The 71,458-nt window shown below is 36.1% G+C and overlaps 7 protein-coding genes and 1 long non-coding RNA gene across 9 annotated transcripts in view; 4 read left to right on the top strand and 4 right to left on the bottom strand.

Moving 5' to 3' along the window:
- Positions 1–5,505: 5,505 nt before the first annotated feature.
- LOC123907131 (UDP-glycosyltransferase 1-like) lies at positions 5,506–7,314 on the bottom strand. Its single transcript, XM_045957238.1, has one exon. The coding sequence runs from the start codon at positions 7,125–7,127 to the stop codon at positions 5,688–5,690; it is 1,440 nt and encodes a 479-aa protein (XP_045813194.1). The 5' UTR covers positions 7,128–7,314; the 3' UTR covers positions 5,506–5,687.
- A 20,201-nt stretch (positions 7,315–27,515) lies between these two features.
- On the top strand, positions 27,516–62,089 carry LOC123907130 (UDP-glycosyltransferase 1-like). Its single transcript, XM_045957237.1, has 2 exons — positions 27,516–29,126; positions 62,001–62,089. The coding sequence occupies exon 1, from the start codon at positions 27,605–27,607 to the stop codon at positions 29,042–29,044; it is 1,440 nt and encodes a 479-aa protein (XP_045813193.1). The 5' UTR covers positions 27,516–27,604; the 3' UTR covers positions 29,045–29,126; positions 62,001–62,089.
- On the top strand, positions 31,300–39,403 carry LOC123907129. 2 transcript variants are annotated; one of them, XM_045957236.1, is made up of 10 exons: positions 31,300–31,487; positions 35,763–36,033; positions 36,174–36,401; positions 36,822–37,052; positions 37,144–37,742; positions 37,827–38,003; positions 38,114–38,218; positions 38,301–38,367; positions 38,480–38,575; positions 39,216–39,403. In XM_045957236.1, exons 2-10 carry the CDS (start codon positions 35,767–35,769, stop codon positions 39,339–39,341), a joined length of 1,896 nt encoding a protein of 631 aa, XP_045813192.1. In that variant the 5' UTR covers positions 31,300–31,487; positions 35,763–35,766; the 3' UTR covers positions 39,342–39,403. The 2 variants fall into 2 exon arrangements, with proteins under 2 accessions (XP_045813192.1, XP_045813191.1); XM_045957235.1 differs by lacking the exon at positions 31,300–31,487 and adding an exon at positions 35,136–35,572.
- LOC123908803 lies at positions 32,274–35,573 on the top strand. Its single transcript, XM_045959529.1, has 2 exons — positions 32,274–34,787; positions 34,950–35,573. Exons 1-2 carry the CDS (start codon positions 32,274–32,276, stop codon positions 35,571–35,573), a joined length of 3,138 nt encoding a protein of 1,045 aa, XP_045815485.1.
- LOC123908788 lies at positions 43,595–44,763 on the bottom strand. The gene is made up of 3 exons (XM_045959519.1): positions 44,689–44,763; positions 43,930–44,292; positions 43,595–43,840 (listed from the first exon to the last, which is right to left on the bottom strand). The coding sequence occupies exons 1-3, from the start codon at positions 44,761–44,763 to the stop codon at positions 43,595–43,597; spliced, it is 684 nt and encodes a 227-aa protein (XP_045815475.1).
- LOC123908760 lies at positions 55,835–56,531 on the top strand. Its single transcript, XM_045959481.1, has 2 exons — positions 55,835–56,176; positions 56,274–56,531. Exons 1-2 carry the CDS (start codon positions 55,835–55,837, stop codon positions 56,529–56,531), a joined length of 600 nt encoding a protein of 199 aa, XP_045815437.1.
- Positions 58,515–61,157, bottom strand: LOC123908736 (protein FAR1-RELATED SEQUENCE 5-like). Its single transcript, XM_045959454.1, has 3 exons — positions 59,148–61,157; positions 58,984–59,061; positions 58,515–58,901 (listed from the first exon to the last, which is right to left on the bottom strand). Exons 1-3 carry the CDS (start codon positions 61,155–61,157, stop codon positions 58,515–58,517), a joined length of 2,475 nt encoding a protein of 824 aa, XP_045815410.1.
- An 8,950-nt stretch (positions 62,090–71,039) lies between the features above and the next one.
- Positions 71,040–71,458, bottom strand: part of LOC123907128 — a 6,192-nt gene continuing 5,773 nt past the window's right edge. The window contains exon 2 of the long non-coding RNA XR_006809162.1: positions 71,040–71,458. This exon is cut by the window's right edge and continues 574 nt beyond it. This is a non-coding gene — a long non-coding RNA (uncharacterized LOC123907128).

The following is a 71,458-nucleotide window of genomic DNA, read 5'->3' as shown; positions in this document are numbered from 1 at the left end:
AAATAATTTGGTTGTTTTTTATTCTCATAGACAAATTGAGAGGTTATTACTTACTCCATCCGTAATACTATATAAGCAAAAATTACTTTTTTAGGTTCATTGCATAATTAATGTATTTGATCTATAATATAGACCAAATACATTTGTTTTGCAATAAACCTAGAAAAGTTATTTTTGCTTATATATATATATATATATATATATATATATATATATATATATATATATATATATATATATATATATATATATATATATATATATATATATATATATATATATATATTGATATATTGTCGTGTGTGGTGGTTCTGACAAGTCTTGGTAGTCGGCCCTAGTTTTCCAAAAATTATTTCTTTTCTCTGACACTCTTCCCCTTTGTTCATCGAAGAGAGGTGGTTTTATGTCATTTTTGATCTAGAATCACCCCTCTATATCTGTTTTTTTCTTTTTTAATATAAATAAGTGATATTCACATTGATCAAGTTTTTTCTTTTGTGTTTTTTTTTTTTTTTTTTGTGATTTGATCGTCTAAGTGTGGCGTTGTGTTGTTGGTCGTCTTGTGCGACGCTTTTGTTATCCCGTATTGTTGCGGTGTTCATTTGATTTCTATTGAAAGATCGACTTCAGTCAATTACAGCTTCAACCAATGATTTGGACATCAACGTTGCAGATCTGGAGACATGGATACTCTGGTGACTTTAACTTTATCATATTATTTGTTGTAGGCATTTTGCCGCTGTATGCTATTAACTCAGATGTTGTGAGTTTTGTTCGCAGATTCATCCTTTACGTTTTTTGCGATGTTGATTATGTGATTATATTTGATGTAATCTATATCAAGTGAATGAATGAATACCATTTTGTTTTTGTCAAAAAAGAATTGGCGTGTGTGGTGTATAGCCTTGCATTCCAATAATTTCTATTTCACCTATTATGACTCTCAAAAAGGTTAATTCGGCAACAACTCTGTAGTCGGTGGTGGAAACTAGAATGCAATGTCAACATATATAGAAATAAAAGGGAAAAATTGCACCTATTTACAATTGAATTTCTTCTATGAGACGACCAATATAAGCTTGGATTCCAGAAAGAAACAATATCGTTTTCAGAGATAGTATTGTTGTTCTGAATAGAACTTAGATTTATCCAATGAGATAAAAAAAAAGTAGAGAATTACAATAGTGGATTAGTTAAATAAATTTCACGGATTGGAGGTCGAATTTCGAGCATTGAAAATTATTGGTTTGATTGGCAATCCAAGCTCTGAAGCAATATAATCTCTGAACCTCGCAACATCTAAAGTTGATATATGTTCTGAAGTATAGGAGGCTTTGAAGCTCTGTTTTTAGCTCTGATGCGCGTTTTTGTTTTCTTAGCTTTTAAAGGCAGTTAGTTAGTTTTGTACAATTGTAATTTTGTTATTTTTTGTTTTTCCTAGGTAGTTATGCTGTTACTTGCATTTGAAGTAACAAACTATTGTATATAAACAAACTAGGCCCTTTGTGAAAGAATAATTTTTTAACTTTTCCTTTATTTAATTTCTGTTTATTCTAATTCATGCTCTTCTCTCATTTTTATTTTATTCTTCATTCATCTTTCATTATTCTGTGTTCTTTATTTTGGGATTAAATCCCCAACAAAAATGACCTGCAATAAAAGAGTAGAGCATCGAGCTAGGTATATTGAAATACAAACATCCAAACTTATATGTTGTATAATTATTAAAATGCATAACATAATCTAATTTGGTATTATTACTTAATAACACACGTGCGACCGGTCATACAACTCGTAACATGTTAACTTGCTAATCTTTTTTTCGATTGCAAAGATCACACTCTATCATTTGCTCGAAAATTGAACTGAGCATAAAATACACGAATCACGCTTGCGGTCTAAATATATCCAGACACACCAGAGCATCCAAGAGGACATGACCTCTTAAAACAAATACTAAACAACAAAAGCAACCTTACATACTACTCCAAAGTCAATAATGAAATAATGTTACAAACAAAAGCAACAAACAAAACTCTAAAGTTTCTATAGTGAAATAATGCAAGTGCAGAACACATTTTGTATCAGAGAACAAACAAAATCTCTATAGGGAAAAAAATCCATTTTTTTTGTCTCAAATTATAAGGGAGAAAGTCATTTTCAAGAATGTTTTTCCCTTATTCTCATAAAATTAAATGCAAATTGCATTTAATTTTCTCTCTCTACCCTTTTCTCAATAAACAACAACTAATAAAAATTGTTTTTACATCTTTCTATGCAACTTATTTTAAGGAAAACCCACAAAAATATATTTCAAATTATCATGTTTTACTTTTTCTTAATAAGTATGATTTTTTTATTTTCTCTTATAATTCGGGACGGAGGGAGTATAAGATTTTATCTTCGCAATGAGAACATTTAATTTGGTGTGTTTTCCTATAAATGGATACATAATAGGTTCACATTTAAAAACTGTGGGCCTATAAAAATGACATTTATCAATTGGTTCGCATTTGATTTTCTCCATTCATTTATGTGACTTTTTATGTAGTTGTACATGGTACTCCTATATCTGTATAAGCTGTAACCCCATTTCATAACTTTTTAATTAATACAACTCAACTTCTCAATCAATCTTCAACTTGGCTAAATTATTTTGTGAAGTGGTCCAAATTAATAGTGCATATGGGTGGAGTTTTAATGGTGTGTTGTCATATATCTTATTGTCAGAAAACATTAATGTCTTCTTGACGATAAACATTAACGTCTTGATAAGGGATACTTATTTTTTCCACATGGGGTGGGATAGTTAGCTAGATTGTCAACGTCATGGGTTTTCTCTTAGAAAAAGCCACTAATAAGTCTTATTCCAAAGACTGTCGACATTTATAAATTAGGGTCTATAAATTATTATTGAAGTACTAGTATATATATAATTATGAGCTGTGTTATTTAAACACAAATTTGGTCAACACGTATTTAATAACGTATAATTATAATAAGAAATGAGTGTGCATGCAAATCAATAAAGAACATTATATTATTTAAAAAATAAAAATGTGTATATTTGTTTGGTTTGTGTTTAGAATTTGTGTTGATATATATCATTTCTCATATAATTATATATGATAGATTTGTTAAAGAATTTTTGGATCTTTCGCTTTCATTTTTCAAGATTTGTCAGCTTGTGTTTGGATTGGTATTTTATTTTTTTTTATTTTTTTTATCACTGGTATCTTATTTATTGACCTTCTAATATATTTTGGAGGTCAATTCTGATATTTAATGGTTCCAGTCCAATCTCGATTGCAGTTGCGGAGAATTAAACTATGATCATTTCTACTAAATTTAACGTCAATTATTACTGGACAAACTAACGGTTAATTGTCTGGATTGATTTTTTCTAAACTACCATTTGATAATTTAGAAGTATTTATCCAACAATTAATAAAAACAAGAAAAACAAAAATTGATTACAAATTAGTTATGAATTTATGAAAGATCGAAAAAAGTCAGACCTATAGAAGAATTTTTTTTTTTGTTTACAACGGAGCAGAAAATTGAACCCAAGATCCAATGCATATTATACTACTCAAATTCCTTAGCATTAGATCAAACCTAATGACTTAATCTACAAGATATTTTAATAATGGAGAATGTTAACTTGTGCCCTTAAGGGCACATGTTAAGAAGATAAATGTGGAAAAAATTTAATGAACTTGTAGTGTATTCAATTCTCTAAACATTAAATGTTTTCTATCATTAAATGCTCTATTTCTATTTTTAGGTAGCTTAACATGTGCCCTTAGGGCACAAGTTAACATAACCCTTTAATAATTTAGAGTTTATTCGTAACATAAATTTAATATGGCAAAAAAAAATTTCTATTAAAAATCAAACTCAAATTTTTTCAAATAACCGCATAGAAAATCTCGTTAACTAATTCAACTCAATTTTATATTCGAGTTTATTAAATACGATTTGATTGATTTTTATGTAAACTTATGGCATGAATTTTGGCCATATTCTCTATGCAGGGGCAGTCATGTGTTAGGATCTAAGACATCCACGTATATTAAAAAAAAAAACACTTTATTAAATAATATATGAGTGCATGAATCTTTGTGTAATACTAGTATTTTTTATTTTAATTTCTAGTTAGCTGCAAATCTCATGCATTCAAAATATATAAAAAAAAAGTATTGCTAACGGTAACGGGTGCCTCGGAATTACTCTTTAAACACCTTAAATTATTCTCCCTCTATTTTAATATATAAGACCTTTTTTCAAAATTTTACTCATTCTTTAAGCACCTTAAATTATATTCACTATCTAATAACATTTTCAAAGTTTAAAATGCATTAATTAAATTTTCATAAAAATATTCCTAATTAAATGAAAAAAAAGTAAAAGATTAATAGTATTGTTTTTCTCTCTTAATAATTGAAGAGTAATTTTGATAAGAGAAAATATATTATTGTCGAATTTAATGCAAAAATAATTTTTCTTAATTCTTGTACATATGTGAAAGAGGTCTTATATATTGGGACAAATATGTAGCAATAAGTTTTTGTATATTTTTTATGAAAATGTGTGAAGTCAATCCATTGGAAATTCAAATGTTTAACTTTTTAAATAAATGATTTTTTTTAAAATGAAATGCTTAAAAAAGTTCCTTGGTGACACTAGTTAACATTTTCAGAAAAAATACTCTCTCCGTAAGCAAATATCAATTTTTTAAATTCATAACCCCTTGAAGTTGGTCTAGTGGTGTTGGCTTGAGTTCTTAGAGTATGCTCCTCTCAAAGTCTCAAGTTCGATTCTCCTAATGTTAATTTCGGTGGACCAAGTTCATATGGTGCAATAAAACTCTGGCTTTAAATGGCCCCACAAATAAACGGTGAGAGTTATGAATACTCCATTGTTAGTCGTCGATCGATCTGCAGTGTTGAAAAAAGTGACCGACCTTTTGCTCTAACTTCCGCAACATCCGTTGACCTATCATATATGATCTCTCCAACCTCTTTACACAGGTGTGAAAATAACATGAAAAAGTATACTATAGTATTTCTAGTTCGAATTCTTAACCTAAAATATGAAATGTTGGCAAATCCTACGGTATCACCATATTAAGTAGTTCATTATGGACCACTAGCTGCTTGAAATTATTAGGCATAGTTTTAGCTGTATATACAGACTGTTACATCAAGGGAAATGCTATTATTATAGATCACTTTATAAGTGGTATATACTCTATTGTGGATGACTAGTTAAAAAATAGTTAGAATTTCGATAACCACATACATTGTTGTATCGAAATAAATTATTTGTCATTTTGATTTTTACGATTAAAATAATAATTTTACTTTATATCAATTTGATTAAAATAATAAAAAATTAAAATTGTAACTAGTGTTAAACAGTCTTGATGCATACCCAATTTTCATTTTTTGTTTTGGTTTGTTTGTTATTTTCTTATTCATAGCCACATTAGTTTGGACAATATTTGATCAGAAACAATAACAAGATCGCCGTTTGATGCATAAACATTGGTTTACATGACATTAAAAAAGATACACATTACACCAATTTTAATTCACTTCTAATAATATATCACACTTCTAATTTCTTAAAGGAATGGAAACACTTTTCTTATTTTATTGTCTCTAGAGATCTATTTCTAATTTTCAACCAAAATGGAATGGAGTATTTGGTGATAAACTATTCCAAGAAGCATGCTCCCTCCATGAATCTCCTAACCTTTTGAAATCAACAAGAGAAGATCCACCTCCACCTCTTGCCTCCTTGGCACTTATTTTCATTTTCAATATCCTCTCTCTAATCTCTATTCCATTGTCTGATTCCATCAACTCTTTAACTCGCTCACTCAACTCAGCTCCACTCACAAATCCATTTGACTCGTTCATTTTCAAAGCCACCTTCATTTCTTCAACCATAATCAATCGATTCAGCTTTTGTTCCGCGTACATAGGCCATGCAATCATTGGCACTCCTTCACAAACAGCTTCCAACACTGAATTCCACCCACAATGAGTCACAAATCCACCCACAGAATCATGATGCAATATTGCATCTTGTGGGGCCCAATTCCTCACCACCATTCCTTTCTCCTTTGTCCTCTCCAAAAACCCTTCTGGCAACAATTCGTCCAAACTCAACTTCTCTGAGTCTATGTCGCTCCTTACAATCCACAAAAATCTTTGCTCACTTTTTTCCAATCCAATAGCTATCTCATTCAACTGTGCCTTAGAAAATCTCCCCATACTTCCAAAGCACAAGAACACGACGCTTTGACTAGGTTGCGAGTCAAGCCAACTCAAACACAAACTCCCTCTTTCATCTTCACCCTTAGAAGGAGGTGAAATCATTGGTCCAATACAAAACAATGGAGGTGTTGTTCCTTCTGGAAGACACAACCCTGCTTTTAATGCTTTTAAAGCTCTTGCTTCAAAAGCATCAAATGTGTTTATAATAACTCCATTGCTTTCCTTCATACTAATCGCCATATCTAAGAAAACCTTGTAACCTTTACCCTCACGATCTTTCACTTCCTCTGGCATATCTGCTATGGGAATTTGTGGTAGCCCAGTGATGTGAGGATACATGCGAAACTCCTTTAGCGATTTTGTAGTATTTTGATGAATGGTTGGAAGTTGAAGAAAAACTGCAAGACTTGATGCTCCTGAAGTGTATAAATAGTAAGTTGGGATATCAAGAGCTGAAGTGATTTGGTCCGTACTATAGTTCATAAAATCTAAAATAACACCTTTGAGGTTCGAAGTTTTTGAAATGGATTGAAGAATATGGTTAACAAGGTGGTTGCTACGACCGCAAACTTCAAGAGGGAGTATGTGAGGTGGAAGAGTTACTGGGAATGAAATGGGAGGAATGTGATGAAAAGTGATGGACGGAAAAGATTCACAACCAAACGTGGTTATGAGTTTTTGGATCTCGTGCTGCGGCTGCACGGTAGTGTTTGGTGGGCTAAGGATTAGAATTGATATAGAGAGTGAAGGGTTATGTGTTAATATGAGTTTGCCTAACTCAATCATGGAATTTAAGTGTCCTTTCCCAAGAGCTGGGTATAGAACTAATGTATCCTTCATTTTGAGAATTTTGGGAAATTGGAAATGAAGAGAAATTTGGAAAACTAAGATAGCTTGCTCTGTTTTTGAGATTCACTGGTCCTTTAGTTTGTTCTATATAAGGACAGTGTCATGCAGTAGTGTCCAAATAATAATTAATAGTTGCGTGATGGTATTTTGCAAATTGCAATAAATAAGTTACACTCTTCACATTAGGTCGGTGAAAATATTAGAGTAGTAATATAACCAATACTTTAATATATTTATTTTGATTTTTTTAGATTAGCATTAAAGAATTGTGGGTATATTAACCAACATTCAATGAGAATTAGGTAAATAACTAGATTTACAGTAAAAAAAAAAATTTGGGCTACCACTTACGAATTTATTTATATTTCATGGTTTTGGTTCATATGTCGTTTAAGAAAGAATGTTAATTTAACTTTTTTTGATTGGTGTAGTAATCCTTTAATTTGTTCTTAACGGGCGAATTTGCTCGAATTGTAAGGGTTGAGTACTCCTTGTACTCTTTATAAGAGGTGTAATTAATACAAATTTGAAGTCTTTTAAAAATTCATAAAAGTATTTTAGTAAAATTACTAAATTTTGTATTTAAATTTTATTTATTTAAATATGTTTAAGGATACAAGATTGTTTATCAAAAGAATATAATCGATTCTTACCAAATAAAAGAAATATACATTTCGTTTATCATTAAGAAATAGAGTAAGATTAGCCCGTTTGACCCTACTTATTTTCTACTTCTCCTTAAAAGAAATAGAGAAGTAGAAAATTGTATTTGTCTCTATTTCTCCTTAAAAGAATTAGAGAAATAAAGTAAAGAAGTAGAAAATAAGAAAAAATTGAATCAAACACAATTTTTTTTTACTTATTTACTACTTTTAAGAAGAACAAAAAATGAAAAATAAATCGGGTCAAACGGAACCTTAAATAACACCTATTATTACATCATTGAACAATAATGGAAAAAGTAAATGGCAAGTTAAATTAATTAAAACACAACAAAAAGTAGTGATCTAGGTTGCAAGGAAATCCTCACAATGGTTTGCTTATACATCAACAATAGAAGTTCTCCGATATGAAAGTTGGAGGAGAGAAATTGTCTCTTACTCCCTCAGGTTATATATATAAAAAATTTTACTTTTTAGATTTATTATAATATATAAAAAATTTTACTTTTTAGATTTATTATAATATATAAAAAATTTTACTTTTTAGATTTATTATAAAATTGATGAATCTAGATAATAATATAGTTTAGATTCATTAATTTTATAACGAATCTAAAAAGTAAATTTTTTCTTATATATAGGACCGGAGGTAGTAAATAAGAGGAAAAAGAAAGCATTCTTGATTGACATTAAATATAACTCCAATTATTTTAGAGGCATTTTAAATTCAAATTACAAGTCACTTGATTGAGCTCCTATTTTGAATATACGGAAAAGTAGAGTTTAAACACTTTTTAAGTTACACGACTCATAAATCAATACTTTAAGATTTTGGATAAAAATTTAGTGTTCAATTCACTTATATTATTATTCCGAATCCAATGTAAATGATCCGAACCGCTGTTCGTAACCCAACAAATTCAACCCAAAAAGAATTGCATAAAAACCAAGCACTTATTATAATTTTTTTGAATAAGATGACCACGTGAGTCCCGAACTAAGTCTTCAAAAGAAGTGCTACATTAGTAGTTAACAAATTGCTCAATTTAAATATATATTAATATTTATTTTAATATATATTGGTTTTTTTTTTTTTTTAACAAAACTAAGGAATACAAAAGAAAAAGAAAAGTCTTATATATATATTGGTGTGGATGTCTTATAATTTTCTATAATATATTAAAATGTCGACGTGATGTCATTACTAGCGTCGGTCCTAATGCCAACATTGGCAAGTGTATAGCCAGCCTCACAACTCACAAGAGTTCCTAGCACCCTGATTCATGCATTTATTTTATATTATCATGTTTTCTGATATTATAATTTTCTATAAGCCAGATCACATTGTGTGAATGGCATAGAATAATTTAGATACTTTGTCAAAAAAAAATAATAGTAGAATATTCGCTAAATTCAAAGATCTTGATTTAAGAGTATATAAATATAAATTAATTAAATATGTTGGATTGCTATGTGTGTGGATCTCCTTTGTGTGCTACCTATATTACGTAGTAGTACTTGTTTTTTTGTGGTGGTGGCCTAGTGGCTTTGCTTTGAAACGGGGTGAAGTTTTGGCGTTTCCATCTCTTTCATGTAGCCTTTTCTTGTGTATTTTTCGTTTTGATTTTTGTCTAATATACTAGTGGTGTGTATTTCTTTGTATTCCATTTGAAGCAGATTTCGTGCCGTAATATTCCACAAAATTTTCACGCAATTTTAATTGTGGATCGTCCGATCTGTTATGTATGGTTGTGATTATTTTGATGGATTTTATAGCTGATTTGATCAGATCCGTCCGATCAAGAAGCAATAGCTGAAATTGAAACTGGGTAAAACTGTGTGATTTTATTATTGGAGCAAATCCGAATCCTATTCCATTAACCCTACTACAAGAAATATGGTTATTTGCCAAGGGTTTTTTGCCAGGGGCATATACCCCTGTGAAACAAATCACATATGCGAGGGGTTAATCCCTGGGAAAACGAATCTTAGAAAATTTTGAAAAACTAACCATTTGCCAGGGGTTTGTAGCCACTTGTTATAAGTTATAACTTAAAAGTTTCTAAATTGCAGAGTACAATAAAATACCAGTTTTATATAAAGGGAGAATTTAATCGGTGAATCTATATATAAATATATAAAGTAAATTCTTCCATTTCAATCAAAATTTTTAATAGGCATGATCCAGAAATCAAAACTCTAACCATGTATTTAATAGGATTAAGACACTTACCAAATGTGCAAATCTATTGAAATCATAGCCGCCACATACATACAAAATCTTAGTAGACCTCATTAGTCTTGAGTCTTGACAAATTCAATCAACAACACGTATTCAATTCTCTCAGTACTCGCATATAGTTAGCTGAGAAAAATTCAACTGATCCTAATTTCAACTGTTATCAATTTTTGCACACATATTTTAATATATGTTTTATGCCCCTGGAGCCTAGCAACACACGACACTCCCCCTGCATGGAGGATATCAACCAAATTCATGCCAGACATTACATAACCCAAATTGTATTGTAATTTGTAGCCATACAATAATAAACCATGTCGTTTCATATAAATCGATATTTTGTTGCTACTTGTGTGTAAGAAATTTTGATTTAATATGAATAATTTATATCAAGCTTATTAAGTATATAACATTTTGAATTTAATTTATATGCACCGTCGGTGTAAAATTCTTTTGCACATGCATCCAATAATATACCGACACATCATGTATATATGGTAATTAAAAACACATGATGTGTCACATTCATTAAATGATGTGGCAACGCGTCATTAGATGTATGTGTCAAAAAAATTACACCGACAGTGCATAACAATTAAACTCATAACATTTTAAAATTGTTCTGGATTGGACTAGAATTAGCCCAACATCATATCTACTTGGCCTAACATGGTGTGCCCCACCACTTCCACCTCAGCAGAACACGGTGGATCCTCTCTACCAGGATAGGAGCAGATAATTGCTCCAACCACTATCAAAGGGTAATATCATGGCAGTCTATCTTATTGGGTCAAACAAATCCAACCCAATAAGAGGACATTTGGCCCAGCGCTGGGGGCTATACAAGTTCTCATGTACAGGAGAGCAAGGTAACACTAGTCATTCACTCATTTACTTTCTCTCTCTTGTATCTCAGTGCTCTCCTTCTCTCTCTAACTTTAGCATCGGAGCGCCTGCAGGTACAACCCCCCTCCCTCTATGGATCAGCTGCTCGACCCGCCGTCAACCACCTGCTCAACGGATTGCCAGCTAGCCATCAACCTGTTCTGATCAACAATTAAGATCAGTGGCGCCGTTTGTGGGGATTGAGTTCTCCCCTTCTTTCTTTTAATCAAGAAACTAAAGAACAAAACCGATCGATCAAAACCATCATGGCTAGTTCATCACAGCTCAACAACAACGAAGCTAGGGACGTCAATACGACCGTCCAAATCTCTCCTCGTCGTGAACGGGGCATTGTTTTGTCCCCCGTCCGTAACACCGACCTTCAGGCCCTCCTGGAGACTGACTCCAGAGACGGGCAGAACCTCTCCTGGGCATCCGAGGACGGCGACCTGGTCGTCCCGACGGAGAAGCAGTCAAGGAAGTATCCCTAATCCGTGCATGGAAAACCGGTATACGCTGATCTGTCCGCATCATCAGTAACCAATGTTGATCTAGCAGTGCTCATCGCCGCCCTCAAATAGACTATTGAGGCTCTGCAAGGTCAAAACCGTAGGATTGACGAGCAAAATCGAAGACTTGAAGCATTGGAAAGGAACCAACACCTTCCGAGGAATAATTTTCCTGCGCGGAGACCATAGGCTTCCCCATCTCCTCCTCGACACGAGCCCGTCAGACAGCGACGACCTACGCTCGGGAGGATTGAGCAGCCAAACAAGAAAAGGGACCATACTTCTCCTCCCCGCGAGGGCATAGCCTCCCAGAACAGCAAAAAGGGAAAAAATGTTGACCGGGAAAAACAACGCCGTCAATCTCCTCAAGGACTTGCTATGATGACCAGGCAGGGGCAGTCGACCAGTCGTGGCTACCATAGAAAAATCAACTTCACCTAATCCATTTCCCTAATTTGAAGCTTGAAAGAGAGATTAAAATGTTAATTTACCCTTTTATAATATAATATAATATAATATATAATATAAGAGGAGGGATCCGTTGATTCCAAGAGTAAGTCTCCATTGACTTACTCCGCTTAATAACTCGATATCGGCATTATATTTTTTCAATCCAACCGTTGAATTCAAAGATTTTATTGAGTAAATCAACTCCGCAAATTTTTATAAAAATTCAAAAAATGTAGTTATGTATTCAGACTATTGAAATTCAACGATTTTTTTTAAAAGTTTGTCGTACGCTCAATTGAAGTTATCAGAAAAAGTATCAAACGATTTTGAATTTTTATAAAAATTTGTGGAGTTGATCTACTTAATGAGATCTTTGAATTCAACGATTGGATTAAAAAATATAATACCGATATCGAGTTATTAAACAGAGTAAGTCAATGAAGACTTACTCCTAGAGTCTACGAATTTCTCCTCATACTAAAGTTCACAAATTTGCTTGTACAATAAAATAGTACGTTATATTGATTTGGTGCATGTTACTAGAATGTTTACGAATTTGCTTCTATAATAAAAAAAAGTTAAAATTGATTGATTGCATATTACTTAATTGTTTACAAATTTTCTTGTACAATAAAAATGGTTATAATGATTGATTACATATATTAAAATAGCTAATCTTCTAGAATGACATTGAGTCAAAAAATATAGTATCAATATTTGAATTCTAAAAGAATTATTTAATGATATGTTGTGATATTATTATTTTTTTTGTCAAGTGGAGAATCTAGTATTCAAATTTTGAAATTTCCGTAAAATATTCCTACAATTATTAATTAGATTCGATTAATATCATAATATACTAACAATTTGTATATAAAAAAAAAAAATGTCACATTTGCTGAGTCAAATTAATACTCATGATTTGTTGTGAGACCCGTGTAATCATCAAAGATGTTTTTTTTTTTTTTTTAAATAAAGAGGGCAGGTGCTCAGAGTTAGTCTGACATCACTTTCATTTTTTTTTGGTACGAAAGTATATTAATATTGAATCTAGAAGTCCCTATATTTTTTGACAAAGAATCTAGAAGTCCCTATTATTTGCATGTTTGTGTAGAAAACTAACACTCCTTCTACAATAAAATACAAATAAAATTCATATTTTTAAATTTATTATATAATTAATATATTTAATTTTTATTAAAATAAAAATTAAATATATTAATTATATGTACAACAGACTTAAAAAAAATTATTTATATTTTATCACAGATTGAAAATGCTTTATATACAATTGCACCTAAGGGAGGCATAGGTATATTCTTTACGTTAGTGAAAAAAAAAAGGTATATTCTTTTACATATTGTCCTGCATGTGTCTAACGTAATCATGCGTCCGTTGAATTAACGGTTTATTGAATATAAATAGATTTTATTATATTTTATAAGTTTATATTAGTGAAAACTGTATTTTTATAAATTTTTTTATTATAAATTAATTTATAATAATATATAAAATTTTCTTTATCTAGACCTATATATAAAGAGAATACAAAAAATTTGGTGTCGACTTTAATAATACCAACAATATGCTTGATTTATTTTTAGTAGCAACGAAAATCTTTTATTAACAAATTCAATTTAACATAAAATACATTTTTTTTGCAGTAAATTTTTTTTATTAATAAACTCACAATAACATAAAAAATATATTTTTACTTAAATTAAATAAAAACAAAATAATTTACATAAATTGTTTGAATAAATTCAAAAATAAACAAAAGTATCATTCATATTTGATCTCCTCCACATGTTTAAACTTAAAAATATACTAACGATTGTCCTTTCAACAAAAGTAAATGAGTCATGTACCTGACAATCACGTGCTGTACGAATATTAGATATTGACATCACCTAAACAAAATGTTCAATATCAATGTCCCAATTCAAAAGAATATTGCGTCAACAAAAAAACAAATCAAAAGAATATTCAATATATTACTATTTTTTTACACAATATATATATATATATATATATATATATATATATATATATATATATATATATATATACATACTTTTAAATACGAAAAATATTTTAAAAATAAACTTTATTTGTTTTTTATTTCATCATCAATATCCAGCACACTGAACCATTTAATCTAATTTAGAGATCAATTCTGAGTTCTGACATCAAGTGAATTTCAAGTTGCAATCTTCTCATGATCGCAATTGTGGGAAAAATACACTTTATTTCTTGTAAAATGATCAAACCTGTTGATCAGAAAGGTTGAGGCCGGTCCGTTGAGCAAACTTCCACACCGAAGGGGGGTTTGTACCTGCAGGTGCTCCGATGCCTAAGTCAGCAAAGAGAACAAGGGAGATACAAGAGAAGAGAGAGAAAGTAAGGTATAAAATGATTCAGAATATCTGGCTCTCCTGTCTAGGAGAGCTTATATAGTGCCCCCAGCGCTGGGCCAAAGGTTGGTCTATTGGGCCGGGATAACCGGCCCAATAGACTCAACTGCCAAGATAGTCCCTGTATCGTAGGGGAAGGCCGTTATTTGCCTATATCTTGGTTGGAGCCGTTCCGCTATTCGCGGGTAAGGGATAAGCTCCATGACAACTGTGGTTGGATAAAGGAGCACATGTTAAACGTGCTGCTTAGCTGTTAAGCTACATAGGAGTGGATCAACATGCGCGGATGTATGAGCATGTGGTTAACGTGGTGCTAATCCGTTGAGTCGAGCAGGACATGTCATTGGCTGACGTGTCGGGGAAGCCTCCCCTTATTGGGCTGTGCCCCAAATGTCGGGCAGAAGGGATTGGGCCAGCCCTTGGCCCAGTCCAGAACAAGAGCCCCCCAAGTCGTTGCTCCTAGGCATAGGAGTAATGACTTAAGGTTCAGGCCCCTATGTCGAGGAGATGTTTTTCCCCATCAGTCCTAGGAGGAGTTTATAATTCATTGATTATGATTGTTGCTCGTTTTCACGAGGAGAGTATATATGTTGCTCGTAAATTCCTCTGTGGCATGACGAGGAGATTTTTCCGAGGAGGAAGTTTTCCTTAGCTCGCAGCGCGTGCCACGATGTTCGTGGAGGAACTTACGGGGAGATGTTTTTGCCTTTCTAGGTCATTTGATTTTACGTTCCTCGACGGGTTGTCGAGGAAGTGTTGTGTTAATTGCATCTTGTCGATGCTGCCTATTTTTGCGGGCATGTTTATTTATGAAGATTGCTTCAATTGCCCGTGATTTTCGCCTGATCGCGGTGTCGAGGAGATAATTACGTTGGTGATAACGATGAGCCCCTCGAGAGACGCGTGGTCTGTTTGATGGGATGTGAAAAGACAAGCGCTTTTTCTGCTCTACACACGTGTCCAAGCCATTAAAGAGTGCAATGATGACATGGGGAAGTGTGACTGTTGCTTTGTTTTACGAGGAGATGTGTAAGCCGTTGGATCCATCGTGTCCTTTCGTTTTTGGTTGGATGGGATCTGAGCCATCTGATGGTCTATGATCATAACCGTTGGATTTAACCAACGGTGGTGATGTGCTGAGGCGCGTTGGTTGGTGATGTATGGCGCATGGGCTTACTAGGCTTATAAATAGAGGGAAGAAGAATCATTTGGAATTTTTACTCTCTGCAACTTTCCTTCTTCGTTTGCTACTGCTATTCCGCAGATCCAAGGCTATCAAGTTCAAGGTTTTTGCACCCTCCTTCGTTTGAAGCTCCAGTCCTCTTTTAAACACAGGTACTTGATCTTTTCTTTTTGTTTCTGTGCTGTTTGTGTTGTTCTGAGGGTGTTTTTCCTCTTTGTTTTGGCGCATTTTGGGTTTTCTTTAGTACCCCTTTTTGTTTTGGGTTGAACTCCCTTTGTTAGTAGTTTTTAGATCTCTGTTTTTAGTGAGATTTTGGTGTTTGATAATGGTAGGTTCGTTGTTCAAACGCCGGTTTTAAGCCGTATCTTTGCGTATTTACTTGATTTTCTGTATTTATGCTTGTGTTTTGGGCTTTGAGGTTGTGCCCACTGTGAGTGCCACTGCTTTAATGTGGTTTTAATGTGCCCCGTTGTTTATGTTTTCTGGAAATAGGGGTAGATAATGATGAATTTCTGGAAGATCACCTTGAATGTTGATGAACATTCATATGCTTCTGGAAAAACCGATGAACACAAAGAACAGTGTCCAACTTTCTGGGATTCTCTAGGTTTTGTGTCGGGGAGGAGATGTTGTTTCCTCTCCCCGTTTATTGTAGCAAAAAGCTAGGTTAGTTGAACCTTGTGTCGGGGAGCTTCTCCCCGTTTTCGCCTTCGCGAATATTTTAAGTGTCTATGAATTGTATGAATGTCGGGGACCTTCTCCCCGCTTATTCGTTGAGAAAATGAGTTTGTAAAAACTCTGTGTCGGGGACCTTCTCCCCGTTTTTTCCTTGAGAAATGTGTAGATAGATGAGTTTGTAAAAACTCTATGTCGGGGAGATTCTCCCCGTTTTTAACTTTAGATGTTATGCAAAACTATGTTTGCTTCTGGGCGTCGAGCAATGTTGATAGCTTGTGTCGGGGACCTTCTCCCCGTTTTCAGGCTTTGTTTAATGGTTCTACTCGTTTCCTCTGTTTTCTTTGTTTGCCATTTTGATAAGGGCTTTTGGTCGGGGACAACGTCCTCGCCCTATTTCACGCCCTTTCACTTGAATTGCGGTGAAAGGGTGGATTTGATATGACTGTCGAATTCACTTTATTTTCGCTGCTTTTCAGGTATTCAAAATGTCAGACACAGAGGAGGCTACGGGGAGCCAAGCGGCGTCAAAACATAAGTTGGTCGACACAATTACAGATCCAGAGCTGGCCTGGGTTGCGCCCGAGCCGAGGGGCATTGCTTCGACGATTACTGCCCAGGATCCCCGGCTCTTTACTATCGTCGAGGAGGCTGGCTCGGTCAACTGGGAGGTTCACACACCTGCTGAGGGGGAGCGGATTTGTTCGCCGTACACGGAAGGTGGATTTACTATGTACGAGATGGCGTTCAAAGAGATGGGATACCGGCTGCCCTTCAACAACCTGGAGGCTGAGATTTTTGGCCGGTTAAAGGTGGCTCCCTCCCAACTGCATCCAAATTCGTTGGCGTTCATCCGGGCATACCAGATCCTTTGTCGGTATCTGGAGGTGGAAGCCACCGTTTCCTTATTTTTCTACATCTTCCAAATCCAACGACAGAAAGTCGGGGACCGGCAGGGTTGGATTTCCTTGAAGCATCAGTCGAGCAAAATATTTAAGATGTTCGTGGAGTCTGCTCGGGGTTTCAAGGAGAGATACTACGTGGTGAAGCCGGTGACGGAGTTTGCTTTGAACTCCTTATATATGGACAGGCCTGTACTCCTCGAGGATGGGTCTCCTCAGTTGGACGAAGGAGGGGAGCCGGTAACGGAGTGGGGCCTTCGTTTTCCGCTGTCTTGGTCGTCGGAGCATTTTTTACTGCGAACCGACGAGTACCTAACGGCAACCGAGGACCTGTCCTCGGCAGAGATGGCGGGCTTTGAGAAGCTTAAGGCCTATGTGGCTGGTTTTAAGCCCTGTAAGGTCATGACTAGTTTGGGGGAGGTTGCTTTGGATAAGCATGGTAGACCGAGGATCGAACCTCGTTTCGTTAATACCAGATTATTATTATCGTGCAAGACTGTTTCAGCCGAGGACACTTTGTTGGGTATCTACTTTAATTCCTGCCCGTTTTTTACTTGTTTTATATTCAGCATTTTTGATGTTTTGAGTTTCTCCCCGTGTTTCTGACCATGTTTCTGACTTTGCAGGTAGAATGGCTGATCTTGCTTCCGAGCTGATGAGGATAGCTGCTGAGCAAAAAGGGGAGAAGTCAAAGAAGAAAGCGAGGAGATCCAAGCCTAATATTTTGATTGCCGAACAGACTGCTTCGGGGAGCATCACCCAAACTTCGCCAATGGGAAGCTCAGCTGGGACCGGGTCTGGCCGGGTGAAGAGGCAGAGGGAGGAGCCGATGAAGACTATCGTCGACTTGTCTGAAGGTGATGGGGGATTTGTTCTCCCTGCTTGTTTGAGCAACAAGGATTTTTTTAACAATAACCCTCCTCAGGTGCCCGTCTCGGAGAGGGACTATGTTCTGGGGGTTTCCGCAGCTGCTCAACAAAATCAGCTCACCCAAGATATTGCTGCTGTCATCCGGCTGGTGGAGACAGCCTTGGTATTAAATGAAGGGGGGCCAACTCATGAGGTGGAAAAATTGGCTGCCCGGAATGCCAAGCTGGAAGGGCGGATTGTGCAGATGGAAGGGGAGCTGATTGATCTCCGTGGCAAGCAGGAGAACTATGGGAATTTGCTGGAGGATGTTAGGTTGACCCGGGATGAGCTGAAAGAGACAAAGAAAAAGCTCGAGGATGTGGAGACCCGGGGTGCCGAGGAGAAGAAGAGGCTGGAGGAGGTGATAGCTGACCTGCAATCCAAGCTTGCTCCAGCTGCCGACGAGGCCATTGAAACTTCCAGGCTGGTGAGTCGGGCAGACTTGGTGAAGGAAATCAAAAGGCAAGGGGGCTTGATGTTGGCGAGCATGGTGAATGGGTGGAAGAATGCGATCGCCCAACTCAAGGTTGTGAATGCCGAGCATGGCTTGATTACTGATGGCATTCACAAGCTCAAACGGGTTGAGAACGGGCAGATTGTTATTCCTGAAGAATATAAGCAAATGGCCCTTGAGGAGGAGAAGTTTGATGAGGGTGGTGATGATGATGACGAGGAGGAGGAGGAGGAAGCTGAGGAGGAAGCCGTCGGGGAGGAGAAGGCACCGGATGATAACCCAGAGAGTCACGATGAGAGCACCTGATCCTCCTCGACTCTTTTATTTTGAACAATATTTGGGGGCCTGCGTGCCTGGTTTTGTAATATTTGAACAAGTGGGTTTTTATGCCCGGTATTATATGACAGTGCCCGTTTTGTTAATCCTGCTCGTCTATTTTATGCTCCTCGCTTGTATGTTTAAATTACCGTTTTCGTTTTGCTAAGTTATGCCTGTTCGTGATATATGCATGTCTTTATGCTTGCCCGTTTTTAACTTAACAAATTTTTTGGTTTTGTCATTTGTATACTTGCTCGACATTGTCGAATGCCTGCCCAACAAAACCGTTTTTTTTTTTTATATTTGCAAGTTATTTGTTTCGAGCGCGTGTCGTCGAGGAGGTCGTCCTCGGATTTAACTTAGACAGTTTAGGGAACTATCTAAGCGCCTAGAGTTGTTTCTGAGGCTAATACGGACGCCGACACGTTGTTGTGCCCGCCCCCGCGGCTTGAACTTCCCATCGCGAGCTGGGCGTTAAGCCTTGGCACAAAGACGAGGAGCTTGTCTCAAAGGTCATCCTCGTCTGGGAGACGCTCTGCCCTTCCTGAGCTAGAGTATCTCCTTTTCAATTATTGGATCGAGCACGTGTGCCCGCGTGCTTTCCGTTGTCGAGGTGTCGGGCTCGTTGCTAGAGGATCCGAGCAGCCTTTTAGAAGTGTTTTTTACTTTGGCAATAACTTAGCTATAATATTGTTTTAATTTTTGGGCGTTCCAAGGTCGAGGAAGTTTCTTTCCTCGAAGATCCTCGAGATAATATGCGCCATTTTCTGTTTTGTCAATGACGCGATATGGTCCTTCCCAGTTGGCCGCCAGTTTACCATCCTGGGAGTCCTTAGCATTTCGTCTTAAGACGAGGCTGCCAACTTCAAATTCTCTTTTGATGACTTTGACGTCATGTCGGGCAGCTATTTTTTGTTTAAGGGTGGCTTCCCGAAGGGATGCCCCCGTGCGGTTCTCTTCGACGAGATCAAGCTCTTCACGGAGAGCTTCGTCGTTCATTTCCTCTTCGAGCGGTTGCTCGGTTCGGCGAGATGGCTCACCCACCTCCACGGGGATGACCGCTTCTGTTCCATATACCATTCTAAATGGAGTCTCCCCGGTTGTGGAGTGTGGTGTTGTGCGATAGGCCCAAAGGACGCTTTCGAGCTCCTCGACCCATTTCTTTTTATTTTGGTCCAATCTTCGTCGTAGGCCGCGCAGGATTACTCTGTTGGCGGCCTCGGCTTGCCCGTTAGTTTGGGGATGTTCCACGGAAGTGAAATGTTGCTTGGTCCCCAGGGCAGCGAGGAAGTCTTGGAATCCTTTGTCCGTGAATTGTGTCCCGTTGTCCGTGACGACGGCTTGTGGTATCCCAAATCGGCAGAGTACGTCGCGTTTGAAGAAACGGAGTATCCTGAACGACGTTATGTCGGAGAGGGGTTCTGCCTCTACCCACTTGGTGAAGTAGTCCACGGCGACTATCAAAAATTTATTTTGGTGGAGTCCCTTTGTGAAGGGGCCAAGTATGTCCATGCCCCACCAAGCGAAGGGCCATGGTCGTCAGGTGCATGTCCCCGTGTCGTTGACATTTGTCGCATTTTTTCACATGGTCCTTTGCGTCTTGCTGCATGGTGGGCCAGTAGTATCCTGCTCGAAGAGCTTTCCTGGCCAGCGATCTTCCTCCCAGGTGTTGGGCGTTGATCCCCTCGTGTACCTCGCGCAGGATGTAGTCGACTGTTTCCTCGTCGACACATTTTAAGAGCGGGATTGAGAACCCTCATCTGTATAACTTTCCGTCGAGGATGACGTATGCGCATGCTCGACGTCTAATTATGGCTGCTTCTTTCTGATCGTCGGGGAGGGTTCCATTCGCGAGGAAGTTATATACGGGGGTCATCCAGCAATTTTTGTCGCCAATGACATTTATGTCGAGGACGTTGGTCGTCTTCTCGATGCTTGGTCGAGGGAGTATTTCTTGAATGACGGACTTGTTTCCGCCTTTCTTTTTTGTGCTCGCCAGTTTGGACAGGATGTCTGCCCGTTTGTTATGCTCGCGTGGAACGTGTTGCACTTCCACGGAATCGAACTTAGTGATTTTTTCCTTCACTATTGCTAAATACTCGGAGAGGTTATCATTTTTGGCTTGATACTCTCCTAATACTTGTGAGGCAACAAGTTGTGAATCTGTGTAGATTTTAATTTCTTTTGCCTCCATGTCCTCGGCCAACAGTAGTCCTGCTAGGAAGGCCTCGTACTCTGCCTGGTTGTTCGATGTTGGGAAGGATAGTGCTAGGGATACCTCGATGATGATGCCGTTCTCGTTTTCCAGGATGATTCCTGCTCCTGCTCCCGTGGCGCTTGATGCTCCGTCGACGAATATTGTCCATTTGTCTGTCTCGCTTGTCGTGGAGGATGGACTCGTCATTTCGGCCACAAAGTCTGCTAGGACTTGTGATTTTAGCGCTTTCCTGTTTTCGTAACGAATGTCGAATTCGGAAAGCTCGAGGGACCATTTGAGCATCCTGCCCGCCATATCTGGCCGACCAAGCAACGACTTGATGGGTTGGTCGGTTCGGACTACGATTGTGTGTGCTAGGAAGTAGTGACGTAGTCTTCTTGCTGCGTTGATCAAGGCAAGGGCCACCTTCTCGATTTGAGTGTATCTGAGTTCGGGCCCTTGGAGAGCCTTGCTCGTAAAGTACACTGGTTTTTGTCCTTCCATTGTTTCACGGACAAGAGTTGCGCTGACGGCCTCAGATGCGACGGAGAGGTAAATGTATAACACTTCCTCGACATTCGGGCATGAGAGGACTGGGGGTTCGGACAGGGCCTTCTTTAGATGTTGGAGGGCCTGCTCGCACTCGTCCGTCCATTCGAACACAGCTTCTTTCCTTAGTAATTTGAAGAGGGGCAATGCGTGTTGAGCAGATTTTGCTACGAAGCGAGACAATGAGGTCAACATTCCGTTCAGGGTTTGTATGGATTTCTTGTTGTTCGGAGTTGGGAGCTCCGTAAAGGCACGACATTTGTCGGGGTTGGCTTCGATTCCTCGTTCTGTTAGGTAGAATCCGAGGAACTTTCCTGCTCGTACCCCGAAGGTGCACTTTTCTGGGTTGAATCGCATGTTGTGTTTTCTGGCCTGCTCGAAGACCTTACGTAAGTGGGCGGTATGGTCGATTTCCTCATGGGATTTTATGATCATGTCGTCCATGTAGACTTCGAGCATGTCGCCTATTTCACCCCGGAATACTTTGTTCATCATCTGCTGGTATGTAGCACCAGCGTTTTTTAGACCGAAGGGCATTACGTTGTAGTAATAGTTGCCCGACTCGGTCATGAAGGCTGTTTTTCCCCTGTCGGCCACAGCCATTGGGATTTGATTGTATCCTGAATATGCATCCATAAAAGACAATAATTTAAAGCCAGAAGAATTATCGACTAATTTATCAATGCAAGGTAAAGGATAAGAATCTTTAGGGCAGGCCCTATTGAGATCGGTATAGTCAACACACATTCTCCATTTTCCATTAGATTTTTTAACTAGTACAACGTTTGACAACCAGGTAGTGTATCTGGCTTCAGAAATAAAATTTGCCTCTAGGAGGTCTTTTACAGCTTTTTCGGCAGCCTCCGCTTTTTCGGGAGACTGCCTACGCCTACGTTGCACTACGGCACTAGCAAGTGGGTCGACAGTAAGTTGATGACAAGCGATGTTTGGATCCAGCCCGGGCATGTCGGCAGCGTGCCATGCGAACAAGTCAGCATTTTCTCTAAGGCAGGCTTTCAACTGCTTCCTCGCCAACTCGGGGAGCCCCGTACCAATCTTGACTCCTTTTTCTGGATCCTCGCCAAACTGGACTATCTCAAAGTCGCCATCTGGAATGGGGCGGTAATGCTCTTTGCTCGCCTCGTCGTCCTCCTTCTCCTCCTTCTTCAGTTTTTTCTCCTCCTTGTGTTCTTTCTTGGAGGTGCGGCTGTCAAGATCCACAGAACTCACACTTGGTCCGGGCATACTTGGTTGTGCTTTCGGGGACGGCTTTGGTGGTGTTTCCGAGGAAGGCTTTGGCTTCTTTGGTTCAGGCGCTTTGCCAATGAAATTGTTGCCTTTGGATGCTGCGTCAAAGCACCTCCTCGCGGCTTCAATGTCCCCGTGTAAAGTAGCAACCTGCCCCTTATGAGTGTAATACTTCATCTTCAGGTGGGCGGTGGAAGGGACAGCGATCAGGTCTGCTATGGCCGTCCTGCCGATGATGCACTGGTAGAGGCAGGGGAAGTCTACGACCAAGAATTTGACCCTGATCGACTTGGCAGTTTCCTCGGAGCCAAAAGTGACAATGAGGTCGACATAGCCCCAAGGCCTAGTGGTTGCCCCGTTGAATCCTGTGAGATCTGAGCCCAAGTACGGGGTGAGGTGTGTCTCGTCCAGCTGTAAGGTCCTGAACAAACTGGCGTACATAATGTCGCAGGAGCTCCCCGGATCGATGAGGACCCGACGAACGTCCATGTTGGCTATGTCTGCCAGGATGAGGAGGGGAATTTGGAAATTCTCTGACCCACCGGGCAGCTCCTCGCGATAGAAGGCTAAAGGCATTGACCGCCCCTTCGCCTTATCCAGCGTTGCGTTCATATTCGAGGATGTGTTGATGAGCTCCTCGAATTTTCTTTTTATTGATCTGACGGTGTGCTTGTCCATACGACCACCGGATATGACGAATGAGTCTGTCAAATAGTCCCACGTGCTAAGCGTAGGACCAGTATAGGTGTCCCCAAAATCGCTGGGGATAGCAAAATCTTCTGGCTGGGATATGCTCATAGCTATCTGCTTGGCGTTGTTCTGCCCGGCTGGTTGTGGAAGTTCCTCCTCGACCGCGCGTGTTTCCGCGGCCTCTGGTCGAGGGTCATTGTTTCTTTTGACGAACTCCCTCAGGTGTCCGCTCCTTATCATAATTTCAATAGCATCCTTCAGCTGGATGCAGTCGTCGGTCCTGTGACCATAACTCTTGTGGTATCTGCAATACCTATTCTTGTTCTGGCCAGGCTTCAGAGGGGTTGGCTTTGGTTGCTTCACACCTGCTCTGTTGAACTCGGAGATGTGAACTTCAGCAAATATTTCTCCCCGAGATTTGACGAGGGGGGTGTAGGTGCTGAATGCGCTAGGAGGGCCACGGGGCTCTCGTCTTTCTCCCCTCCTTCTGTCTCTGCCCCTCTCGCCACCCCTATCGCCGCCTCTGTCGTTTCCTCTGTCGCCGCCCCTATCATCGTTCCTATGGGAGGACTCGCGGGCAGGGTGCCTGCTTCCAGGTCGGGCAAGGCGGGCGACATCAGCTGCCTGGACTTCCTCGTACTCAATGTATTTTTGAGCTTTTAGGAGGAGGTCGTCCCAGGTGGGTGGTTTTTCTATGCCAACAGCTTTGGCAAAATCGCTGCCCGGGCGAAGGCCCCTCTGCAGCAAGTACTTCTTCAAGTCGTCGGTCGTCTCGACTTGCACGGCCTCTTTATTGAACCTCTCGACGAAATTGCGGAGAGTTTCTTCCTCGGCTTGGTATATGGCCTCCAAGGCGTGCACAGTTTTTGGGTGCTTGCGGGAAGCAGTGAAGTGTCTACAGAACTGGTCTGTAAGGTCCTTCCACGAGTCGATAGATTGAGGGGGCAGGCTTTGGTACCATGCCATCGCTCCCTTCCTCAGCGTGGTCGGAAAAAGTCTGCACCTTATGGCACCGCTAATATTCCTGAAATCCAGGTTAGCGTTGACATTAGCTATGTGATCGTCGGGGTCGGTCAAACCATCGTACGCGGGGAGCGTAGGAGGTCTCTGGAAGCCCTTTGGAATACGCTTCCTCAGAATGTTTGTGGACAGGGGGCATCGGGGATCACCCTCGTCACTCCCGTTGGGAGAATGGTCCTCGGAAGACCGGGGAGAATAATCGTCGAGCATCGGCGTCGGACTACGAGATTTGTAGTTGCGGGGATGGTAGCTGCCCGACGCGCCTTGCTTGGACATCTGCGCCAACCCTTGAGGTGAATGGCGGCGCGGGGCTTCGTGCTTCCCTTTCTTGCCCGGAGGGGACCTACCCTCGCGATGAGGAGGAGTACGATCTTTCTTCCGAGGAGTAACTTCGACCCTCTCTAGGTCGGGGCGTCGATGTTTGACGGCCGCCGGACGGGGAGGGGAAGGATCAGCCTGGTGTCTCCGCGGGGGAGAGTTGGTCTTTCTGCGGCGTCGGCTTCTTTCCAGCACGGCGATTCTTTCGCTTTGTTCATCTAATCGACGGCCTTGAGCCTGCATGGCCTCCGTTGTTTGCTTCAGAGCAGCGATCAAGGCCGTGATCTAGGAATTGGCCAAGGTGGCGGGTTGTCCAGCGTTGTTTGCCGGAGTTTCTTGTTTGAACTGCGGGCGTTTGCCCAATCGACGATCGGTTAGGACCTCGATGTCTTCTTCATCGGATGAGAGTGAGGTTTCCCGTCCGTCGCGGTGATCGGTTTCTGGACCGCGTGGTACGGTGATATCGTCACGCAACGGTGACAGAACGGTATTATGTTGCGGCGGCGGAGATGGTGGAACGTTGAGCACGTTCTCGTCGCCGGTATCGGTGTTGAGTTGCTGTGATGAACTAGCCATGATGAAGTTTGTTTGTTGAAAACGGAATTGGTTTTGATCTTTGTTTCTTTGAGAAAGAGTAAAGATGGGGAAGAACTCAGATCCCCACAGACGGCGCCACTGATCTAACCTGTTGATCAGAAAGGTTGAGGCCGGTCCGTTGAGCAAGCTTCCACACCGAAGGGGGGGTTTGTACCTGCAGGTGCTCCGATGCCTAAGTCAGCAAAGAGAACAAGGGAGATACAAGAGAAGAGAGAGAAAGTAAGGTATAGAATGATTCAGAATACCTGGCTCTCCTGTCTAGGAGAGCTTATATAGTGCCCCCAGCGCTGGGCCAAAGGTTGGTCTATTGGGCCGGGATAACCGGCCCAATAGACTCAACTGCCAAGATAGTCCCTGTATCGTAGGAGAAGGCCGTTATTTGCCTCTATCTTGGTTGGAGCCGTTCCGCTATTCGAGGGTAAGGGATAAGCTCCATAACAGCTGTGGTTGGATAAAGGAGCACGTGTTAAACGTGTTGCTTAGCTGTTAAGCTACATAGGAGTGGATCAACATGCGCGGATGTATGAGCACGTGGTTAACGTGGTGCTAATCCGTTGAGTCGAGCAGGACACGTCATTGGCTGACGTGTCGGGGAAGCCTCCCCTTATTGGGCTGTGCCCCAAATGTCGGGCAGAAGGGATTGGGCCAGCCCTTGGCCCAGTCCAGAACATAAAACAAACACTTTATTTAATTCTTTTATCTTTTTTTTATTAGTTCAATAGACTAGTGGCTTGATTAATATAGATGTAAAAATAAAATAATAAAAAAATCGATATTCTAACTCTTTAACACTATGTTTGGTTTTAGAGAAACTAGAAGGAAAGAAAGAGGAAGGAGAGAAAGTCCTAAAGAATATTCTCCCCCAAAACTGGACGGAGAGTAGAGCATTGCATGCTTTTTGCTTGAAATTAGAGGTGGGAATAGGCTAGGCCGAGCTAGGCTTTGCCAAGCCTGAGCCTGGCCTGTCAAAAAATCGAAGGTCTGAGCCTGGCCTGTGGCCTATCATAGGTTTAAATTCTAGGCCTGAGCCTGGCCTTTTGAAAGTCTGATGTGGCCTGTTAGCCTGTTTAAAAGCCTATTTCATATGAACATATTTAAATAAATAATTATATTTATTTTGAAATATACTTATGAACTAATAAAATAATGTTCCATTTGATATTTTAGAGAATTTGACTATATATGTCATCATATTTCAATTCTAGTTTATAATAATACATTTATATATGTTAAAAACTAATGTAGATTAATAAACTTAAATTACTTAAAAAGTTAATAGATTTATAATTTAATCAAAGTATAAATTTTAATATATAAATAATAATCGTAATAAAAATATTATTCATGTTAACTTAAATAGGTCGGCCTAGTAGGCCTCAAAGGCTTTTTTAATGGCCTGCGGCCTGGCCTTTTTAGCTAAATAGGCTTATAAAAAAGCATTGGCCTGCTCTATTTAAAGAAATAGGCTGACCTGGCCTGAGCCTATGTAGGCTAGGCCTTAAGGCCATGTAGGCCGGCCTGGCCTGTTCCCACCTCTACTTGAAATGACACACATGCCCAAAAAGCCCAAAAAGACTAACAAATTTACAACTTTGACACTTTTTTTTTTGTATAAATCATAACAGCAACTTTTTTTAAACTCATATTACTTTTTTTTAAGTTCTAATAACTATTTTTGTGGGCAAGTTCTAACCTGCACAAATGCACCATATGGTGCACGGTACATAAGTTAGTGTTTTCATTATATCGAATATGAATTTTATTAAATTTATCGTTGGATTGAAAGTTTATATCATATAGATCATCCATAAAAAAATTTTAAAAATTTAAAAATTATTTGATATGTTATTGAGACACTTAAAGATTAACGGTATTTAATAAAAATTTATAAATTGTTAATTTTGACGGGTCTCAATAACATATCAAAGAACTTTCAATTTTTTCAAAAAAAATTATGGATGTTCTATACAATATAAATTTTCAAACCAACGGTAGATTTTGTAAAATTCGTATTCGTTATAATGAAATTGCTAACTTGTTCACGGTCCCATATAGTGTACTTGACTACTTGTCCAACCAAAGCCAAATGTGTATCTTTTTGCAACAATCACTCACTTGGACCCTAGTGCATCAATATTCCTTTAAATAGAACAAGTAAAGAAACAATATATTCACCAAAACAGAGCGAGCAAGCAAGCCTAATAATCTAACCTTCATTTCATTTTCAATTTCCCAAAATCATCAAAATGAAGGATACATTAGTTCTATACCCAGCTCTTGGAAAAGGGCACTTAAACTCAATGATTGAGTTAGGCAAATTATTATTAACACATAACCCTTCACTCTCTATATCAATTCTAATCCTCAGTCCACCAAACACCACCGTGCAGCCGGAGCAGGAGATCCGAAAACTTACAACCACCTTTGGTTGTGAATCTTTTCCGTCCATCACTTTCCACCACATTCCTACCATTTCATTCCCCGTCACTCTTCCACCTTACATACTCCCCCTTGAAGTTTGCGATCGTAGCAACCACCATGTTAACCATATTCTTCAAACCATTTCAAAAACATCGAACCTCAAAGGCATTATCTTGGATTTCATGAACTTTAGCACCAACCAAATCACTTCAACTGTTGATATACCAACTTACTTTTTCTACACTTCAGGAGCATCAACTCTTGCAATTTGTCTACAATTTCCAATCATTCATCAAAACACCACAAAATCACTTAAAGAGTTTGACATGCATCCTCACATCCCTGGGCTACCACAAATTCCCATAGCAGATATGCCAGAGCCAGTGAAGGATCGCGAGGGAAAAAGTTACAAGGGTTTCTTAGATATGGCAACAAGTATGAAGGAAAGTGATGGAATAATCATAAACACATTTGATGCTTTGGAAGTAAGAGCTTTAAAAGCATTAAAAGCAGGGTTGTGTCTTCCAGAAGGAACAACACCTCCATTGTTTTGTATTGGACCAATGATTTCAGTTCCTTCTAAGGGTGAAGATGAAAAAGGGAGTTTGTGTTTGAGTTGGCTTGACTCGCAACCTAGTCAAAGCGTCGTGTTCTTGTGCTTTGGAAGTATGGGGAGATTTTCTAAGGCACAGTTGAACGAGATAGCTATTGGATTGGAAAAAAGTGATCATAGATTTTTGTGGGTTGTTAGGAGCGACGTAGACATAGAGGATCAAAGTTTGGACCAATTGTTGCCGGAAGGCTTTTTGGAGAGGACAAAGGAGAAAGGAATAGTGGTGAGGAATTGGGCCCCACAAGGTACAATATTGCATCATGATTCTGTGGGTGGATTTGTGACTCATTGTGGGTGGAATTCAGTGTTGGAAGCTGTTTGCGTAGGAGTGCCAATGATTTCATGGCCTTTGTATGCAGAACAAAAGTTGAATCGATTGATTATGGTTGAAGAAATGAAGGTGGCTTTGAAACTAAACGAGTCAAATGGATTTGTGAGTGGAGCTGAGTTGAGTGAGCGAGTTAAAGAGTTGATGGAATCAGACAATGGAATAGAGATTAGAGAGAGGATATTGAAAATGAAAATAAGTGCCAAGGAGGCAAGAGGTGGAGGTGGATCTTCTCTTGTTGATATCAAAAGGTTAGGAGATTCATGGAGGGAGCTTGCTTCATGGAATAGTTTATCACCAAATTCTCCTTTTGTTTTTCGTTGATAATTAGGAATAGATCTCAAGAGACAATAACATTAGAAAAGTATGATAGATTAGAAGTGAAAAAAATTGGTGTAACGAGGTTTTTTTTAAGGAAAATTCTAGCGTGAGGTCAGTAAAATGGCCTCTTTAGTGAGGTCAATTGAATTGCCCAATAAAATTTTAAGTGATGCCACATCAGCTCTACATTGTAATGAAGGTACATGATAAGACTTTTTAATGAAAAGTTTAATTATTGCACACAAGTCCCTCATAAACTTAACAATTATTTAGAATAATTTACAAATTTACAAATAAAAACAAGTTTTAATTGTCATTTAAAATTAGTTAGATAAAAATTTACAATGTGTTTTATTTGACAAAATTTATTTTGTAATTGAAAACCCTAAAGCCGACCCATTCTTCATCCTCCATCGTATTGTTCTTTCTTCTTCATCCCTGAATTCCACCTGTTCTTCATCCTCCATCTTCTCCATCTTCTCCGTCGTGTTATCTTTGTACTTCATCTTCTCCATCGTATTCTTTTTTGTCCTCATAGACCGTTCGATCTTATTGTAACTCTTCCATTGTCGTTCTACTGGTTTGAAGCATTACTGCAACGTCCTCGTGTCCTGTCACAGATATGTTGTTCGCAAAATTATCTTTATTTTAATTTTCATTGAATTGGGGTATTTATTGTTAGCCAGAAAACGATCGATTTGGAATTAGGTTTGTATTTAAAATCGAAATTGATTTGTTACCCAGAAACGATCAATTTGGGGATTAGGGTTGTATTTAAAATTGACTATGATTGTAGTTGTTACCCAGAAAATTATGGAATTGGGGATTAGGGTTTGTATGTTTCAAATGATTAAATTCTGAATTTGAAGATATTATATTAAAAAGTTTAATCAAAAGTGAATGTGTAGTGTTTGATTTGAATTGGAAATTTACATGTTGATACTGTGTTAACACTTTGTATGTGTTTCAATTGAATAGCTGCTGTTGTGAAGTCAACTATGATTTCTCTACTGAGAAAACGCATGGTCTGATATTCTCAGTATAGAAAGGAAACAACGGAGAAAACAATTGACAAGTTTGAAGTTGAAGGGCTTAGCATAGGAAATTGTTGCATAGGAAATAGTTGCCTGTAAAATTGAGATAAGCTCAACTAGTTTATACAACAATGATCTATATTTAAGCTGAGTAATAATGTAAAGCATTGTGTTACAATTCAAGGTTATACAATGTACCTTAAAGCTTTGTAATTTGAGTTATACAATGATATCGTAGATAATGCCTTGTAATAGAGTTCAATTTTACATGCACGATCTTAACAAATGTATACATTCATATTTATATACAATGATAAATTTGTGATTGATTGCTTTATATTGACTTGTTTTGTTAGATAGTAACATATGTTTCATTTTAATTTCAAACAGTTTGGATGAATATGCACCATAGAAGAGTTAGAGATGAAGGAGAGCAGGTGAAAGCTAACGTTAGGTTTCATTAGCCAGACAAAAGAGGTATGTTTAATATTTAAAGTCCAAAAATGTTATGTGTGTGTGTATGTGTTCATGTAACTTTTTCTTAGTGAGTTTTGAATTATGCTGGAGTACTCGTAATGTGTCAAAAAAATTAGTAGTTCCAAATTAGTAATGTACTAGTAATTTGCAAAATAATGTTATGTGTATAGCACAAACCCAAGTACTGGACAAAGTACTGTTTATATCCAAGATAATATCCAAACATAACATTGAAAATCAAACATACACTAGTAGAAATATGACATATTACTTAAGCATTTTACATCTGACGAACATATGTCAGATGTAAAACGCTATATGGAGTAGTCTTTTCATCTGGTCTCAATATCCACAGATGTAAAAAATATATAGACAAGACTTTTTATATCTGACTTCAATATACCAGATGAATAACTAAACGCGGTGGCAATCTTGTAATTATGGTGAAAATTATCTAAAATACATATATATCTGGCCATATTTAGCCTCAGATATAAAAAGTCAGGTTGAATAAAAAAAAAAATAATAATATTTTTGGAATAGAGGTTACGTATATCTCTCTCTCTCGCAAGACAAAAAAAACGAACTCACACAAAAAAAAAGAAATCGATACAATACAACCCTAGCTCTCTCTCGCGATGCAAACCCTCATCAGCGCCGTCCGCCACCGGCGACGAGATTGAACCTCAGCGCCGTCCTTTAATCAACTCACCACCACCGCCTCACTCGCGCAGTCGTCCTCTCTCTCTCACTCGCGCAGTCGTCCTCTCTCTCTCACTCGCGCAGTCGTCCTCTACCCTCACGAACCCTAACTCCAAATCGAAGGTTGTCTTTCATTCTCCAGCCTCTACTCTCACGAATCGAAGGTTGTCCTCCTTTCTCCGGCCTCTACTCTCACGAATTGAAGCTTGTCTTTCTCTTTCACATCGATTCAGGTACGTACTCTTGTTTCTCACGAATCGAAGGTTTTAGCTCTTAGCTCTTTGTGGTTTGTTACTTGATTTTGTTTCTACTGAACTGTTTCTTTGTGGTTTGTTACTTGATTTTGTTTCTACTGAACTGTTTCTACTGAACTTTTAGCTCTTAGCTCTTTGGCTGAGCATTGAGCAACTACTATCTTGAGCTTAAACATAATCACTAACAAGCTGTAAATTTAAAAGATACATGGTAAACTAAACTGAACCATTTTTTATATATAGAAGAATAAGAACAATCCAATCAAAGGAGATCAGTCAAAGTTATGTGTATTGACACATTGTAGTAAAACCAAAGAGACTGTAAAATCTGATACATTGTTTCTGACAAAAGCTGAAATCAACGAATTATAAGAACTTCCATTTCATCTGAAAATAGCAAATCATAATGAACTCAAAGTATTCACATCTAACAACTTGGCAACAACTAGAGAAGAATCTGTTCAATTGATTTTCTTTGTGTTACCAGATTTCTTTGTGTTTGTGGTTTGTTACTTGGTTTTAGCTCTTAGCTCTGTGGTTTGTTACTTGATTTTGTTTCTACTGAACTGTTTCTTTGTGTTTGTGGTTTATTTTGTTTCTACTGAACTGTTACCTGATTTGGTTTTAGCTCTTATTCTTTGTGTTTGTGTTAAAGTTTAGTGGTAAAGTTTAAGTGATTCATTTAAGTGATTGGTTTCCCATCGGGTACGAAACCAATACTTTAATTGGTGTTACCATGTTTTAACTTAATTTCACAACATAGGTATGGATCGGAGTTGGATGAAAGCTAATAGATTAAGTGCTGAGTTTGAACAGGGAGTGATTGAATTTCTTCGATTTGCTGAAATCAATCTTCCATCTCCCGAAAGTAATGCTAAAAAAAACCTTTCGACTCCCGAAAGTAATGACGAAAAAAATCTTCCCCCTAAAAGTAATGTACATTTTCGATGTCCATGTGTTCTTTGTGGAAATAAAAAAGAAATTCATAAGGACCAAATCTTTAGTCATCTCATTTGCAATGGGATTTGTCAAAATTATACAAAATGGATATGGCACGGTGAAAAAGTAACAAAGCGAAATGTGTCCCAAAGAGAAAACGTTAGTGTAGATATGGATGATCGTCTTGAAGACATGATGCGTGATATCGGAGAAGACTCGTTTAAGAGGGCTCATGTGCATGATACTTTGTGCAGCGACAAGGATACACCTTTGTACTCGGGATGCACAAATTTTACACGTTTGTCAGCGGTGTTAAAGTTGTTTAATCTGAAGGCAAAGAATGGGTGGACCGACAAAAGTTTTAGCGAATTGCTTGAATTGTTGACACAAATGCTTCCTGAAGGTAACGTAATACCAAACCGGTGTTACGAGGCGAAAAAAGTATTGTGTCCGATGGGTTTGGAGTATGAAAGGATACATGCATGCCCTAATGATTGCATATTATACAGAAAAGAGTTTGTAAACTCTGATCATTGTCCGAAGTGCATGGCGTCACGCTACAAAAAGAAAGATGGTGATTCTAGTGATGATGTGGTGACGAAAAAGGGTTCTCCCGCGAAAGTTGTATGGTACCTACCAATAATTCCAAGGTTCAAGAGATTGTTCGCTAATGCAAATGACGCAAAGAATCTTAGATGGCATGTAGAAGAGAGAAAATTTGATGGACAAATTCGCCATGTAGCTGATTCTTTGCAATGGAAGAAAATCGATTCTTTGTTTCCAAATTTTGGCAAGGAGTCGAGAAACCTTAGACTTGGACTTGCTACTGATGGAATGAATCCGTTTGGCAATCAAAGTACTAACCATAGTTCATGGCCTGTTCTGCTCATGATTTACAACCTATCTCCTTGGTTGTGCATGAAGCGTAAATATATTATGTTATCGATGATGATTTCAGGCCCAAGACAACCCGGAAATGACATAGATGTTTATCTAAGTCCCCTAATTGATGATTTAAGAGTGTTGTGGGAGGAAGGAGTTGATGTTTTTGATGCGTATTCTGGAGAACAATTCAATATGCGTGCAATGTTGTTTTGCACCATCAACGACTTTCCGGCATATGGCAATTTGTCTGGGTATAGCGTTAAAGGGCACCTAGCGTGTCCTATATGTGCAAAAGACACAAATTTCAAGCAATTGAAAAAGGGAAAGAAGACTGTGTATCTTGGGCATCGGAGATTTCTAAACCGTTATCATCCATATCGTAGATTGCGGAAAGCTTTCAATGATCACCCAGAGGATGGTGTTGCTCCGGAGCCCTTAACTGGAGAGCAAGTTTATGAACTACAACGTGATATTAATGTTGTCTTTGGAAAGGACGTTGCAAAGGACGTTGGAAAGGGCAAAAAAAAGGCCAAAAAAAAGTCTGATGTTCAAAAAAAGTCTGATGTGAAAATTGCATGGAAAAAGAGGTCGGTGTTCTTTGATCTTCCATATTGGTCCAGTCTTGATGTAAGACATTGTATTGATGTGATGCACGTGGAGAAAAATGTATGTGATAGTGTAATCGGAACACTTCTCAACATTGCAGGCAAGACAAAGGATGGTATAAATGCTCGTCTTGATATGGATTTGATGGGTATACGAAAAGAGCTATTACCACAACAAATAAATAACAGGACATATTTGCCACCAGCATGTTACACTTTGTCTAAAAAAGAGAAAACAAGTTTTTGTGAGTGTTTACAAAGTATCAAAGTGCCGCATGGTTACTCATCAAATGTCAAGAAGCTTGTATCAATGAAAGATCTCAAATTAATTGGCTTAAAGTCTCATGATTGTCATGTGTTGATGCAACAACTCCTACCCGTGGCTATTCGTGGGATATTGCCTGACAATGTTAGGAAAACTATAAGTAGGTTGTGCTTATTCTTCAATGCAATATGTTGTAAAGCCATTGATCCATTGAAGTTAAACGAGTTGGAAAATGAGGCTGCAGTTATCTTGTGTCAATTGGAGATGTATTTCCCTCCTTCATTTTTTGACATTATGGTTCACTTAATTGTTCATCTAGTACGAGAGATTAGATTGTGCGGACCCATTTATTTAAGGTGGATGTATCCAATAGAGCGATATATGAAGATCCTAAAAGGGTATACAAAAAACCCGCACCGTCCGGAAGCATCGATCGTTGAGAGGTACATTGCAGAAGAAGCTATTGAGTTTTGTTCAAACTATTTGTCAGAAGTGGATGCTATAGGGGTTCCTAAGTCTCCTCACGATGGAAGATGTGGAGGTAGGGGTATACAAGGTTTAAATGTCAAGAGCATGAGTGCTCAGGTAATTCTTCAGGCACATTTGTATATATTGAATAACACGGATGAGGTTGAACCTTACTTATCTGATCACAAAAACATCTTAAAGATAAAGTACCCAAGAATGAATTAAAAAGGATTGTTAATAGAACATAATAAGAGTTTTTCTGAGTGGTTCAAAGAAAAGGTTGCTTATGATGGTAGTGATTCTGATACAATAAAGTGGTTGTCCTATGAGCCTAAACGTAACATAATAACTTGGAGTGCATTTGATATAAATAGAACTTCCTTTTATACAAAACTAAAGGATGATTGTAGTACCATGCAAAATAGTGGGGTTATGGTTGTGGCTGAGTCCATGCATTTCTCTAGTTCCAAGGATAAAAACCCGGTTATGGCATCTTCGCCCTACTATGGGGTGATTGAAGAGATTTGGGAGGTTGATTACGTTATGTTTAAAGTGCCTCTATTTAAATGCAAGTGGATTAATATTAACAGTGGTGTGCGAATCGATGAATTAGGATTTACATTGGTCGATCTTTGCAAGTTAGCTTATACCGACGAACCTTTCATCATGGCATCCCAAGCAAAACAAGTGTTTTATGTTAAAGATCCTTCGCCTAACAGTAGGTGGTCGGTGGTTTTACAAGGAAAAAATGTGCAAGGTAGTGATGAAAATCAAGATGTGATTCTTGATATTTCCGAAACTCTTCCATTCTCAACAAATGTGCCTACCTTCGTTGAAGAAAATGAAGAGGATGACGTGCAAGCTATTCGTTCGGATCATCAAGAAGGGATATGGCAGGACTAGTACGTTTGTGTATTTGATTTAACAAGTTTATACATTTGTGTTTTTTCATAAGTTGTGTTTTTTTTTTTTTGTAATAATTAATAATTAGTATGTTTGTGAATTTTGATTTAATTACACATTTGCTTTTGCCATTTGCATTTTTTTGAGCTTCATTTGATCCTGATCAACGTTTTCTTTTTGTGTAAGCAGATACATGGCTGATTCAACCGTCACGGCTTCTTCAAGCCAAAAAAAGAGAGGAAGAGGTGCTACTATGATGAGAAAACTTACCAAAGTTCATCAATCGGGTCAACTCCTATCTGTCACATTTCATCCAAAAACATGGAATCCTACCGGTGCTCATGCAAAAACGTTCAAGAGTTATTTGTCATATCTTGCTCGAAGTAGTTGTAGTATTTTGAAAGATGAGTGGAAGGACGTAGACATAAATGAAAAAGAGAAAATGTTGAGTGATCTTGAGGTATTTTAAATTTATCATTTATCCTTTAATTTTTGTATCAAGTGATATGTATTTGCCTTCATTTCGGGTTCCCTGCTGATCTGGTAGTTTTGTTATTATGTGGAAAAAAAAACTAACAAAATTTTAATGTATATATGTAGAGTTATTTTGTTGTACCAGTAATTCATAAAGATCCGGATAAAGATCCTTTGAGGAATGCATTGTTATCTTATGCGGGAGACAGATGGAGAGGTTTTAAGACGCAACTCACGAGAGAATATGTTTCAAACCCCAAAGAAGATCGTGAACCTCCATATGTGAGGTATTCTTTTATTAAAGAAGGTATATGGAAACAGTTTTTGGCGTCCCGACATACCCCTGAATTTAAGGTTAGTAGTAATGTTCTTAGTAATATATTTAGTAAAAATATAATCTGCAATCTGCCTGCTATAATCTGCGTGCTTGCTGTAATCTGCCTGCTATAATCTGCAATCTGCCTGCTATAATCTGTAATCTGCCTGCTATAATCTGCAATCTGCCTGCTATAATCTGCAATCTGCCTGCTATAATCTGTAATCTGCCTGCTATAATCTGCAATCTGCCTGCTATAATCTGCAATCTGCCTGCTATTATAATCTGCAATCTGCCTGCTATAATCTGCTATCATCTGCAATCTGCCTGCTATAATTTAGTAAAAATATATGATCTGCTATCAGCTGTCGTAGTTTTCAATTTGGGGAAAATATTACATATTGTTTGGTGGTTATTACAATCAGATTGCTAATAGTAATGAATTGACATTATAATAGGAAAAAAGTCAAAAGGGTAAAGAAAAAGTGGCCAACAATGTCCACCCACATAGATTATCGCGTGGAGGGTATGATTTGCTTATGGAGACTATGATGGCTGAAAAGAGGTCGAGAGACAGCGGTGATCGTACTCCATCTCCACCCCCACGTTATGAGGGCTGGAAGAGGGCACGACAAAAACCAGATGGTTCGTACACATCAACGGCTACAAAAGTTGTTGCCGACAAAATTGTAAGTAAACTTTTGATAATTACACGCATAGTCAAGCCATCTGAATGTTTATTTGTAATTACTTTCAAAGTGCATTTTTTGCATTTTGTAGGATTCTCTAGTTGAAGAGACGGAAAAGGGCAGCTTTGTTCCAATGGGACGTGATGATATTCTTACAGCTGCCCTTGGAACAGCTGAGCATGGTGGCCAAGTTCGTGGTGTTGGACGAGGTGCTACAATTACCAATTATTTTGGAAGGGCTTTACGTTCATCACCATATACGGATGTCACCGAGCAGCTCTCACAACTAGAAACAAAAATTAGAGCTGAATTTGAAGAGAAGATGGCTGTAGAGCGTCAAATGATGCAAAAGACAATGCTGGATACACTTAAGTCTGCCGGTTTCTCTCAAAACGCCTCCCCAACAAAGCAACAGGTTGACAATTGTTCTCCAATAGATATTGCAGGGAACTTTGACAGTATGAAAGCTAGTTGCTCTGTTGCACCAGCAAACATGAAGGAGGACTTAGATAATGACACAGACTCGGTTCAAAAATTGTTATGCATGATTGTGAAAAGGAAAACATATTTGCCCATACAATTAGAACATGATAAGTTTGTCACCAATTTTAAGATGTCGCCAAAGTATATGAAAGACTTATTGGTGGGTGATAGATGGCTTGACTATTCAATTCTACAGCTTTGGTGCACGTAAGTACATTTTTGTTACTGCTATTCAGGTATATGCATCGTCTTATGTAAAAGTCTTATGTTTTTCCTCTCTTTACTATTCAGGTATATGCATCGTCTTTCCTTAGACACAAAAAACTCAGATTTATTTGCATTTTTGGACCCATGTCAATTGAGTTTTGCATCAAAGCCAGTCTCATTTCAAAAGGCGGGTAAACAATACATACAAAATCAGTTGCGTGATCTAAACAAAGTGTGCTACTTAGCACCACATCTTTGGGAGTAAGTATATATATATATATATGTATAGCTTATGTCATTGATAAGCTACATGTATTTTCTTATTTATTTTGATAGCATAATCACTAATAATTGTTCTTTCATGTGTACAGCGGGCATTGGCAATTAATAATTATGTGTCCTAAGGACAATGTAATAGTTTGCCTTTGTTCATTACACCATAAGATACCTGAAGCAGCGAAGAGTCTTTTTACAAAGTAAGTTATTACGTTATTTAGTTTGCCTTTGTTTATCCACTTACTGCCTATTAAAGCATTGTTGATTTTTAAATTTTCGTAGTGCTTTTAAAGTTCATCAATTAGCAACATTTGGTAATAGAAAGAAGACTTCATGGATTTTTCCCAAAGTAAGTGTGGCGTAAATTTTAATATTTATTTACGTTAATAACACATGATGATTGATTCGTATTTTTTTTTTGGCATATATATATGTATTAACTAAATGTCATTTATATGTAGACAAGGGTACAGCCTAACGGCAATGACTGTGGATATTATGTAATGAAGAATATGATTGACATTGTCTCTGCTAGTATTACAAAGAATTGGATGGAGGTATCGTATTTTTCTTTATCGTGCATATGTAGTAGTGAATGAATGATGATATATAGGCTGCTGTACGTGCATATTGTTGTATACTTAGTAGTGAATGAATGATGATATATAGTCTACCTGATGTCAATTATATAGACATTTGTATATAGGCACATGTGGTTGTTTTTTTTGCTGCTGTGGTTGTTTTTTTTGCTGCTGTGCATGAGCCTTGTTACAAACCAGTAAACATGCTTGCTGTTGTGCTTGTTTTTTTTGCCGCTGTTTGGTAAAGTTGGTCGGACGACTCAGATGTGTCTGAGAGTTATGACTTAAAATTTTGAATTAGACTTAACTATAAAATCAGTGATTACCATCTCTAGAAAGAGTGTGTAGCTAAATATGAGGACTCTTAGGACATACCTTTGCTTGAAGATACTTCCATTGCTAAGCAGAAGCTGTGGATAGTGTGTAGCTGAATCTATTTCTATAGAAACTACTTGACAGTTAGTTCTTATAGTTTGCATTGGCAAACAATTGGCTATGGCTTTGATCAAATCAGTGCGCTTTAAGCACCTAAATTCTTGATTAATCCTGCGTGCGTGCTTGCTGGTTCATAACATGTTGTAGTTTACATATGAATTATGTTATTTACATATTGTAGGTGTTCAATGATCCCACGGCATTAACAGATGAGGAGTTGTATGATTTGCGAGACCGCTGGGCAACTTGTTTTCTTCAACTATATAATCCCGAGGTAGATTATGATGATGCCGACGAGAAAGATTAGGAGCTAGCTAGGTTTGTGTGAAGTTACAATGGACTAGTTATGATGATGTTTTAATTTGTATTTTGGATATGGATTAGTATTAATTATTATGATGTTTTGTATTTTGGATTACAATGTGGTTGTACTTTAATGACATTATTATTATATATATGTTGAATTTGAATTTGGCTATGGATGTTGAATTTTAGTATTATGTTCTTGATGCAAGTTATGTTATATTGTTGGCATTGTGGGTTAGATTTTTTTAATAAAAAAAAAGATTTAAAATATATATATAAAAAAAAAACGCAGGTTTTTCAAAAAAAAAAAAAAAAAAAATAAAGTTAAGATTTCACATCAGGTAGACTTGGTCAGATGTAAAAAGTCCAATTTAATTTTAAAAAAATAATATTTGAATTTCGCCTTGGTCAGAGGTAAAAAGTGTTTTTTTACATCTGACTACGCCAGATGTAAAATGTGTATACTTACTAAGTCTCGTGCGCCTACATCTGACATTTTTCAGATGTAAAAAGTGGTTTTCGCCAGATGTAAAATAGCTTTTTTCTACTAGTGATAGAACGCAACCAACGTAACAGCCAAAACACTTGAAAAAACTGAAAATACAACCAATGTCGACACAAATATCGAAAACCACGACAGACATATCAAATTATCCAAATTACAACCCAAAATTCAAATTAAAAATCAAATCAAGCATAATGCCCCAAAGTTTCACGCCTTAACCACCGTAGAACACAATTTCAAACTTTAACCAACGCCTTCCTTTTCTTCCACTGAACATCCCAATGTTTTGCAGCCCTCGACACGAGTTCATTCACCATCACATTATTAGCTGATTGACAGATAAAAAGAGCTAGTTTCATCCTTGTGGCTGTAACAACCTGAGATTACAGTAATAAAAACAGTTAGTTAAATTAGAAATATAATTAGAGGGACAAAGTATAAGAAATAATATATAATGACCATTAGTTTAACTTACAGTTACGTTTTGATACTCATTCATGAATGCACACTCAATCATCCATTTTGCCACCCATACTCCACAGTCGTTTCTATAGGCAGTCATTACAAAGCAAGTGTTATACTCACAGGTAAAGTTCAATAAATTTAAAATATAAAAAGGGTTTTATGAGACGTACGAGCCTGGTCGCTGATGTGCGAGGCCAGTAGGCTGAATAAGGTTATAGTTTGTGATTAAATATTGATGCAACTTAGGATCCAGTACACCAATTGAATCATGAAGCAGTATTTTCTCCAGAAATATAGCCTGAGAATATTGGAAAACCAATTTTGAAAAAAAAAGCATATATTTGAATGTAAAACTTAGTAGGTAACAATAAAGTATAGATAAGAATATATACCACTGTCATTATGGAATGACGTCTGTTATGATATCTTTCTTCAGTAGGCATAGAGTCCAACCATAAAAGTTTTCTATCCAACAAATCAACAACCAGTAGATACCAGTGTGATCCTTCGTCGTTTATAGGGATAAAAATCTGTAAACAATCTAATATTTAGTCATGCGAACATAATTATCAAAAGCTACTTAACAAATATTGTTGTAAAGTAAAATGTTAACCTTGGAAACATGACTTTTTGGTTTCAGGAAGTTATGTTGATATTTTACCCTAACTTGATCAGCTGAGTGTTTGGATTCCAGAGCATATTGCTTAAAAAAAGATGTAATTTAAGTCAATAATTAATACTTAACAGATGTAAATTTAATAGTTGGGTTAGTGGCAATCACCGCAAAATCCGTAGGCATATACCAAACCCTCCTTGTTTTGCCCATTTTATCCTGAAGCCAATTTGATCTGGCAACTACTAGATTAAGAATCTGTACAGATAAATATAAATGATATTAGATATAAATTATATTAAACTTCTGTATGGAACATTGTAATTAAAAAAAAATATAACCTCTTGGTCAACAGGGCATCTAGGCATAAGAGACTTAAGTGTTTTCCTATCTCCAAAGACACCTGATGTAGTTCTAACCAGAACCTCATCACTACAAACAATAGTTGGTGTGCAATGTTAGTTATTATGAAATGCAATGTCATAAACAACTATAAATGCAGAATTATATGGTACAAAAAGACTGACCCCAGTAGCTGATGATCATCTTTCATAAAGATGTATGCAGCTGTGTAAGTACATATGTCGTTCAATTGCATTTTTTGAGTCGGTCGAAACGTCATTGGCATCCACTGTTATTAAATAGGTATAAAATTAAAACTGTGGTAAGTAAATAAAATTCATATAAAGGTTTGCTTTGTTGTAGTTAAAAAAAATGAAATTAGTTAAGTCTTACTTCAGGAATATAAAAAGGAACGTCGGCACCCTCGTATCCAAACGCACTTGTTGGATGGAAGTTTAAGTTAAAATCATGGTCATCATCTTGTTCTGGTTGACAGAATAGATTCCTCCTAATCCTGTCTAACTGATATGCATCAATAAAAACCTCTCCGTCATCGTTAGGCTTCATTTTTGGTGGGGCAGATGTTGTTCCCTTGGTCATATTAAAAATTGGCTTGGTTATTTTTCTAGTTGTTTCTGCCCGTTTTTTAACCGGACGTTTACGGTCCATCTCAGGAGTCGAGGCGGTGGACTCATAATCTGTTTCGTTGTCGCTTTCATCGATCCTTCGGCTACTATTGTATTTACTGCTCAAACAAATAAAGTCAGATGAACATACAAACCTAAAAAAACTACAACTAACCAGATGAACCCCTTATGAACCATTTGAACAAACCATTAGTGGTACATACAAACCTAAAAAAACTACAACTAACCATATGAACCCCTTATGGACCAGATGAACAAACCATTAGTGGTACATACAAACCTAAAAAACTACAACTAACCAGATGAACCCGTTATAAACCCTAAAAATGTAGTATGTTACAAACTAATTAAAAATACGATACCAAACCTAAAAATTCAGTAAACATACTATCACAGGGTGTTGCTCTTAGTATGTGGTGTGTGACAGCTTTTGGGTTGTAGTCAAAACTTAAGTATTGTCTAAGTATTTGCAGATTTTTTAACTAAAAAATTTGTCCATATTTGTAGAGTTTAAAATGGTTCTGATTTAAAAAAATAAAGTATAGTTAAAAATGGTTCTGATTTATAAAAAGAAAGTAAAATTAGGGTTCATTAGCAAAATACATTGCCAAAGTCCCTAAGTTGAAGAATATAAGACGGAAGAGGAATGACAACAACCATAGGTAAAATATATCTGCAAACATTACCTGGATGATAGGTCAATAACCTTTTTTTCGAAGCTATCTTTGCGAGTTTCAGTCTCAGAGTAATGCTTACTAATTTCAATAGAGTGAGTGGTAGTCTTTGTTGTCATCTTAACTGTATTGTTTGTTGCATCTGTTTCAGGTATTTTTTGTTTGGTGCGTCTACTTGGCCTGGGAGGAGAAGGTCTTCTCATTTTGAAGAATATGAAGTTGAGAAGAGGAGCAGGTGTTTAGGATTGCAACTGAAGCTAGGAAGTAAAATTAAGTTGCTTTCTTCCTTTGTGTTGTAATCGAAATTAATGGTAACTGAACGGTTGGAGTTAATAGTAGGAGTTAATAGGTTGTAGGTTATTTTGGAAGTTGAAACATTTTGCTTGTGGCTTGTAAAACATGATTAGGGTAGGTTTTTGTGTGCTCAATGTAAATTGTAACATGGATTAGCGTGACTCAAAAATAATGAACTCTTCAATTTTCATTAGGTAAATGGAGAAATCACGTTTTGTTGTCAAGCTTTAAAAAAAAATATATATATATTTTTTTATTTTTTTACTATTATGTTATGGTATCTCGTTGGTTTATTTTTGTATAAATTGTGAATTTATAATAAATTGTCGAATATAAAAACAAAGTTTATTTTAGTGTTACGTAATTAGTATCAAATATATAAAAAAAATTTAATATAATTTTGTCCAATTTCGTATGTCATTTAAAATATTTAGTAGTTTTATTGTAAATTAAAAAAATAACCGGCTTAAATTTCGCCGACAACTGAAATTACATAAAAAATTGGAAACATTCGATAGTTTTCAAATATAAGGACAATGAAACTACGTTGGCATATATAACGTTCGATATGATATATAAAGGCAATAAAATATAAAATGTCATTACACAAACTTTGTCATCCTGAATAGTACAGGGACACACAAATTACAGTAAACACAAATTAAAGTAAACAAACAATAAAACTACAATTAAACTAATAACTTCACATTCAAATCAACTTATGCTCCTCACCGTCATAGCATGGTCCTCATAGATATTGTATGTATTGAATTGTATACGATCTCCAACTTTAAATCCATTGATTCCCACAACCTCCGGCCAACCCCTCCAAATCGTAACGACGAACGGGTTCCTCTGATAACGCAACGAACACTTATATTTTTCTCCATTTGCTCCAATCATGGTAACCTCATCCAACATTGTGTACCACAAGTATTCCCCCATTTCCCTCGGTAACGTCTGCATCAAACAACATAAGTTATAATCATAATTTTGCAAATCGTAATTAAGTGAAACAAAAAATTATAATAACTGGACTGATTACCAACCAATTCTGGATCAATTTCAGCATCCTCTGTAATGGTCATTGTGAATGAAACAGCTTTTCGGAGAGATCGTGATTTGCTGTGCCAAGTAGGGAATTGGTCCGGAGTTATTCGGTTAAACGATGGAATGATCTGGAATTGATTTGTTCCCAAGTATTTGAAAAAAATCTGATGATGAGAATCGAATTCGTAGTAGGTTCTTAAAGTCATCCAACCATTGGTGATTTTGGGTACATCATCATAGTTGCTGAACTCAACCTCAAAGATCACACATTTGGAATTGTAGTTGAAGTCATACAGGCGCCAAACATTCCCCAGTTCATTTTTGTATTCTCTATAGAACTCTCGTTCGACCTCGGCCTCGACCTACATAATTGATAGACAATAGAAACTGATTTAAATCTGGTAGTAATTATCGTCTAACAAAACAAATCAATATAAGACCAACATAATTTTGCAGTAATGATTTTTGCTTAACAGATAACAACAGTTTGGTAAATTTTGCAGTCCTAGAGACACTTTACGATTGGTTCATCAATTTTCCAGTCGTATAGACAACAATACAGGGTAAAATGTTCATGCGATTGTCTACAACGGAAAAAAAAATAAAAACTCTGTTTCGAACTCGCCCTCAACTTTCAAAATTGCTCTGTTTTTAGTCTATTGTGTGAGACACAAAAAGCTCTGTTTTTTACTCATGAAAACATAACATAATGTCAAAAAAACATAAAATCAATGGATGAAGGGATAAGGAAAAAATACCTCTCCTTTCACGTGAACCGTCATAAAATAACTTAGTGCTGGTCTCTGCATAACTTCAACAACATTTTCGGCCATTTTTTTCACAGATTTTTTGTAAGATCGATGAGAAACGGAGGGGATGAACTGAAAAAGAGAAATGGCCTTTGTTGGTAAGGTTGGTGGTTCGGCAGATGAAAAGAGAAGGTTTTGGCTAAGTGAGTTTCGATTACCAATGTGTGTAATAATGACATTGGTTTGTAAAATTAATTGGGGTGTTGTTTCATCGAAAAGAAGAGGAACCGGTTAGTTTGTACTCCATTAACGAGTAACAGTGTCTCTGAAACGTTGAATTGGTTAGCTATAACAAACATTTACCCCTGGACTTGCTAAATATTAATTATCGTTGGATCCAAATTGTCTGTGATCTAAGGGTTATGATTAAACTGTTGACTTTGTGATTAAATGAGTGACTATGTGACTTGGCCACTAATAACCGTCTGATTAAATGGTTGTGTCTATGATTATTAGGTCATGCAAAAAACGTACAAAATGGTAAGTGTGTACTGGACGGTTTGTATTTACCCGGTGGAAACGGAGTAAATATCTAAGTCAGTAGCATTAGGGTAAAATGTTAAGTCAAAGAACCTAAAAAATTGAACTACTCCGGTTTCGAATTCAATAAATCTGTATTTACCCGGTGGAAACGAATTAAATATCTAAGTGTCGGTGTGGGTTTCGGACGAGGACACCGACACGTGTCTGAGACGGACACGCGTAATGTAAGGTGTGTCGGTGCTTCCTAATTCATAACTCAAATAACATCAAAAAAAACTTAATAATTAAAAAAAAATTATTAAATTTCGAATTCTGACCTTAATTTAGTTTTAAAATATCTGCATTTCTTCGTTTTTTTTTTTAAATAAGATACTAACCTATGGCCTTATGTTGGGCTATTGGTCGTATGTGATTATACACCGAGCTATATTTGTATGAGTTCATAAGTGTCGGTGTGGGTTTCGGACGAGGACACCGACACGTGTCTGACACGGACACGCGTAATGTAAGGTGTGTCGGTGCTTCCTAATTCATAACTCAAATAACATCAAAAAAGAAAACTTAATAATTAAAAATAAATTACAATTTTTCAATTGTCATTATAATCACAAACTACCAAAATACATGCAACATCGTCGGCAAACATCAAGTTTTCTAAAACGATACCCGGCAAACATCAAGTTTCACAAAATATAATCAAAATACTAATAGTTACAAACTTTGAAATCAACTTAAATATCAATTTAAGCTCCTCACATAAAAGGTATGGTCATCATATATGTTAGATGTGTTGAATAGTAGGCGGTCTCCAACTTTAAATCCGTTAATGGCAACAACTTCCCTCCATCCCCTAATGATCGATACCACGAACGGATCCATTTGATACTGTAGCTCACACTTATGCTTTTCTCTGATTGTTCCAATAATATAGATCTCATCCAACATCGTGTCACTCAAGTACTCCCCCAAATCGTCTGGCAATATCTGCAACAGATAAAAGAAATTTGATAAGGATCAATTTGTCTCAAATTCGGATAATCAATTTAAACATTATCAAAAACAATTGGATTGAGATACCAACCAAATATGGAACAATTTCAGGATCATCCTTCATAGTAATTTCGAAGGTAACAGCTTTCCGGAGAGCTCGTGATTGGGTATGCCAAGTAGGGAATTTATCAGGGGTAATTGGGTCCTCTTTGGGAATGATCTGGAACTGATTGTTCCCCAAAAATTTGAAGAGAATTGGATGATGACCTTGAAAATTGTAATGTTCTCGTATAGTCATCCAACCGTCCGTAATTCTAAGGACATCATCATCATCGTTGAACTCTACGCAGAGTTGAAGACCTTTGGAATCAAACAGAAACCAAAATTCTCCCAACTCAGACTTACAGTTTTCATAAAAACTGCGTTCAACCTCGCCCTCGACCTAGAGAATAAATCGAAACAAATCATAGTTACCTTCATAGTTATTTACAAACCGAAACAAATCATAATTTATAGTACCTTAAAACAATAACCCAACACTAAATCAAACGAAAACAAATAAAATTAACATCACACATAACATGCTCTGTTTTTTGGCCAAAGATTTGTGACATGCTCTGTTTTTTTAATTTTTTTTAATCTAACTTGTCAAAATCATTGTAAGATCTAGACCCAGTTTCAAAACGAAATAAATCAACATATAACATGCTCTGTTTTCTAATCTATGGTTTGAACATCATGCAATTTTTAAAAAAATCATATTTATACTGTGTTTAACTTAAATATGATCCAAACGAAGAAATCAACGAAACATAGTACCAAACTTACCTCTCCTGCAACATGAACAGTCAAAAAATAATCCCTTGCTGGCTTTCGAAGAACATCGGCAAGAGTTTCCACCATTTTTTTCCCTTGATTATCGTCGCAGTGGGTTTTGTAAGACGGCCAGAAGTTGAAGGGAGAAGGAAAAAAGAAGAAAAAATGGCGTGTGAGAAAGTGGAGAAATGAAGGGACTGGTAGTGTCTTGGTAAGAGGAAGAACAGATTTTTGGGTAATTATCTTTCTCGGGAGAAGAAAGATAATGGTTTGTAATGATGATTTTGGTTAGCAAAATTAATTGTGGTAAGGCGCCATGAAACGATTGGTACTGGAAAGTGGGAAGTAACACTGTATCAAATTACTCGTTTGAATCGTTTAATTGGTTTGGGTCTACAAACATTTACAGTGTTATGCAACACATGTTTTGGATCGTAGGATCAACATTTAATGTCATCTAATGGTTGACATTAAATAGTTTACTTTCTGACTTCCTAAAATAGTGACCGTCCGATTAAAACGAATAGACATGGAACCTTGGATGATGTAAACGCGTTAGCAGTTGTTGCATTGGATACATCACTCGTTTAATTTAAAATTGAAATTTAATACAAGAATTTTTTTTAATTTAAAATAATTAGTCGTTTGAAATTTAAAGTCAAAGAACCTAAAAAATTGAACTACTCCGATTTCGAAGTCATCCCCGTGTATTTACTCCGGTGAGTAAATATCTAAGTCATTAGCATTAGGGTCAAATGTTAAGTCAAAGAACCTAAAAAATTGAACTACTCCGATTTCGAAGTCATCCACGTGTATTTACTCCGGTGAGTAAATATCTAAGTCATTAGCATTAGGGTCAAATGTTAAGTCAAAGAACCTAAAAAATTGAACTACTCCGATTTCGAAGTCATCCACGTGTATTTACTCCGGTGAGTAAATATCTAAGTCATTAGCATTAGGGTCAAATGTTAAGTCAAAGAACCTAAAAAATTGAACTACTCCGATTTCGAAGTCATCCACGTGTATTTACTCCGGTGAGTAAATATCTAAGTCATTAGCATTAGGGTCAAATGTTAAGTCTAAGAACCTAAAAAATTGACCTACTCCGATTTCGAAGTCATCCACGTGTATTTACTCCGGTGAGTAAATATCTAAGTCATTAGCATTAGGGTCAAATGTTAAGTCTAAGAACCTAAAAAATTGACCTACTCCGATTTCGAAGTCATCCACGTGTATTTACTCCGGTGAGTAAATATCTAAGTCATTAGCATTAGGGTCAAATGTTAAGTCAAAGAACCTAAAAAATTGAACTACTCCGATTTCGAAGTCATCCACGTGTATTTACTCCGGTGAGTAAATATCTAAGTCATTAGCATTAGGGTCAAATGTTAAGTCAAAGAACCTAAAAAATTGAACTACTCCGATTTCGAAGTCATCCACGTGTATTTACTCCGGTGAGTAAATATCTAAGTCATTAGCATTAGGGTCAAATGTTAAGTCTAAGAACCTAAAAAATTGACCTACTCCGATTTTGAAGTCATCCACGTGTATTTACTCCGGTGAGTAAATATCTAAGTCATTAGCATTAGGGTCAAATGTTAAGTCTAAGAACCTAAAAAATTGACCTACTCCGATTTCGAAGTCATCCACGTGTATTTACTCCGGTGAGTAAATATCTAAGTCATTAGCATTAGGGTCAAATGTTAAGTCAAAGAACCTAAAAAATTGAACTACTCCGATTTCGAAGTCATCCACGTGTATTTACTCCGGTGAGTAAATATCTAAGTCATTAGCATTAGGGTCAAATGTTAAGTCAAAGAACCTAAAAAATTGAACTACTCCGATTTCGAAGTCATCCACGTGTATTTACTCCGGTGAGTAAATATCTAAGTCATTAGCATTAGGGTCAAATGTTAAGTCTAAGAACCTAAAAAATTGACCTACTCCGATTTCGAAGTCATCCACGTGTATTTACTCCGGTGAGTAAATATCTAAGTCATTAGCATTAGGGTCAAATGTTAAGTCTAAGAACCTAAAAAATTGACCTACTCCGATTTCGAAGTCATCCACGTGTATTTACTCCGGTGAGTAAATATCTAAGTCATTAGCATTAGGGTCAAATGTTAAGTCAAAGAACCTAAAAAATTGAACTACTCCGATTTCGAAGTCATCCACGTGTATTTACTCCGGTGAGTAAATATCTAAGTCATTAGCATTAGGGTCAAATGTTAAGTCAAAGAACCTAAAAAATTGAACTACTCCGATTTCGAAGTCATCCACGTGTATTTACTCCGGTGAGTAAATATCTAAGTCATTAGCAATAGGGTCAAATGTTAAGTCAAAGAACCTAAAAAATTGAACTACTCCGATTTCGAAGTCATCCACGTGTATTTACTCCGGTGAGTAAATATCTAAGTCATTAGCATTAGGGTCAAATGTTAAGTCTAAGAACCTAAAAAATTGACCTACTCCGATTTCGAAGTCATCCACGTGTATTTACTCCGGTGAGTAAATATCTAAGTCATTAGCATTAGGGTCAAATGTTAAGTCTAAGAACCTAAAAAATTGACCTACTCCGATTTCGAAGTCATCCACGTGTATTTACTCCGGTGAGTAAATATCTAAGTCATTAGCATTAGGGTCAAATGTTAAGTCTAAGAACCTAAAAAATTGACCTACTCCGATTTCGAAGTCATCCACGTGTATTTACTCCGGTGAGTAAATATCTAAGTCATTAGCATTAGGGTCAAATGTTAAGTCTAAGAACCTAAAAAATTGACCTACTCCGATTTCGAAGTCATCCACGTGTATTTACTCCGGTGAGTAAATATCTAAGTCATTAGCATTAGGGTCAAATGTTAAGTCAAAGAACCTAAAAAATTGAACTACTCCGATTTCGAAGTCATCCACGTGTATTTACTCCGGTGAGTAAATATCTAAGTCATTAGCATTAGGGTCAAATGTTAAGTCAAAGAACCTAAAAAATTGAACTACTCCGATTTCGAAGTCATCCACGTGTATTTACTCCGGTGAGTAAATATCTAAGTCATTAGCATTAGGGTCAAATGTTAAGTCTAAGAACCTAAAAAATTGACCTACTCCGATTTTGAAGTCATCCACGTGTATTTACTCCGGTGAGTAAATATCTAAGTCATTAGCATTAGGGTCAAATGTTAAGTCTAAGAACCTAAAAAATTGACCTACTCCGATTTCGAAGTCATCCACGTGTATTTACTCCGGTGAGTAAATATCTAAGTCATTAGCATTAGGGTCAAATGTTAAGTCAAAGAACCTAAAAAATTGAACTACTCCGATTTCGAAGTCATCCACGTGTATTTACTCCGGTGAGTAAATATCTAAGTCATTAGCATTAGGGTCAAATGTTAAGTCAAAGAACCTAAAAAATTGAACTACTCCGATTTCGAAGTCATCCATGTGTATTTACTCCGGTGAGTAAATATCTAAGTCATTAGCATTAGGGTCAAATGTTAAGTCTAAGAACCTAAAAAATTGACCTACTCCGATTTCGAAGTCATCCACGTGTATTTACTCCGGTGAGTAAATATCTAAGTCATTAGCATTAGGGTCAAATGTTAAGTCTAAGAACCTAAAAAATTGACCTACTCCGATTTCGAAGTCATCCACGTGTATTTACTCCGGTGAGTAAATATCTAAGTCATTAGCATTAGGGTCAAATGTTAAGTCAAAGAACCTAAAAAATTGAACTACTCCGATTTCGAAGTCATCCACGTGTATTTACTCCGGTGAGTAAATATCTAAGTCATTAGCATTAGGGTCAAATGTTAAGTCAAAGAACCTAAAAAATTGAACTACTCCGATTTCGAAGTCATCCACGTGTATTTATTCCGGTGAGTAAATATCTAAGTCATTAGCAATAGGGTCAAATGTTAAGTCAAAGAACCTAAAAAATTGAACTACTCCGATTTCGAAGTCATCCACGTGTATTTACTCCGGTGAGTAAATATCTAAGTCATTAGCATTAGGGTCAAATGTTAAGTCTAAGAACCTAAAAAATTGACCTACTCCGATTTCGAAGTCATCCACGTGTATTTACTCCGGTGAGTAAATATCTAAGTCATTAGCATTAGGGTCAAATGTTAAGTCTAAGAACCTAAAAAATTGACCTTCTCCGATTTCGAAGTCATCCACGTGTATTTACTCCGGTGAGTAAATATCTAAGTCATTAGCATTAGGGTCAAATGTTAAGTCAAAGAACCTAAAAAATTGAACTACTCCGATTTCGAAGTCATCCACGTGTATTTACTCCGGTGAGTAAATATCTAAGTCATTAGCATTAGGGTCAAATGTTAAGTCAAAGAACCTAAAAAATTGAACTACTCCGATTTCGAAGTCATCCACGTGTATTTACTCCGGTGAGTAAATATCTAAGTCATTAGCATTAGGGTCAAATGTTAAGTCAAAGAACCTAAAAAATTGAACTACTCCGATTTCGAAGTCATCCACGTGTATTTACTCCGGTGAGTAAATATCTAAGTCATTAGCATTAGGGTCAAATGTTAAGTCTAAGAACCTAAAAAATTGACCTACTCCGATTTCGAAGTCATCCACGTGTATTTACTCCGGTGAGTAAATATCTAAGTCATTAGCATTAGGGTCAAATGTTAAGTCTAAGAACCTAAAAAATTGACCTATTCCGATTTCGAAGTCATCCACGTGTATTTACTCCGGTGAGTAAATATCTAAGTCATTAGCATTAGGGTCAAATGTTAAGTCAAAGAACCTAAAAAATTGAACTACTCCGATTTCGAAGTCATCCACGTGTATTTACTCCGGTGAGTAAATATCTAAGTCATTAGCATTAGGGTCAAATGTTAAGTCAAAGAACCTAAAAAATTGAACTACTCCGATTTCGAAGTCATCCACGTGTATTTACTCCGGTGAGTAAATATCTAAGTCATTAGCATTAGGGTCAAATGTTAAGTCTAAGAACCTAAAAAATTGACCTACTCCGATTTTGAAGTCATCCACGTGTATTTACTCCGGTGAGTAAATATCTAAGTCATTAGCATTAGGGTCAAATGTTAAGTCTAAGAACCTAAAAAATTGACCTACTCCGATTTCGAAGTCATCCACGTGTATTTACTCCGGTGAGTAAATATCTAAGTCATTAGCATTAGGGTCAAATGTTAAGTCAAAGAACCTAAAAAATTGAACTACTCCGATTTCGAAGTCATCCACGTGTATTTACTCCGGTGAGTAAATATCTAAGTCATTAGCATTAGGGTCAAATGTTAAGTCAAAGAACCTAAAAAATTGAACTACTCCGATTTCGAAGTCATCCACGTGTATTTACTCCGGTGAGTAAATATCTAAGTCATTAGCATTAGGGTCAAATGTTAAGTCTAAGAACCTAAAAAATTGACCTACTCCGATTTCGAAGTCATCCACGTGTATTTACTCCGGTGAGTAAATATCTAAGTCATTAGCATTAGGGTCAAATGTTAAGTCTAAGAACCTAAAAAATTGACCTACTCCGATTTCGAAGTCATCCACGTGTATTTACTCCGGTGAGTAAATATCTAAGTCATTAGCATTAGGGTCAAATGTTAAGTCAAAGAACCTAAAAAATTGAACTACTCCGATTTCGAAGTCATCCACGTGTATTTACTCCGGTGAGTAAATATCTAAGTCATTAGCATTAGGGTCAAATGTTAAGTCAAAGAACCTAAAAAATTGAACTACTCCGATTTCGAAGTCATCCACGTGTATTTACTCCGGTGAGTAAATATCTAAGTCATTAGCAATAGGGTCAAATGTTAAGTCAAAGAACCTAAAAAATTGAACTACTCCGATTTCGAAGTCATCCACGTGTATTTACTCCGGTGAGTAAATATCTAAGTCATTAGCATTAGGGTCAAATGTTAAGTCTAAGAACCTAAAAAATTGACCTACTCCGATTTCGAAGTCATCCACGTGTATTTACTCCGGTGAGTAAATATCTAAGTCATTAGCATTAGGGTCAAATGTTAAGTCTAAGAACCTAAAAAATTGACCTACTCCGATTTCGAAGTCATCCACGTGTATTTACTCCGGTGAGTAAATATCTAAGTCATTAGCATTAGGGTCAAATGTTAAGTCAAAGAACCTAAAAAATTGAACTACTCCGATTTCGAAGTCATCCACGTGTATTTACTCCGGTGAGTAAATATCTAAGTCATTAGCATTAGGGTCAAATGTTAAGTCAAAGAACCTAAAAAATTGAACTACTCCGATTTCGAAGTCATCCACGTGTATTTACTCCGGTGAGTAAATATCTAAGTCATTAGCATTAGGGTCAAATGTTAAGTCAAAGAACCTAAAAAATTGAACTACTCCGATTTCGAAGTCATCCACGTGTATTTACTCCGGTGAGTAAATATCAAGTCATTAGCATTAGGGTCAAATGTTAAGTCAAAGAACCTAAAAAATTGAACTACTCCGATTTCGAAGTCATCCACGTGTATTTACTCCGGTGAGTAAATATCTAAGTCATTAGTATTAGGGTCAAATGTTAAGTCAAAGAACCTAATAAATTGAACTACTCCGATTTCGAAGTCATCCACGTGTATTTACTCCGGTGAGTAAATATCTAAGTCATTAGCATTAGGGTCAAATGTTAAGTCAAAGAACCTAAAAAATTGAACTACTCCGATTTCGAAGTCATCCACGTGTATTTACTCCGGTGAGTAAATATCTAAGTCATTAGCATTAGGGTCAAATGTTAAGTCAAAGAACCTAAAAAATTGAACTACTCCGATTTCGAAGTCATCCACGTGTATTTACTCCGGTGAGTAAATATCTAAGTCATTAGCATTAGGGTCAAATGTTAAGTCAAAGAACCTAAAAAATTGAACTACTCCGATTTCGAAGTCATCCCCGTGTATTTACTCCGGTGAGTAAATATCTAAGTCATTAGCATTAGGGTAAAATGTTAAGTCAAAGAACCTAAAAAATTGAACTACTCCGATTTCGAAGTCATCCACGTGTATTTACTCCGGTGAGTAAATATCTAAGTCATTAGCATTAGGGTCAAATGTTAAGTCAAAGAACCTAAAAAATTGAACTACTCCGATTTCGAAGTCATCCCCGTGTATTTACTCCGGTGAGTAAATATCTAAGTCATTAGCATTAGGGTAAAATGTTAAGTCAAAGAACCTAAAAAATTGAACTACTCCGATTTCGAAGTCATCCACGTGTATTTACTCCGGTGAGTAAATATCTAAGTCATTAGCATTAGGGTCAAATGTTAAGTCAAGAACCTAAAAAATTGACCTACTCCGATTTCGAAGTCATCCACGTGTATTTACTCCGGTGAGTAAATATCTAAGTCATTAGCATTAGGGTCAAATGTTAAGTCAAAGAACCTAAAAAATTGAACTACTCCGATTTCGAAGTCATCCACGTGTATTTACTCCGGTGAGTAAATATCTAAGTCATTAGCATTAGGGTCAAATGTTAAGTCTAAGAACCTAAAAAATTGAACTACTCCGATTTCGAAGTCATCCACGTGTATTTACTCCGGTGAGTAAATATCTAAGTCATTAGCATTAGGGTCAAATGTTAAGTCAAAGAACCTAAAAAATTGAACTACTCCGATTTCGAAGTCATCCACGTGTATTTACTCCGGTGAGTAAATATCTAAGTCATTAGCAATAGGGTCAAATGTTAAGTCAAAGAACCTAAAAAATTGAACTACTCCGATTTCGAAGTCATCCACGTGTATTTACTCCGGTGAGTAAATATCTAAGTCATTAGCATTAGGGTCAAATGTTAAGTCTAAGAACCTAAAAAATTGACCTACTCCGATTTCGAAGTCATCCACGTGTATTTACTCCGGTGAGTAAATATCTAAGTCATTAGCATTAGGGTCAAATGTTAAGTCTAAGAACCTAAAAAATTGACCTACTCCGATTTCGAAGTCATCCACGTGTATTTACTCCGGTGAGTAAATATCTAAGTCATTAGCATTAGGGTCAAATGTTAAGTCAAAGAACCTAAATTCCCATGTTGAATTTTTTTTTAAATTTTTACTATTCACGTTAAAAATTTAAAAAATTAAGTACAAACAAACACACACCTGCGTGGAAACCAAAAAGTTTTCTTCCAAACAGGTACTATTACCACACCACATATGCGTGGAAACCAAAAAGGCTTCCTTTTGTTGGAATAGATATCATTCATCATTGCAACCTAAAAAAACTTTTTCATTCTCCAACAAAGGGAACCACTTCATCGTGTGAAACCCTTACCATTCTTGTTAAGCGTCCGAGGCGGAAAAACGGAGCAACCGGCGCAACGACAACGAATGGCGTCCTCGTCCAGACAAAGGTTTGTCCTTCTTACTTTTTGTCATCGTTTTTGTTATCGATTTACATCCTATTTGTGTTCTTTGTTGTCGTTGGTTTCATTGATACTGTTCGTATCTACTAAGTTCATTAAGTTCATTCATGAGTAAATTCCTAAGTAGGAGAATTGCTTCGTTATTGTTTATAAAGACTTAGTTACATGATAAAGTGATTTGAGAGTAAATGCATTCAACAAGATCTGCATGTTGATAAAGTGATTTGATAGTAGATTTTTTTTTTTTTTTTTAAACGATGTTTATTTACCTTCAATTACCAAGATCTGAAACGTTGATGCTATGTTATACTTCCAATGTGTTGTCTTATTTGTAAACGATGTTATCATTATCAGACGTTGTTGGTGATTATTGGTTATGTTCTGTGTTCATGCACTGGTACTATATGATGATGTTGTTTATTTATGTTGATTTAGGAATGTAAGTATGAACTCAGTCAAACCAGAGCCTGTTGACGTAATATGGTTAAGTTCAGATGACGAAGGTGATAATGTTTATCAGAGGTCTCAGAGGTTTGAGAGGAGGGTTGCTAATAGGGATGCTAATAGGGATGCTAATAGGGTTGCTAATAGTGTTGCTAACAATGTTGCTCAAAGGACTGCTAACAATGTTGCTCAAAGGACTGCTAACAATGTTGCTAACAATGCTGGTAAGAGGAGGGTGGATAACAATGTTGCTCAAAGAGTGATTAAGGACAGGAATGAAATCTGTGAATGGATAACACAAGTTACACCAGCTATGCAGAATTTGAAGAGGAAACAAACACTGGTATTAGTTCACATTTGGTGCATTCTCAATTATGTATCACTTGTTATTTACTTTGTCTTACTGACTAATAATCTTGATTATCTTATATTTGGTACAGCACATTCCTGCGTGGGTTGTGAAGCGTGCTCTAAAAGACAAGTGCGACATTTACTTGCGATCTGCAGAGACGAAACGTACATATGACTGTGCTATTTTGGATCCGGGACACTCGTCGCAGAGATACATTGGAGATGGTTGGTATGACTTTGTTGAAGTGCACAGGCCTAAAGTTGGTGACGTCCTCCACTTTTCTCTGAAACCACCTTATAACTTAATGGTTGTTTCATTGATGCGCCAGAAGCCTCGCACCCGCTGAATTGATGCCCAGATGGATCAATGTTTGATATCCTCGTCCAAACTGTTTGCTACTGTTTAATTAGCTCTTGTTAAGTACTTATGTTTGTTTTAAGTAGTTGTTGAACTTTTTAATTGTAAAAATGCTACTTTTATCAGTAGCCAGACATCAGTTGACGATCACATACGTGTTCGTCGACATATGCAATTTCAATTCTATTTTAAAAAGTTTCGTTTTATTATTATCGTTTAAGTTACGATACATATGGCGTGATTCGTTATTATTTGGCGTAAGTCGTTATTATTTAGCTTGCTTACCCTTTGTGTGGTTGAGGCATTTGTTCCACTAGTTTTCAAAGAGTTAAACATTTGATTTAATGAAACACTAAGTAAACTGGAATTTCATTCAGTTTTGGAAGTTTAAGAGCTATAATTACTTGATACCCATAATGAATGAATTCCATCGAAAAACTTTATGTCCAGATAAAGCTTGTTAAATAGGTTTGCTTTTTTCAAATTTACTCAGGTTTAGAAGTTGAAACACGCAATAATTACTCCACAGCAGCCCTATAAGCACTCCATAAATCCTATAATCCAGCTAACCAATCCTATAATCACGCTAACCAATCCTATGTCTTATCCCTATAATTACTAGTTTTTCAGTTTTGGAAGTTGAAACACACAATAATCAATTCACAACCATATAATCACTCTAACCAATCCTATTCCTATCAGTTTTGGAAGTTGAAACACACAATAATCAATTCACAACCCTATAATCACTCTAACTAATCCTATTCCTTATCACTTATCACGGTTGGAACAAAAAAGAAAAAAGAGAAAAAACAACAATCCATCAATATTTTTCTGAGATTAGAATCGTTATTAAAAAAAAAAAATTACATTAATTAGGTAAACATTTTAACATAAAAAAAGAAAATAATCCAAGAACAAATCAACAAATTCCTAAACATCTTTGCTGTCGATCTCTCGTTTTGTAGTTTCATCTTCATCTTCTCTCCCTTATTGAATTGAATTTCTTTAACAATTGAAACCACATCTTTGAACAACTCTGAGCATGTGCAACCACGACTGGGTTGAGTTTGTGATTCACGAACATTTGGACTAGCAGTTGGACGCACATAGGGAGGGTGGCCTTTAATTTCATCATCCCATATGAAAAGATTACAACTTCGAGCTCCCTGCAAATTATATTTCAATCATCAAAATGTTATACTCACCAAATTAAATCATGATCGAAATAGATCTACCAAGTATAAAACGATCTGTTAGCAAACCTACCCCATGAGTTCGACATTTCCAATATCTACGCTTAGGATTTTCGCCTGAATTGGATATGTACAACCTCATTGGATTTTTGCAACCACATTCTGGGATTTCGACTGCCATTGAATTTGCAACAGATGAAGAAGACATTGTTGGGACAAATTGCGAAATTAGGGATTTTTGGGAAACAATAAATCTGTATTTCGAATTGGATGGAGAGAAGAGATGAGTATTGGGAAACTAGGGTTTTCGAAACATTAATGAATGAGAGGTCTTTATAGCCGTATTTGAAACTATGTCTGGGTGCAGAGCATGCGTCAAATAAACATAATTATATCAACACAAATGAAAACTTTACAAAAGAATTAATGACAGCCTAGTGGTAGTGTTTACCGTTCAATTCATGTAGATCTCGAGTTCGAAACTGGTTGGTGCCATTTTTGTTATTTTTTTTCTTTACAAAATAACATTAAATAACCGAATGTTGCAAACATGACTCAAACCTGCGTTATACTGGTATAAAAGCCAATTTTATAAGCTTTCTAAACATGTAACTCATTAAAGCATAAATAACAGTCATGAATCACTATTGTACCAATTTCTCCAAGTAAATCAAAACAAACATGAAATCCCAAACAATTTATCCACAAACATAATTAAACCAGAATTGTACATCAACATTATCAAAATGCATTCAATTATACTACTACTAAAATACTCAATCATCAGTAGTAGCCTTTTCAACTTGTTGTAGCAGACTGTAGCACGAACGTGAAGATTGCCCGACACTCTGTTGTAGCATACCGTAGCACGAACTTGCAGTTTGCCCAACACTCATTCCATACATTGGGTATACGGGTTGCAAATGCATTGGTTGAAACATATGAGGTACCATCGGCATAACAGGTTGAACTCCACACATTGCATTTAAATGTCTGCTTGTGCCTGTAACATCCATTTGTGCTTGGAAATGCATTTGATTGTAACATCCATTTGTGTCTGCTTGTGTTGTCACTGTGGCCTTAGCGCCACGGTGTATCGGTGGACGTGAACCCTTCTTTTGCACACTTCTGTCAACATTGCAGGTTGCTTTTCTTTTCTTTTTCTGATTATAAAAAAATAATGACAAAATAATTATTATTAAATTTCACATAATAACACAAAATATTTAATAAAACATATTATACCTCATCCATTTGGCTTATAGCATCAGATATCGACACCGACTGCAAATCAACTATTGGTTCTGTCGCTTTTTGTGTACCCTGCAAGTTTAAACATATCAACTATAATGTTTAATAACAAATCAAACAGTAACTATAACTAAGTAATCACGAGTTATTGAAATAACCTCGGAACATGTCCTCGCATTATGAGTTGTAGCGTTGCATTTTCCACATCGCCTGACAGATTTTGGTTCTTTCTTTTTTTTCTTTGGAGCACCTTTACTCTTAACCGCCACCGGATCACCGACTGCTGGATTTTGTGTCCCAATAATAGGATCATCATTAATGCAGTACTTTTTTTGTAATTTCATAATGTCATCCAAAATTTGGCCATACACACCATTCTTTTTTGCAGCTTCTTTGCAAAAACTTGTAAAGGCCGAACAATATGCACCAAAACGAGCTTCCTCAACTACGTTCGAATCAACATCACCATTACATTCCATGTTGTTCAAATACTCAATTTTGGCATCCTTGGTCCATCGCGACAATACCAAGGGCCTAGGAATATGATCAACATGTTCATCCTTCATGACATAAAATATATGAGAACATGGAACACCGCGAGAATCAAACAACTTACACGAACATTGCAATGTGGTACCATCAAATACAACTTTCCTTTCATATGTATCGTTACAAAATTTTGTTAATGTATAAATCTTTGTATCCCCGTGATCACTTTTATGCTTAACTATCAATGCACCAGCCTTCAGAATTTGCTCTTTAACTTCTTTGAAAATCTCCGCAGTATAAGTATTGGCGGCATCACTCTCAATCACACGCAGTTGAGTTGTCAACACAGGTACCGTAAACTTTGACTTAAAATCAGCTTCCAATTCATTATTTCTGTAATCTCTCAAAACCTGATCAAAATTATGCATGAATTCAAAAATGCAGCCTTTCGTCCTGACATAAGTCTTTATTATTGCATTAACAGCTTCACATTGAGACGTAGTCCTTATACGTCCAAAAAACTGATCACGTAGATATCCAGTTGCCCATAGTGACCTATTCTCATAAGTTTTGACAACCCATGGATGTTGTTCCACTTCAGTTTCTTTAATTAGCTCTGACCAATACTCTTCAAATTCATCCTTTGTGAAATTTGAGTACATGGCTTTTTGAAAACCGTCCAAAAATTCTGGATTATCTTTCACATTCTCAACTGCATTCTTATTCAAATGCCAAGCACATAACCTGTGGGTGGCATCGGGAAAAATCTGTTTTATGGCCTCCCTCATTGCCCCATCTCCATCTGTTACCACTGCTTTTGGTTGTTTACCTTCCATGCACTCTAAAAAACAATTCAACACCCACTTGTACGTCTCCGTCGTTTCATCTGCTACCAATGCAGCACCAAAAATTACTGTCTGAGAATGGTGGTTACACCCTGAAAATACAACCAATGGATAGTTGTATTTATTCTTCCGGTAAGTCGTGTCAAAGGCAAGCACATCACCAAAACAAAAGTAGTCTGATCTGCTACTGCCATCAGCCCAAAATAGAGACCTCATTCGTCCATTACTATTGTCGACGGCATACTCAGCATATAGCATGGGATCAGTAGACGACTTTACATTAAGATAATTTAAAGAAGCGACAACATCACCATCTTTAATACACTCACACATTTTTTTATCAAAATAATTGTACAAATCTTTCTTTGTAAATCCAACACTAGCATATCCACCCTTCTGGGCAATCATGTACCCCATTATATGACAAGTTCTAATTCCACGTGTTTGAAGACCATCAATCTGAGCCTTATCTGCTTCAGATATTTTACGATAAACAGGGTGCAGGTGAACAAACCTAGCTGGGGTTAATTCATGGTTATGACACTCTACGAAAGCAGTAACTACATATCTATCCTTTTGTTTTCTGTATTGCACACGAAACCTAGCTTCACAATTTGTACGGCTCAAACGTCTATGTTCTACTTTCCTATCTAACCTGGTTAAATGTTTCTTCTCTCTTAAACCATGTCTGTTGCAAACAAACTGCTTCATTTGTGTTACTTTATTACCATCTAACTCTTTTATCCTACTAGAAGCTTTCCTAATAGCAAAACCCTTACATTTACCATACCGGTAATAAAATTCATAAGCTTCACTAACAGTAGCAAATTCCATGGCTCGAATCTCATCAGAAGTAATTGAATCAAAATTTACCTCACTATGAACTGCAGCCCCAATATTATCAGATGCATCTTCGCCAGTCTCTGAACTTTCAGTCTCTGACCTTTCATCCCCACTGGATCCTGAATAACTGTCATCCTCGTCGGCATTCGATTCTAAATCATACGTATCAGTACCTTTAGTGGAATGAAGGTCTCTGGACTCAACGTCAACAGATTCGTCGGTGTGTTCCATATCTATATCATGAATTAACACAATATGTCAAACAACATAAATATTCATCGAAGTATTCCACATCTATATCCCTAATTCCCAAATTTTATTATTTTTTGAATTGTAAACCCTAATTCCCAAATTACCTGAATGTCGCACTTGTCGCCCTCGATTGTATATTTATGGTCGGAGATTCAATGCGATAACATCAATGGCTAGCTCGTATGCAGTGTTGTTAAGAATAGAAAAGTTCAGTTGATTCAACAATGGCGGACGAAGGTTGGGTGGTGAGGTGAGATATTACGATGTTGATGAACAGAAGAATGAAGAAGATGAATATTTTCTTTATAATTTGCGTTTTGATAATTTGATTTTTACAACATCATTATAATTAATAAAACAATATTAATGTTGATGTAATTTACATAAATGTTGAGATAATTTATGTAACAATTTTAATGGTAGGGACTTATTTGCAATTTTAATAGATGTGGAGATGCATGGTAAGTGACATGCATTGTATTATCCTATGTGGCAGTTGAATAAGTCCACTTACTTTTCTATTGGCCACAGTGGCGATCTCACCAAAGAGGTCATTTTACTGGCCTCACCATAGAAGCACCCTTTTTTTAATGTCATGCATGAAAACCAGTGTTTTTATTTGTTTTCGATCCAGTATTATTGACCAATACTAGTGTGCCAGATTTTGTTCATTACAATTCTTTTCATTTCGTTGTCGGTAAACAAACAAACAAACAAACCAACCAAAACAAAAATTGAAATTCCATGTACTTTACAACCATATCATAATGGTAATTATTTTTTTATTTAAAGAAAGCCGAAAAATTATTATTGTTACTAATAACTTTAGTACTAACTAGTATTATTTTATAATTGACAAGTTGTGAACAAAAATTAGATTTAGATTTTCTGTTGTTAATGCTGGAATTGATCTGGACCGTCCCATCAATAATTAAGGTTAAAGCATTTTATACTTAATTTTATTATATCTAATTCGAAACGTCCAATCCATAATTAATGGTTGAATCTGCTACAACGGTAAATTGTGTGCTCCTGCTATTGTAGGTGATTCGGATCAATTAAAATTATCTTCTTTTTTTTTTGTTGGGTAATGTGCAGACAGTTAGAGAGGGATGATGGATTTAGAACAATTATAAAAGTGAATTTGACACCAATATTTCTTAAGGCGAAATTTAAAACATTAAGTTTATGATGGTGTGATGGGTAGCTCAACTGGTTAAACTAGTTGAGCTAAGGGTTAAAGAGTAGGAGGTCCAAGATTCAAGTCCTGACAAAGGAAAAAAAGCTAACATTGTAATACTAACAACTAATATTGCTTATAAAAAAAAATTAAGTTTATGGATTCTCTCACTTATAAAATGTACCACCGTTCCTAAAGATTTGTAGTTCTTCTATTACGATATGTTATGACTTATGATTCTCTCATTATAATAATTTATATTATAATTAAGTTAGGAACATTAGCCTTTATGTGTATTTATTTTCTTTGTTTCTTTGTCTCAAATCCTATATTATAGTAAATATGAGTTTTTACTTGGAATTGCAATATACAATGAGTACACAAATATTCTCTCATATTTTCCTGAGTTTCTAGGTCTTCGACGCAATTTTCATAGTAGTTGGTTGGTCGGTCCTGAAGAATTGCAGTTCTTTCGCATCTCTATATTGAAGTCGGCATTGCATAAGAAGAGTGTTATCAGTAATGGAAAAAACAAACATCTCTTGGACAAAATGGTAATTTACTAGTAAATAATGGAGAAAGAAAGTTAAAGACAAAATCTGACAAAAGCACTAATTGAAATTTAAATCTGACAAAAGTTACAGACAACATTGTGTAGAGAGGAAATCAAGAAATTTGTTTTAAGTGGTTAATTAATTTTTTTTAAACGAATTGTTTAAAAAAATTTGAATTTGATTTTTAATAAGAATAATTTTAGTAAAATTTTACTTCCTCCGTACCACAATATATGTCACTTTGCGGAAAAAAAATTTATCTCAATATATGTCATTTTATATTATCAATAAAACATTTAATGTTATTTTTTCTATTATACCCTTAACTATTTATTACTGTCTCTTCTTTCAATTTTTCAATTTATTTTTTCCATACAATAAATGAATGACAATTTTGTAAATCAACTCATAATCTCTCTTTTCCATACAACAATAATTACCTTTCTTAATATGTGTAAAAGCGCCAAATCGACATATATTGTGGTACGGAAGGAGTACTTATTTTGTGGTGGAACTTTAGACCAATTCCTTTAGAAAACTAGGGGATTACTCCGGTGATATTTTCAATCACTCATTTCATTGTATTTTATGTTATACTTTTTTTATTCATACTAGCGGATCTCGCGTCTGTCTTTGTCTAACTTATGTCTAAAAAAAAAAGTCTTATATTATGGTAAGAGCCGGTCCTGACTATTTGGATGCCCGACTTAGAATATTAAGAATAGGCGCCTTAATTAAAAAACATTTTGAAGTAACTACAAAATACATTTTAACTACGTAAAAATAGCACCTCACTTTCTAATCGTTTTTGTAGTAAACTCATCAAACAAAATTTCATATTGAATACTTTTTTTGTTCATTTTATGTTTTTTCCTGAAGCTTAGCCATTTTATTTGGACCTTTCAATTTTTTTTTTTTAACAAAGACAGATTCGAAAAACAATTCTTATTTTATTTTTGTGAATCAATTTTTTTTCTTCATATTTTTGTAGAGACCTACTACCATATAATTTTTTATTGAGGCCCCCAAAAAATGGAGGTCCTGCTATGTAGCACACTTTGCACATGCTAATTTGGAACAAAATTTGTTCTAAAGCCCCAAGTAAATTCTATAAGTTTTGATGATAACAATAAGTATTAAAATGCGCAATTGATAGTACTAACATTTAATTCAAGTGTGCAGGATCTTATAAGAAAATTATGATATTCCTAAGTTCTTGAGAAAAGAAACAAGCTCTGAAAGGGATTCAGAAGCAAAAGATGAACAAGAGGCTCTTGTCCATTCAGAAGACTCTGAAGCAAGCAGTTATCAGAGGCAAGAACGCGTCAGAAGCATCTGGCCATCAGAGGCAAGAAGCCGTCAGAAGCTAATCAGCGTATATTGAGTTGGGATTAAGCTAAAAGGATTTTTCTCTGTTTTGGCATAAGGAATCTAAAAAGGATGATCAAGTTTATCAACCTCATTCTAAGTTTGGAGGAGCGTGGAGTCAAACTATGAAAGTTTCTCTGTTTGGTACATACAGATTCTCAAGAAACAAAGTAGTAGAAACTCATTACCACTTTGGTATGACATGTTGCTTTCACTGCTCAGTCCAAATCCGCTGCTACAACGTCTTTGCACAACGATCATCTACACATGGAGCGTACTACTTGACTATATAAACAACACTCCATTGTGAAGACAACTAACGAATACGATCTCTATCCTTTGCACACTCACTTCGATACTAAAAGCACTCAAGCTCTGAACCTTTGAATTTCATTCACAGCAAAAATACTTTGTAGTCTATTTCAACTCTTTTTTTTAGCACTAAGGTTTCATTTGTGCATTGTATTATCACAACAATCTTTATTTACATCTAAGATTTAGAAGTCTCTTGCTTGGTGCTTGAGTATTGTTGAGAAGCCTCTTACTAAGTTCTTGAGCATTGTGTAAAAGTCTCTTACTGTGTGCTTGAGCATTTGTAATCTTGTGTGATTATAGTGGAAATGTCTTGGCATTTGCAAGGGGACTGGACTACTCTCAGTTTGTGAGAGGAACCAGTATAAATTGCTTGTGTTCATCTTCTCTCCCTTGATCTCTTTACCTTTGATATTGTGTTGAGAAATACGCTGCTTTCAAGAACCAAGCTTAAACTTGAAAAAGTTTTAGTTTGTATTAAAACACTATTCAACCCCCCCTTCTTGTGTTTTCACACCTTCAGCTAATAGCCGGCACTGATAATGGCCAGTTTGTTAATAAAATATTTTTGCTGCTAAAAAAAAAGAAAGATGTGTCTTTTGTTATGGTGAGTTTGTTATTAAAAGATTTTTGTTGCTACTAAAAAAATCAAGGGTATTGTTAGTATTATGAAAAGTCCACACCAAAACTCATGTTTTCTCTTTATATATAGTATATATATATATATATATATATATATATATATATATATTATATATTCATCATTTTAGTAAAAAAAAAAATTCGGTCGAACTTTAGACCACTTCCTTTAAAAAACTAGGGGATCGAGCATGTTGTAAAAGTTACACCAAAAAGTACAATTACTTTTCACGACACTTTTTTTTAACGGTAAATAGGTATTATATATATAAATATAAAAATAAGAGTCTGAGTACAAATCAGGAGTACCAGAAGTACTAAAGATAAACAAAAAAACTAAGAAAGTTAAAAGTGATACAACGCAAAAACACCATAAAAGAACTTTAGAAGCTAGAAACCATCACGACCACCTAACCACCAAGAGGAAGAAGTGGATGTTGGAACAAAATTGACATTTATAAATTCCCCAATCACTATTAAAGGTTTTGATGATAACAAAGTATTAAATGTACAATTGGACGTACTAAAATTTGATTTCAAGTATGCAGAATTATTTTGAAGATAAGCTCTGAAGACATGCCAGAAGATGACCATTCAAAAGTTCTGAAGGCTCAGAGGTTATCAACGTTCAGAAGATGTAAGCTTCAGAAGTTGAAAATTCAGAAGATGATAAACCTCTGCACAGATCTCTGATCTTTTTAAAGATTGGGTTATTTGGTTTGAATCATTGAGTCAACACGTTTATCAAAGACGATAGCGACTATACAAATGGTTCAGGATAAATTTCTTACATTATCCCTAGTCTTAAGGGAGTAACGTGATATGTCTGGTCTTCTTTGCTGAGAAAGAAAAGTTTCTCTGCGTCAAGCCAAAGTTGTTGAGACTCTTGTTCAGAATTGGAAGATAATGCAAATCCATGTCAAGACAATTTAGTCAGATCAAGCTGACAATCTTATCTTAATAAAAGGCCAACAATTTTTAAATTTGTGATATTAATTAGAGATTTATGTGATCAACCTGTTGAGGCAAAATGCAAAATCCCAATTTGATGTTTTAAAGATAACAAACATCTTAATTATATTTTAAATGTAATTCTGATCTCATTGTTATCTAACAAGTGCTCTTGAGTGTTTTAATTAGCCAGGAACAATTAAGCTTTTAATATCAATGATATTCATTACACTTTGGCAAAAAGAGAAGCTTCAGGATCAGTCTGAGAATGATCTCTGGTTTAAATGCAACATTCTCTTCATGAACAAGAATAAATGCAAAAGCACTTATTTCATTAAGTCAACCATATACAAGACAAAGAAGCACTTTTATCTTGGTTTTAACTCACAAGATCACAATCGTTTATGAACAATTAAGGCAAGGAATAATTGGAAGAAAAGTGACTTTCCTCTTTGGACATAGTTAATGATAAAGCATGTGCAACATGATAAATTCTCAAGGCAACATCTCATCAGGTGGATCAAGAGTGTTTAGACAATGATTACATAGACCAATAAGGATGAGACAACACACATTCAACTCATAGTTGTCATGTACCTTCAATGTCATTATTTAATGAACATTCTCCAAGAGATTAATTTTTAATCAAGAAAGAAAGTACATGGAAAGGACAAGTGAATAGTTACACAAGGACATCACAACTGCATTCTCTTCACATTACAGCTGGTCACAGCTTTGCATCATTCTCTAATTGAAGATCAAGTGTAAAAATTTGCCCAGATTAGAGAACACTCTCAGAAGGATGCTGAGAATGACTGTCCTTTGTTTTTGAAGTTGCAAGCTCATCTACAATTGGCCAAAACGTGCTTAAATGGATTATAACAGACATACTTGGTGAGGAAGTAAAGAACAACTATCTACAGCCCATTGTAAGCTGTCAATTATGGCCCTTTTGTTTGAAAAGATGAAGAACATCAGAGAGAATGTTCTGAGAAAGAACAATCAGAACTTATCTACTCAACAATTCAGCATGAGCTGTCTATTTTGAAGCAACTAGCCGTTGGAAAACTTCCTTTGGGACCAAGGAACTGAAGACTCAAGGTTCAACTATAAAAGGAAGGCTTTGACAACATTGAAGAGCAAGAGTTCAATTTACAACAATCAATCTACTTGTCTTTGTGATACAAGTTTTCAAGCTCTTCTTTAAAGATCTCTTTCACTCCATATATTGTAATATCATACTAGGATCAGTATCCATTTTGAGTGAACAAATAGAGATTTGTTGTAACTAGCTTTTCAACTTAGTTTGAGTGAGAAAGCTTTAGATCCAAACCATTATCAAAGTTGTAAAAGATTGGCTCAATTCAATACGTAACTATTGATTGAGTGACACCTCATAAAGTCTAGGAAGACTTAGGTAGATCAAGCAAGTGAAGCTTGGAAGATTGTGATCTTGGATTAGATCAAAGAAGAAGTGTATCTTGAGATCGGTAGAATCTCTTAGTGGACAATCTCACAGGAGGGTGGGGACTGGAGTAGCCCATACTATTAAGGGGTGAACCATAATAAAATTATTATGTCTCTTCTATCCCTTAAACTCATATTTATTTTGTGCAAACACAAACACACACAAATCACTTATTGATTTGTTTGCAGCTCAAAGATTGTTTTAAGATCATTCTCCTAAGTTATATTATTTATTCTGAGATCATTCTAACTTATGTTTTGATATCTATTTTTTAAAAGGACAAATTTTAAAGGTTCACAATTCAAACTCCCCTTTCTTGTGAAAAACTTTGCTACATCACAACCTACTAATAAATGTAATTTGGGTAAATGATCATTTACCCCCCTGCAAAATAAGAAAATTTTCGTTTACCCCCCTGCACAGATTTTTTTTCTGTTTACCCCCCTGCAAAAAATAGATTCTCTCATTTCGCCCCCTGGGTGTACAGCAGGACAAGTGACTGTGCAAATTTGCTGACGTGGCTTGTACACATGGAAAAAAATCATTTATATTTATTTTTAAATTCCACGTCAAATAATATTTTTTTAAAAAAATTAAAATTATTTTTCCTACAAAATTTAGAAAACGATTTTTTTTTTTTTTCAAAATTTTAAAAAACATTTCCTAGAAATAACTTTTTTTTTTCATACAAAATTATTGAGTATTTTTTTCCTAAAATAAAATAAAAAACGAATTTTCTTATTTTACTCCAAAAATAAAGATTTATTTTCAAATCTTTTTGAATTAAAAAAAACAGAATCTTCGCCGTAATCGTTTGCTTCCACCGTCATGATTGTATTCGTCGTCGTCTTCTTCAGTCGCCGAAATCATCTTCTACTTCATTATTGTCTTCTGCTTCTTTATATTTTTCTAGTTTTAGGGCAAATGGTTTTGATAGAAGAAGAAAACACCAATAAAACTTGTTTTTCTATTTTATATTTTTTTTGAAAATCTTTTTCTATTTTTTTTAATTCAAAGAGAATCACAAAAAATAAAGTTTTGTTTTTAAAAAATAAAGATTATGTTTTTTTTAATTCAAAAAGTTTGAAAATAAATCTTTAAAATTTTTATTTCGGAAATAAACTTTATTTCGGAGTAAATCTTTATTTTAGGAGCAAAATAAGAAAATTCTTTTTTTTTTTTTTATTTTGCGAGGAAATTTTTTTAAAATCATTTGTATGAAAAAAAAATTAATTTTTTTTGTAGGAATTTTTTAAAAAAATTTTGGGGAAACAAAACAGAATTTTTTTTTATTTTGTAGGAAAAAAATATTTTTTATTTTTTTAAAAAATATTATCTGACGTGGAATTTAAAAAATAAATATAAATGATTTTTTCCACATGTACAAGCCACGTCAACAGGTTTGCATAGTCACTTGTCCTGCTGTACACCCAGGGGGCGAAATGAGGGAATCTATTGTTTGCAAGGGGGTAAACAGAAAAAAATCTGTGCAGGGGGGGTAAACGAAAATTTGCTTATTTTGCAGGGGGGTAAATGATCATTTACCCAAACTTATATACCTCATCTTGATACTGAGACTGTCCACGCAAGCAATCGCCAATTGGAAGGTTTGGACTTTTTCATTCATTTTTATTTTGAGTTCTTGGACCTTTTCTTTCATTCATAGACTACATACACATTCTGTCCTTATTATTGTCTCTATCTATAGATGTGACATAACACTCACTCTCACGATGAACATGAAATCGTTCGGACATTTTCTCCGTTACTATTTCTTCATATTATTTACGAGGTAGAATGGATAGTTCAACTGATAAGCCGATTGAGATAAGAGTTTAGGAGTTTAAGGTCTATCATTAAGTCCTAACAAAAAACAAAAAATATAACTTAACAATTACTAACATACTAATAATTTATCATTAAAAAAATTCAAGTTCTTCCCAACAAAGTTCACTAATTATTTAAGTTCATTGTCTTAATTTATATAGCATTAGTATATATTAGTAAACATATACATATTGGTACAAATTAAAACGATGAGTAACGACCTAATCTTATTATATGGTCAAGCTTCACATCGCATATGAAGACAAATATTTACAATCATATATACCAATGTTGTCAAGAAAGAAAACGTGTCTTGAGCCATTCAAGGCTTGCCAAATGTTTAGTTTTAGTTAAATATTATACTAATATTTAAAAATTAAAAATAATGAGCAACCAATGATATGATATATTTAACATATTATTGCTGATTGCTAACTAATACTATATAATTACAAATATCAAAATAAATAAATCCTTTTAGAATATTATAGTACAGTGGACTGGAATAAATATAGGCTCCCTCAGTGGAGGCTGCACACGAAATTTAAAATCCTTTTGGATTTTTTTTAATAATAAATTCTTTTGGATTTTGAAATTTATCATCCAAACAAACTTTAATATTTGATGGTAGAGTATTAATTAAAAATTTTTGCTAGGGATTTAGTCCACAATTGGTCTCAAAACTCAACACGTCAGAGCATACACAAGAAAGCATCCCATTCATGGATTGGATGTATGTATGGGGGGGGGTGAAAAACCAAACATTTGGACCCTTAATTGCTTCATATCATATCTTCTCTTTTAATTGATGAATGAAGGATCTAGATGAACAATGTGAATTAGATATTTACTTACTGCATCCATATATTTTAATTTTTTAAAATATAAATATTTAAACTTTAAAATTTGAACCGTTCAATCTTAATCGGACGACTCGGATGACTATGATCTCTCCGACTACATGCAGTCACAAACACTGACTTCCTCTTATGCACTATAAACACTTAACCCCTAGCTTTCTACTTTCTCTTTCTTCTTTTAGAATTAGAGATACAGATTAGAATACAAGTAGACTCCTAACTATTTCTAATTTTTTTAAACAAACTTATTTCATATCATTCATCAATTGGTTCTCAATACAACGAGGAATCAAATAAAAAAGGGCACACATTGTCATCTACAAAAATAATTTAACTTTGTTTCTCTGGTACCAAACTTATTTTTCAAACTTAATTTAAGCAATATTATCCTTTTCTATTTGTCAAATATTGCTACAAGCTACTAGGTATACATTCATGCACATAAATAAATTAACAAAAGAATCAGGAGTATGGATTTTTTGACTATTCTTCCATAAGATATATCAAAAACATACAGAGGTCTTCAAGGAGGGCCCATCAATTGATTGTTTCCTATAGAAAACCAACACCACCAGACCTATTCCCTATAGTTCCCCAACAAGACAGCATGATTCAATTTTACCATCACTTTCTTAACAAGCATATTGACCTTGACCTTTGAAGGATTCCAAAGTTGAAGCACTCAATTGAAAAGATTTGAAATTGATAGCATGAATCAAGGAGATTTATTGTCATTGTCATAAGAAGAAAAGGAGAAAAGCAGTTTAAGTTAGATACAAAAGTTTGAAAGTGTAAAAGTACAAACCAAACCGTTAATCGTTAAAACAGGTACAAACAATCAAGGGAAAAACCAAGAAAAAGCTTAATTCACAGGACCAGTC

This window comes from Trifolium pratense, linkage group LG2, assembly GCF_020283565.1.
Source record: "Trifolium pratense cultivar HEN17-A07 linkage group LG2, ARS_RC_1.1, whole genome shotgun sequence".
In the NCBI taxonomy this organism is placed as follows: Eukaryota; Viridiplantae; Streptophyta; class Magnoliopsida; order Fabales; family Fabaceae; genus Trifolium; species Trifolium pratense.
The sequence above is the reverse complement of the archived record's forward strand: the minus strand, read 5'-3'. Positions and strand labels throughout refer to the sequence as shown.

Coding starts and splice junctions, on each gene's coding strand:
- LOC123907131 (XM_045957238.1), bottom strand. CDS start 7,127: ATGAAGGATACATTAGTTCTATACCCAGCTCTTGGGAAAGGACACTTA.
- LOC123907130 (XM_045957237.1), top strand. CDS start 27,605: ATGAAGGATACATTAGTTCTATACCCAGCTCTTGGAAAAGGGCACTTA.
- LOC123908803 (XM_045959529.1), top strand. CDS start 32,274: ATGGATCGGAGTTGGATGAAAGCTAATAGATTAAGTGCTGAGTTTGAA. Junction 34,788..34,949: donor TCAAGAGCATGAGTGCTCAG/GTAATTCTTCAG, acceptor TTCAAAGAAAAG/GTTGCTTATGATGGTAGTGA.
- LOC123907129 (XM_045957236.1), top strand. CDS start 35,767: ATGGCTGATTCAACCGTCACGGCTTCTTCAAGCCAAAAAAAGAGAGGA. Junction 37,743..37,826: donor ATTCTACAGCTTTGGTGCAC/GTAAGTACATTT, acceptor TTTACTATTCAG/GTATATGCATCGTCTTTCCT. Junction 38,004..38,113: donor TTAGCACCACATCTTTGGGA/GTAAGTATATAT, acceptor TCATGTGTACAG/CGGGCATTGGCAATTAATAA.
- LOC123908788 (XM_045959519.1), bottom strand. CDS start 44,763: ATGGCCGAAAATGTTGTTGAAGTTATGCAGAGACCAGCACTAAGTTAT. Junction 44,293..44,688: donor CGGTTCACGTGAAAGGAGAG/GTATTTTTTCCT, acceptor TCAATTATGTAG/GTCGAGGCCGAGGTCGAACG. Junction 43,841..43,929: donor CTGAAATTGATCCAGAATTG/GTTGGTAATCAG, acceptor TGTTTGATGCAG/ACGTTACCGAGGGAAATGGG.
- LOC123908760 (XM_045959481.1), top strand. CDS start 55,835: ATGAACTCAGTCAAACCAGAGCCTGTTGACGTAATATGGTTAAGTTCA. Junction 56,177..56,273: donor TGAAGAGGAAACAAACACTG/GTATTAGTTCAC, acceptor TATTTGGTACAG/CACATTCCTGCGTGGGTTGT.
- LOC123908736 (XM_045959454.1), bottom strand. CDS start 61,157: ATGGAATTTGCTACTGTTAGTGAAGCTTATGAATTTTATTACCGGTAT. Junction 59,062..59,147: donor ATGCGAGGACATGTTCCGAG/GTTATTTCAATA, acceptor TTAAACTTGCAG/GGTACACAAAAAGCGACAGA. Junction 58,902..58,983: donor CTATAAGCCAAATGGATGAG/GTATAATATGTT, acceptor TTTTATAATCAG/AAAAAGAAAAGAAAAGCAAC.